The sequence below is a fragment of the Phalangium opilio genome, unplaced genomic scaffold (assembly GCF_054372755.1).
Source record: "Phalangium opilio isolate 3A_F unplaced genomic scaffold, DU_Popi_V2 ptg000040l_1, whole genome shotgun sequence".
NCBI lineage: Eukaryota > Metazoa > Arthropoda > Arachnida > Opiliones > Phalangiidae > Phalangium > Phalangium opilio.
Window position 1 is genome coordinate 1,945,743 of NW_028324164.1, and position 72,089 is coordinate 2,017,831.

The window sequence follows — 72,089 nt, forward strand, 5'->3', positions numbered from 1 at the left end:
GACGTGTTTTTGAATGGATACAAGTTGATTAAGAATTCAAGTACTAAAACCCCTATGCATCGAAAAAAAAAAAAAAAAAAAAAAAAATATTAACGTGATGGTAAGATGAATATGTTAAGTTCGGGGACGAACTTTTCCAAAGAGGTGGGGATATATAACCATCTTGACACGAAAATCAAATTAAATTTCCAATTAAACCTTTAAATTAATAACGAAGTGCCTTAAGTTACCCCTATAAAGATAATATTAGCCCTTTAAACTTAAACCTATCCCTTTAAAACAAACTGGAAAGAAATTCACGGTTTCTAAAAATAACTACAATGAAAGAGGAAATAGCCCATCAAAATTGACAGCGAACTTTCTAGAACTATCCTATACCACAGTATCCACAGTGCAAAATGAAACACCTAGCAACGAAAACTTTTTCCAAGAAACCAGAGAAATACTAGCTTATTTAGACCCCCAAGCAACAAGACCTTGAGTCACTATCCTGGTACCTGGCCCGAGAAACTTCTAGAACATTTTTTTTAACCCTTTAACTGACCAATCCGTATTTGGTCCCAAAACAAAAAGTTTTGCCCATTCGCTGTTAACATGAATACGCCCGGCTACGTCATAAATATGGTCCACTATTCGCCAGACCAAAGTCAATCAACAAACGTCATTATCCCAGAAATCCTTGCGAGAAACTAGAAGTTATATATACGAAGTCCCTCCTGTCCCATCGTCAGTCGATTCCTGAACTGCTTAACGAAACCCTGTCGGCTCACCCTTAAGAAACCCTGAGAAGTCCGGAGTATTATTTTATATCGGAGATATTTTTTATTCATTTTGATACCTTTATTTTTCATCAATTTGAATCCCTAATTTTTGGAAGAGAATCGGAGAGATTTTTTATTCATTTTGATACCTTTATTTTTCGTCAATTTGAATCGTTATTTTTCGGAAAAGAAACTCGGAGATATTGTTTTAAAACCCCTAAGAAGAGGAAGAGAAGGAGCGCGAGTGCGCGAAATATTAAAAGAGAAATAATAATTAACCCTTAAATCGTGAAACCTGAAAAAAGATCCTGAAGTAAAACCCTTAAATCGCGAGAAAAGAAAAAAGATCCTGAATTAAAACCCTTAAATCGAGAAGAAGAAAAAAGAACCCTTAACCCTTGAGAAGAATATGGAAGAGGAGCAACTTGTCGTAAGAAATTAAAAACTTGAAACTATTTTGATAAACTGACTTGAAACTATGGTTAAAGAACTGAGATTATGGTTGACGGATTGATTCATTTTTTAAAATCCTAACTTTCTATTTTTGAATATTATTATTTTAGTGCATAACTGCACGATTTTAACCCAAACACCCCTAAAATTTAAATTTGAAACTTAAAGGAGACATTCCATAGAGTATATTACTTTTGATTTTTGTTTAATTTTTTTATTTTGACCCCTATAAAAGTGTGTGGAAATTTATGAACAAGATTGAATATTATGTTGAATATTAAAATTTGGATTAGAATCTATTTTGACTCTCAATTGACACTTACCATCAAACGCGGTCACTTTTGATTCAGAAATTTTATAAGCCCCTCGTTTCCGCTAAAAAGGCCTTAACTCCCCACAACTGACTGCATTCTAACATCTAGTCTAGCGTTAGCGAGGTTGAATCATAAGTGAAAAGAGGTAGGTGTTTGTCTTGCATCTTCCTAACCCCTCTAGTAAGACGTAGAACACCCCACCTTACCCCCATAAAATCTTAAAGAGAGCAGAAAGAAAAGGCTTATAAATTGGCGCAGTCGGCAGGATGCGATACTTCGGAATCTTATCGATATGATGGATTCTGACATGTCTTAAAGAGAGTCAAAGTTGGTTCAATTATTATAAACCCCCTATATTTTGAAAAATAGTGAAAAATAATCGAGCAATCACCATGGGTCAAATTGACACCTCAGATCTCCTAATATACGTTTTGATTATCTTAGTAATAGTATTGTCGTATGACAAATTAATTCTACCTTTGAAAAAAATTTTGTGTGACGTGGTTAGTTTAATCCAAAGAAAAGATTTAGTGACCCCTAGTCCTAAGGATGAAATTATATTAAAACTAGTACAACAAAATGTTGAGTTACAACAAATTTTTAAAGAAACTCTAGAGACCCTTAATAAGAATTATAGAAATTCATTAGAAAACCTTAGAAGAGTCGAAAAGACTAGAAAAGAGGAAGAGAGATTAAACCACATATTTGCATCAACGCCTTATAATAAAAAAAGAACAATCAAGAAAGTATCCCTCCCCTCCACTATGCGCGAAGAAAAACGTTCGGAAGACCCTTATGCGACGCGAATAGAAGAAACCTATACAACCCCTACTACTACGAGCGTGAATAATGAAATAAATATGCCAGAAGATATAGAAGCAGAGAAAAAACAAGAATTGCAAAACTTCTTTATCGAAGAGATGATAATGGATGAAAGTTCCCTTACGGAGGATGAAACAGCCGAAGACAAAGAAGAATTGAAACATAGCACCCTTACTTTTTACCCCACTGACGTGTTTTTGAATGGATACAAGTTGATTAAGAATTCAAGTACTAAAACCCCTATGCATCGAAAAAAAAAAAAAAAAAAAAAAAAAATATTAACGTGATGGTAAGATGAATATGTTAAGTTCGGGGACGAACTTTTCCAAAGAGGTGGGGATATATAACCATCTTGACACGAAAATCAAATTAAATTTCCAATTAAACCTTTAAATTAATAACGAAGTGCCTTAAGTTACCCCTATAAAGATAATATTAGCCCTTTAAACTTAAACCTATCCCTTTAAAACAAACTGGAAAGAAATTCACGGTTTCTAAAAATAACTACAATGAAAGAGGAAATAGCCCATCAAAATTGACAGCGAACTTTCTAGAACTATCCTATACCACAGTATCCACAGTGCAAAATGAAACACCTAGCAACGAAAACTTTTTCCAAGAAACCAGAGAAATACTAGCTTATTTAGACCCCCAAGCAACAAGACCTTGAGTCACTATCCTGGTACCTGGCCCGAGAAACTTCTAGAACATTTTTTTTAACCCTTTAACTGACCAATCCGTATTTGGTCCCAAAACAAAAAGTTTTGCCCATTCGCTGTTAACATGAATACGCCCGGCTACGTCATAAATATGGTCCACTATTCGCCAGACCAAAGTCAATCAACAAACGTCATTATCCCAGAAATCCTTGCGAGAAACTAGAAGTTATATATACGAAGTCCCTCCTGTCCCATCGTCAGTCGATTCCTGAACTGCTTAACGAAACCCTGTCGGCTCACCCTTAAGAAACCCTGAGAAGTCCGGAGTATTATTTTATATCGGAGATATTTTTTATTCATTTTGATACCTTTATTTTTCATCAATTTGAATCCCTAATTTTTGGAAGAGAATCGGAGAGATTTTTTATTCATTTTGATACCTTTATTTTTCGTCAATTTGAATCGTTATTTTTCGGAAAAGAAACTCGGAGATATTGTTTTAAAACCCCTAAGAAGAGGAAGAGAAGGAGCGCGAGTGCGCGAAATATTAAAAGAGAAATAATAATTAACCCTTAAATCGTGAAACCTGAAAAAAGATCCTGAAGTAAAACCCTTAAATCGCGAGAAAAGAAAAAAGATCCTGAATTAAAACCCTTAAATCGAGAAGAAGAAAAAAGAACCCTTAACCCTTGAGAAGAATATGGAAGAGGAGCAACTTGTCGTAAGAAATTAAAAACTTGAAACTATTTTGATAAACTGACTTGAAACTATGGTTAAAGAACTGAGATTATGGTTGACGGATTGATTCATTTTTTAAAATCCTAACTTTCTATTTTTGAATATTATTATTTTAGTGCATAACTGCACGATTTTAACCCAAACACCCCTAAAATTTAAATTTGAAACTTAAAGGAGACATTCCATAGAGTATATTACTTTTGATTTTTGTTTAATTTTTTTATTTTGACCCCTATAAAAGTGTGTGGAAATTTATGAACAAGATTGAATATTATGTTGAATATTAAAATTTGGATTAGAATCTATTTTGACTCTCAATTGACACTTACCATCAAACGCGGTCACTTTTGATTCAGAAATTTTATAAGCCCCTCGTTTCCGCTAAAAAGGCCTTAACTCCCCACAACTGACTGCATTCTAACATCTAGTCTAGCGTTAGCGAGGTTGAATCATAAGTGAAAAGAGGTAGGTGTTTGTCTTGCATCTTCCTAACCCCTCTAGTAAGACGTAGAACACCCCACCTTACCCCCATAAAATCTTAAAGAGAGCAGAAAGAAAAGGCTTATAAATTGGCGCAGTCGGCAGGATGCGATACTTCGGAATCTTATCGATATGATGGATTCTGACATGTCTTAAAGAGAGTCAAAGTTGGTTCAATTATTATAAACCCCCTATATTTTGAAAAATAGTGAAAAATAATCGAGCAATCACCATGGGTCAAATTGACACCTCAGATCTCCTAATATACGTTTTGATTATCTTAGTAATAGTATTGTCGTATGACAAATTAATTCTACCTTTGAAAAAAATTTTGTGTGACGTGGTTAGTTTAATCCAAAGAAAAGATTTAGTGACCCCTAGTCCTAAGGATGAAATTATATTAAAACTAGTACAACAAAATGTTGAGTTACAACAAATTTTTAAAGAAACTCTAGAGACCCTTAATAAGAATTATAGAAATTCATTAGAAAACCTTAGAAGAGTCGAAAAGACTAGAAAAGAGGAAGAGAGATTAAACCACATATTTGCATCAACCCCTTATAATAAAAAAAGAACAATCAAGAAAGTATCCCTCCCCTCCACTATGCGCGAAGAAAAACGTTCGGAAGACCCTTATGCGACGCGAATAGAAGAAACCTATACAACCCCTACTACTACGAGCGTGAATAATGAAATAAATATGCCAGAAGATATAGAAGCAGAGAAAAAACAAGAATTGCAAAACTTCTTTATCGAAGAGATGATAATGGATGAAAGTTCCCTTACGGAGGATGAAACAGCCGAAGACAAAGAAGAATTGAAACATAGCACCCTTACTTTTTACCCCACTGACGTGTTTTTGAATGGATACAAGTTGATTAAGAATTCAAGTACTAAAACCCCTATGCATCGAAAAAAAAAAAAAAAAAAAAAAAAATATTAACGTGATGGTAAGATGAATATGTTAAGTTCGGGGACGAACTTTTCCAAAGAGGTGGGGATATATAACCATCTTGACACGAAAATCAAATTAAATTTCCAATTAAACCTTTAAATTAATAACGAAGTGCCTTAAGTTACCCCTATAAAGATAATATTAGCCCTTTAAACTTAAACCTATCCCTTTAAAACAAACTGGAAAGAAATTCACGGTTTCTAAAAATAACTACAATGAAAGAGGAAATAGCCCATCAAAATTGACAGCGAACTTTCTAGAACTATCCTATACCACAGTATCCACAGTGCAAAATGAAACACCTAGCAACGAAAACTTTTTCCAAGAAACCAGAGAAATACTAGCTTATTTAGACCCCCAAGCAACAAGACCTTGAGTCACTATCCTGGTACCTGGCCCGAGAAACTTCTAGAACATTTTTTTTAACCCTTTAACTGACCAATCCGTATTTGGTCCCAAAACAAAAAGTTTTGCCCATTCGCTGTTAACATGAATACGCCCGGCTACGTCATAAATATGGTCCACTATTCGCCAGACCAAAGTCAATCAACAAACGTCATTATCCCAGAAATCCTTGCGAGAAACTAGAAGTTATATATACGAAGTCCCTCCTGTCCCATCGTCAGTCGATTCCTGAACTGCTTAACGAAACCCTGTCGGCTCACCCTTAAGAAACCCTGAGAAGTCCGGAGTATTATTTTATATCGGAGATATTTTTTATTCATTTTGATACCTTTATTTTTCATCAATTTGAATCCCTAATTTTTGGAAGAGAATCGGAGAGATTTTTTATTCATTTTGATACCTTTATTTTTCGTCAATTTGAATCGTTATTTTTCGGAAAAGAAACTCGGAGATATTGTTTTAAAACCCCTAAGAAGAGGAAGAGAAGGAGCGCGAGTGCGCGAAATATTAAAAGAGAAATAATAATTAACCCTTAAATCGTGAAACCTGAAAAAAGATCCTGAAGTAAAACCCTTAAATCGCGAGAAAAGAAAAAAGATCCTGAATTAAAACCCTTAAATCGAGAAGAAGAAAAAAGAACCCTTAACCCTTGAGAAGAATATGGAAGAGGAGCAACTTGTCGTAAGAAATTAAAAACTTGAAACTATTTTGATAAACTGACTTGAAACTATGGTTAAAGAACTGAGATTATGGTTGACGGATTGATTCATTTTTTAAAATCCTAACTTTCTATTTTTGAATATTATTATTTTAGTGCATAACTGCACGATTTTAACCCAAACACCCCTAAAATTTAAATTTGAAACTTAAAGGAGACATTCCATAGAGTATATTACTTTTGATTTTTGTTTAATTTTTTTATTTTGACCCCTATAAAAGTGTGTGGAAATTTATGAACAAGATTGAATATTATGTTGAATATTAAAATTTGGATTAGAATCTATTTTGACTCTCAATTGACACTTACCATCAAACGCGGTCACTTTTGATTCAGAAATTTTATAAGCCCCTCGTTTCCGCTAAAAAGGCCTTAACTCCCCACAACTGACTGCATTCTAACATCTAGTCTAGCGTTAGCGAGGTTGAATCATAAGTGAAAAGAGGTAGGTGTTTGTCTTGCATCTTCCTAACCCCTCTAGTAAGACGTAGAACACCCCACCTTACCCCCATAAAATCTTAAAGAGAGCAGAAAGAAAAGGCTTATAAATTGGCGCAGTCGGCAGGATGCGATACTTCGGAATCTTATCGATATGATGGATTCTGACATGTCTTAAAGAGAGTCAAAGTTGGTTCAATTATTATAAACCCCCTATATTTTGAAAAATAGTGAAAAATAATCGAGCAATCACCATGGGTCAAATTGACACCTCAGATCTCCTAATATACGTTTTGATTATCTTAGTAATAGTATTGTCGTATGACAAATTAATTCTACCTTTGAAAAAAATTTTGTGTGACGTGGTTAGTTTAATCCAAAGAAAAGATTTAGTGACCCCTAGTCCTAAGGATGAAATTATATTAAAACTAGTACAACAAAATGTTGAGTTACAACAAATTTTTAAAGAAACTCTAGAGACCCTTAATAAGAATTATAGAAATTCATTAGAAAACCTTAGAAGAGTCGAAAAGACTAGAAAAGAGGAAGAGAGATTAAACCACATATTTGCATCAACCCCTTATAATCAAAAAAGAACAATCAAGAAAGTATCCCTCCCCTCCACTATGCGCGAAGAAAAACGTTCGGAAGACCCTTATGCGACGCGAATAGAAGAAACCTATACAACCCCTACTACTACGAGCGTGAATAATGAAATAAATATGCCAGAAGATATAGAAGCAGAGAAAAAACAAGAATTGCAAAACTTCTTTATCGAAGAGATGATAATGGATGAAAGTTCCCTTACGGAGGATGAAACAGCCGAAGACAAAGAAGAATTGAAACATAGCACCCTTACTTTTTACCCCACTGACGTGTTTTTGAATGGATACAAGTTGATTAAGAATTCAAGTACTAAAACCCCTATGCATCGAAAAAAAAAAAAAAAAAAAAAATATTAACGTGATGGTAAGATGAATATGTTAAGTTCGGGGACGAACTTTTCCAAAGAGGTGGGGATATATAACCATCTTGACACGAAAATCAAATTAAATTTCCAATTAAACCTTTAAATTAATAACGAAGTGCCTTAAGTTACCCCTATAAAGATAATATTAGCCCTTTAAACTTAAACCTATCCCTTTAAAACAAACTGGAAAGAAATTCACGGTTTCTAAAAATAACTACAATGAAAGAGGAAATAGCCCATCAAAATTGACAGCGAACTTTCTAGAACTATCCTATACCACAGTATCCACAGTGCAAAATGAAACACCTAGCAACGAAAACTTTTTCCAAGAAACCAGAGAAATACTAGCTTATTTAGACCCCCAAGCAACAAGACCTTGAGTCACTATCCTGGTACCTGGCCCGAGAAACTTCTAGAACATTTTTTTTAACCCTTTAACTGACCAATCCGTATTTGGTCCCAAAACAAAAAGTTTTGCCCATTCGCTGTTAACATGAATACGCCCGGCTACGTCATAAATATGGTCCACTATTCGCCAGACCAAAGTCAATCAACAAACGTCATTATCCCAGAAATCCTTGCGAGAAACTAGAAGTTATATATACGAAGTCCCTCCTGTCCCATCGTCAGTCGATTCCTGAACTGCTTAACGAAACCCTGTCGGCTCACCCTTAAGAAACCCTGAGAAGTCCGGAGTATTATTTTATATCGGAGATATTTTTTATTCATTTTGATACCTTTATTTTTCATCAATTTGAATCCCTAATTTTTGGAAGAGAATCGGAGAGATTTTTTATTCATTTTGATACCTTTATTTTTCGTCAATTTGAATCGTTATTTTTCGGAAAAGAAACTCGGAGATATTGTTTTAAAACCCCTAAGAAGAGGAAGAGAAGGAGCGCGAGTGCGCGAAATATTAAAAGAGAAATAATAATTAACCCTTAAATCGTGAAACCTGAAAAAAGATCCTGAAGTAAAACCCTTAAATCGCGAGAAAAGAAAAAAGATCCTGAATTAAAACCCTTAAATCGAGAAGAAGAAAAAAGAACCCTTAACCCTTGAGAAGAATATGGAAGAGGAGCAACTTGTCGTAAGAAATTAAAAACTTGAAACTATTTTGATAAACTGACTTGAAACTATGGTTAAAGAACTGAGATTATGGTTGACGGATTGATTCATTTTTTAAAATCCTAACTTTCTATTTTTGAATATTATTATTTTAGTGCATAACTGCACGATTTTAACCCAAACACCCCTAAAATTTAAATTTGAAACTTAAAGGAGACATTCCATAGAGTATATTACTTTTGATTTTTGTTTAATTTTTTTATTTTGACCCCTATAAAAGTGTGTGGAAATTTATGAACAAGATTGAATATTATGTTGAATATTAAAATTTGGATTAGAATCTATTTTGACTCTCAATTGACACTTACCATCAAACGCGGTCACTTTTGATTCAGAAATTTTATAAGCCCCTCGTTTCCGCTAAAAAGGCCTTAACTCCCCACAACTGACTGCATTCTAACATCTAGTCTAGCGTTAGCGAGGTTGAATCATAAGTGAAAAGAGGTAGGTGTTTGTCTTGCATCTTCCTAACCCCTCTAGTAAGACGTAGAACACCCCACCTTACCCCCATAAAATCTTAAAGAGAGCAGAAAGAAAAGGCTTATAAATTGGCGCAGTCGGCAGGATGCGATACTTCGGAATCTTATCGATATGATGGATTCTGACATGTCTTAAAGAGAGTCAAAGTTGGTTCAATTATTATAAACCCCCTATATTTTGAAAAATAGTGAAAAATAATCGAGCAATCACCATGGGTCAAATTGACACCTCAGATCTCCTAATATACGTTTTGATTATCTTAGTAATAGTATTGTCGTATGACAAATTAATTCTACCTTTGAAAAAAATTTTGTGTGACGTGGTTAGTTTAATCCAAAGAAAAGATTTAGTGACCCCTAGTCCTAAGGATGAAATTATATTAAAACTAGTACAACAAAATGTTGAGTTACAACAAATTTTTAAAGAAACTCTAGAGACCCTTAATAAGAATTATAGAAATTCATTAGAAAACCTTAGAAGAGTCGAAAAGACTAGAAAAGAGGAAGAGAGATTAAACCACATATTTGCATCAACCCCTTATAATCAAAAAAGAACAATCAAGAAAGTATCCCTCCCCTCCACTATGCGCGAAGAAAAACGTTCGGAAGACCCTTATGCGACGCGAATAGAAGAAACCTATACAACCCCTACTACTACGAGCGTGAATAATGAAATAAATATGCCAGAAGATATAGAAGCAGAGAAAAAACAAGAATTGCAAAACTTCTTTATCGAAGAGATGATAATGGATGAAAGTTCCCTTACGGAGGATGAAACAGCCGAAGACAAAGAAGAATTGAAACATAGCACCCTTACTTTTTACCCCACTGACGTGTTTTTGAATGGATACAAGTTGATTAAGAATTCAAGTACTAAAACCCCTATGCATCGAAAAAAAAAAAAAAAAAAAAAAAAAAAAAAAAAAAAATATTAACGTGATGGTAAGATGAATATGTTAAGTTCGGGGACGAACTTTTCCAAAGAGGTGGGGATATATAACCATCTTGACACGAAAATCAAATTAAATTTCCAATTAAACCTTTAAATTAATAACGAAGTGCCTTAAGTTACCCCTATAAAGATAATATTAGCCCTTTAAACTTAAACCTATCCCTTTAAAACAAACTGGAAAGAAATTCACGGTTTCTAAAAATAACTACAATGAAAGAGGAAATAGCCCATCAAAATTGACAGCGAACTTTCTAGAACTATCCTATACCACAGTATCCACAGTGCAAAATGAAACACCTAGCAACGAAAACTTTTTCCAAGAAACCAGAGAAATACTAGCTTATTTAGACCCCCAAGCAACAAGACCTTGAGTCACTATCCTGGTACCTGGCCCGAGAAACTTCTAGAACATTTTTTTTAACCCTTTAACTGACCAATCCGTATTTGGTCCCAAAACAAAAAGTTTTGCCCATTCGCTGTTAACATGAATACGCCCGGCTACGTCATAAATATGGTCCACTATTCGCCAGACCAAAGTCAATCAACAAACGTCATTATCCCAGAAATCCTTGCGAGAAACTAGAAGTTATATATACGAAGTCCCTCCTGTCCCATCGTCAGTCGATTCCTGAACTGCTTAACGAAACCCTGTCGGCTCACCCTTAAGAAACCCTGAGAAGTCCGGAGTATTATTTTATATCGGAGATATTTTTTATTCATTTTGATACCTTTATTTTTCATCAATTTGAATCCCTAATTTTTGGAAGAGAATCGGAGAGATTTTTTATTCATTTTGATACCTTTATTTTTCGTCAATTTGAATCGTTATTTTTCGGAAAAGAAACTCGGAGATATTGTTTTAAAACCCCTAAGAAGAGGAAGAGAAGGAGCGCGAGTGCGCGAAATATTAAAAGAGAAATAATAATTAACCCTTAAATCGTGAAACCTGAAAAAAGATCCTGAAGTAAAACCCTTAAATCGCGAGAAAAGAAAAAAGATCCTGAATTAAAACCCTTAAATCGAGAAGAAGAAAAAAGAACCCTTAACCCTTGAGAAGAATATGGAAGAGGAGCAACTTGTCGTAAGAAATTAAAAACTTGAAACTATTTTGATAAACTGACTTGAAACTATGGTTAAAGAACTGAGATTATGGTTGACGGATTGATTCATTTTTTAAAATCCTAACTTTCTATTTTTGAATATTATTATTTTAGTGCATAACTGCACGATTTTAACCCAAACACCCCTAAAATTTAAATTTGAAACTTAAAGGAGACATTCCATAGAGTATATTACTTTTGATTTTTGTTTAATTTTTTTATTTTGACCCCTATAAAAGTGTGTGGAAATTTATGAACAAGATTGAATATTATGTTGAATATTAAAATTTGGATTAGAATCTATTTTGACTCTCAATTGACACTTACCATCAAACGCGGTCACTTTTGATTCAGAAATTTTATAAGCCCCTCGTTTCCGCTAAAAAGGCCTTAACTCCCCACAACTGACTGCATTCTAACATCTAGTCTAGCGTTAGCGAGGTTGAATCATAAGTGAAAAGAGGTAGGTGTTTGTCTTGCATCTTCCTAACCCCTCTAGTAAGACGTAGAACACCCCACCTTACCCCCATAAAATCTTAAAGAGAGCAGAAAGAAAAGGCTTATAAATTGGCGCAGTCGGCAGGATGCGATACTTCGGAATCTTATCGATATGATGGATTCTGACATGTCTTAAAGAGAGTCAAAGTTGGTTCAATTATTATAAACCCCCTATATTTTGAAAAATAGTGAAAAATAATCGAGCAATCACCATGGGTCAAATTGACACCTCAGATCTCCTAATATACGTTTTGATTATCTTAGTAATAGTATTGTCGTATGACAAATTAATTCTACCTTTGAAAAAAATTTTGTGTGACGTGGTTAGTTTAATCCAAAGAAAAGATTTAGTGACCCCTAGTCCTAAGGATGAAATTATATTAAAACTAGTACAACAAAATGTTGAGTTACAACAAATTTTTAAAGAAACTCTAGAGACCCTTAATAAGAATTATAGAAATTCATTAGAAAACCTTAGAAGAGTCGAAAAGACTAGAAAAGAGGAAGAGAGATTAAACCACATATTTGCATCAACCCCTTATAATCAAAAAAGAACAATCAAGAAAGTATCCCTCCCCTCCACTATGCGCGAAGAAAAACGTTCGGAAGACCCTTATGCGACGCGAATAGAAGAAACCTATACAACCCCTACTACTACGAGCGTGAATAATGAAATAAATATGCCAGAAGATATAGAAGCAGAGAAAAAACAAGAATTGCAAAACTTCTTTATCGAAGAGATGATAATGGATGAAAGTTCCCTTACGGAGGATGAAACAGCCGAAGACAAAGAAGAATTGAAACATAGCACCCTTACTTTTTACCCCACTGACGTGTTTTTGAATGGATACAAGTTGATTAAGAATTCAAGTACTAAAACCCCTATGCATCGAAAAAAAAAAAAAAAAAAAAAAAAAAAAAAAAAAAAAAATATTAACGTGATGGTAAGATGAATATGTTAAGTTCGGGGACGAACTTTTCCAAAGAGGTGGGGATATATAACCATCTTGACACGAAAATCAAATTAAATTTCCAATTAAACCTTTAAATTAATAACGAAGTGCCTTAAGTTACCCCTATAAAGATAATATTAGCCCTTTAAACTTAAACCTATCCCTTTAAAACAAACTGGAAAGAAATTCACGGTTTCTAAAAATAACTACAATGAAAGAGGAAATAGCCCATCAAAATTGACAGCGAACTTTCTAGAACTATCCTATACCACAGTATCCACAGTGCAAAATGAAACACCTAGCAACGAAAACTTTTTCCAAGAAACCAGAGAAATACTAGCTTATTTAGACCCCCAAGCAACAAGACCTTGAGTCACTATCCTGGTACCTGGCCCGAGAAACTTCTAGAACATTTTTTTTAACCCTTTAACTGACCAATCCGTATTTGGTCCCAAAACAAAAAGTTTTGCCCATTCGCTGTTAACATGAATACGCCCGGCTACGTCATAAATATGGTCCACTATTCGCCAGACCAAAGTCAATCAACAAACGTCATTATCCCAGAAATCCTTGCGAGAAACTAGAAGTTATATATACGAAGTCCCTCCTGTCCCATCGTCAGTCGATTCCTGAACTGCTTAACGAAACCCTGTCGGCTCACCCTTAAGAAACCCTGAGAAGTCCGGAGTATTATTTTATATCGGAGATATTTTTTATTCATTTTGATACCTTTATTTTTCATCAATTTGAATCCCTAATTTTTGGAAGAGAATCGGAGAGATTTTTTATTCATTTTGATACCTTTATTTTTCGTCAATTTGAATCGTTATTTTTCGGAAAAGAAACTCGGAGATATTGTTTTAAAACCCCTAAGAAGAGGAAGAGAAGGAGCGCGAGTGCGCGAAATATTAAAAGAGAAATAATAATTAACCCTTAAATCGTGAAACCTGAAAAAAGATCCTGAAGTAAAACCCTTAAATCGCGAGAAAAGAAAAAAGATCCTGAATTAAAACCCTTAAATCGAGAAGAAGAAAAAAGAACCCTTAACCCTTGAGAAGAATATGGAAGAGGAGCAACTTGTCGTAAGAAATTAAAAACTTGAAACTATTTTGATAAACTGACTTGAAACTATGGTTAAAGAACTGAGATTATGGTTGACGGATTGATTCATTTTTTAAAATCCTAACTTTCTATTTTTGAATATTATTATTTTAGTGCATAACTGCACGATTTTAACCCAAACACCCCTAAAATTTAAATTTGAAACTTAAAGGAGACATTCCATAGAGTATATTACTTTTGATTTTTGTTTAATTTTTTTATTTTGACCCCTATAAAAGTGTGTGGAAATTTATGAACAAGATTGAATATTATGTTGAATATTAAAATTTGGATTAGAATCTATTTTGACTCTCAATTGACACTTACCATCAAACGCGGTCACTTTTGATTCAGAAATTTTATAAGCCCCTCGTTTCCGCTAAAAAGGCCTTAACTCCCCACAACTGACTGCATTCTAACATCTAGTCTAGCGTTAGCGAGGTTGAATCATAAGTGAAAAGAGGTAGGTGTTTGTCTTGCATCTTCCTAACCCCTCTAGTAAGACGTAGAACACCCCACCTTACCCCCATAAAATCTTAAAGAGAGCAGAAAGAAAAGGCTTATAAATTGGCGCAGTCGGCAGGATGCGATACTTCGGAATCTTATCGATATGATGGATTCTGACATGTCTTAAAGAGAGTCAAAGTTGGTTCAATTATTATAAACCCCCTATATTTTGAAAAATAGTGAAAAATAATCGAGCAATCACCATGGGTCAAATTGACACCTCAGATCTCCTAATATACGTTTTGATTATCTTAGTAATAGTATTGTCGTATGACAAATTAATTCTACCTTTGAAAAAAATTTTGTGTGACGTGGTTAGTTTAATCCAAAGAAAAGATTTAGTGACCCCTAGTCCTAAGGATGAAATTATATTAAAACTAGTACAACAAAATGTTGAGTTACAACAAATTTTTAAAGAAACTCTAGAGACCCTTAATAAGAATTATAGAAATTCATTAGAAAACCTTAGAAGAGTCGAAAAGACTAGAAAAGAGGAAGAGAGATTAAACCACATATTTGCATCAACCCCTTATAATAAAAAAAGAACAATCAAGAAAGTATCCCTCCCCTCCACTATGCGCGAAGAAAAACGTTCGGAAGACCCTTATGCGACGCGAATAGAAGAAACCTATACAACCCCTACTACTACGAGCGTGAATAATGAAATAAATATGCCAGAAGATATAGAAGCAGAGAAAAAACAAGAATTGCAAAACTTCTTTATCGAAGAGATGATAATGGATGAAAGTTCCCTTACGGAGGATGAAACAGCCGAAGACAAAGAAGAATTGAAACATAGCACCCTTACTTTTTACCCCACTGACGTGTTTTTGAATGGATACAAGTTGATTAAGAATTCAAGTACTAAAACCCCTATGCATCGAAAAAAAAAAAAAAAAAAAAAAAAATATTAACGTGATGGTAAGATGAATATGTTAAGTTCGGGGACGAACTTTTCCAAAGAGGTGGGGATATATAACCATCTTGACACGAAAATCAAATTAAATTTCCAATTAAACCTTTAAATTAATAACGAAGTGCCTTAAGTTACCCCTATAAAGATAATATTAGCCCTTTAAACTTAAACCTATCCCTTTAAAACAAACTGGAAAGAAATTCACGGTTTCTAAAAATAACTACAATGAAAGAGGAAATAGCCCATCAAAATTGACAGCGAACTTTCTAGAACTATCCTATACCACAGTATCCACAGTGCAAAATGAAACACCTAGCAACGAAAACTTTTTCCAAGAAACCAGAGAAATACTAGCTTATTTAGACCCCCAAGCAACAAGACCTTGAGTCACTATCCTGGTACCTGGCCCGAGAAACTTCTAGAACATTTTTTTTAACCCTTTAACTGACCAATCCGTATTTGGTCCCAAAACAAAAAGTTTTGCCCATTCGCTGTTAACATGAATACGCCCGGCTACGTCATAAATATGGTCCACTATTCGCCAGACCAAAGTCAATCAACAAACGTCATTATCCCAGAAATCCTTGCGAGAAACTAGAAGTTATATATACGAAGTCCCTCCTGTCCCATCGTCAGTCGATTCCTGAACTGCTTAACGAAACCCTGTCGGCTCACCCTTAAGAAACCCTGAGAAGTCCGGAGTATTATTTTATATCGGAGATATTTTTTATTCATTTTGATACCTTTATTTTTCATCAATTTGAATCCCTAATTTTTGGAAGAGAATCGGAGAGATTTTTTATTCATTTTGATACCTTTATTTTTCGTCAATTTGAATCGTTATTTTTCGGAAAAGAAACTCGGAGATATTGTTTTAAAACCCCTAAGAAGAGGAAGAGAAGGAGCGCGAGTGCGCGAAATATTAAAAGAGAAATAATAATTAACCCTTAAATCGTGAAACCTGAAAAAAGATCCTGAAGTAAAACCCTTAAATCGCGAGAAAAGAAAAAAGATCCTGAATTAAAACCCTTAAATCGAGAAGAAGAAAAAAGAACCCTTAACCCTTGAGAAGAATATGGAAGAGGAGCAACTTGTCGTAAGAAATTAAAAACTTGAAACTATTTTGATAAACTGACTTGAAACTATGGTTAAAGAACAGATTATGGTTGACGGATTGATTCATTTTTTAAAATCCTAACTTTCTATTTTTGAATATTATTATTTTAGTGCATAACTGCACGATTTTAACCCAAACACCCCTAAAATTTAAATTTGAAACTTAAAGGAGACATTCCATAGAGTATATTACTTTTGATTTTTGTTTAATTTTTTTATTTTGACCCCTATAAAAGTGTGTGGAAATTTATGAACAAGATTGAATATTATGTTGAATATTAAAATTTGGATTAGAATCTATTTTGACTCTCAATTGACACTTACCATCAAACGCGGTCACTTTTGATTCAGAAATTTTATAAGCCCCTCGTTTCCGCTAAAAAGGCCTTAACTCCCCACAACTGACTGCATTCTAACATCTAGTCTAGCGTTAGCGAGGTTGAATCATAAGTGAAAAGAGGTAGGTGTTTGTCTTGCATCTTCCTAACCCCTCTAGTAAGACGTAGAACACCCCACCTTACCCCCATAAAATCTTAAAGAGAGCAGAAAGAAAAGGCTTATATCATTAGGATTAGGATAAAAGATTGCAACGGTTTCACGCGTTGCAGACGACGGAGAGGTGAACTTTTGTGCTTTCCAATTTTTGGGAATATGTTCAGCAAGAAGGGCTCAGTCCAGTGTCCACTGCCGTCAACGTCATTTCCCCCATCCCTTTTTTCTCGATCCGAGATTTCTTTAGAGGCGCCGGTTCCAAAGAAAGCGAGATTATTTTCACTGCCAAGGAGCACAGTAGGGCTGTGCGCGGTATTTGAAAGTATTCGTTTCAACCAAATAGTGGACTGACTATTTACACCGACAAATTCAAATATCGGTTTTGAACCAAATCCTCATTTGGTTGTAATGACTCAGTTATCTTTAAAGCCAAACAGATATTTTAGACTTTTGCATAAACAAATGTTATAGACTTACATTGACTTGCGCAAAAAGAGATGTCATAGAAATGAGCACATCAGATTCCATAGACCTGTAAACAAACAGAAGTCATAGGCCTGTGCACAAGCAGAAGTCATAGACCAGTGCACAAACAGAAGCCGTAGACCTGTGCACAAACAGAAGTCGTAGACCTGTGCACAAGCAGAAGTCGTACACCTGTGCACAAACCGAAGTCGTAGACTTGTGCACATAAAGATTCTTCAGACTTGTGTGCACATAAAGATTCTTCAGACTTGTGTGCACATAAAGATTCTTCAGACTTCTGTGCACATAAAGATTCTTCAGATTTGTGTGCACATATTCTTCAGACTTGTGTGCACATAAAGATTCTTCAGACTTGTGCACATAAATATACCATAGAACCATAGCAAAAATTTCCATAGACCTGTGCACAGAAGATTCCATACTCCTATGATCAAAAAGATTCCATGCAGATTTGCACAAAAAACATTCCGTACACCTGTGTAAAACAATATTCCATAGGCCTGTGCACAAAAAGATTCTGTAGGTCTGCATCTACAGAATCATCCCATAGTAAATTTAGGGGGCTGGGATTTTATTTTTTTTAATAGTTTAAATTTGGATCTTTTATCTGTTTGGTTATTTAGTTGTATTTTTTAGCAGCCATAACTAAAAGAGCACAAATTCCTTTTTCTTGACTCCCAGCAGCTATAGCTGCCCCCACCCCTCTCTCTTCTTTAGTTCATTCTTCTACTTTAGTAACAGCTGGAGTTTTTTTATTAATTCGTTTTCATGATCTTTTTTTATTCAGAGTGTATGGGAGGGCTATAATATATATTTCATTATTAACTTTATTAATATCAGGGGTGGGGGCATGTATAGAAATAGATTTTAAAAGGGTCATTGCTTTATCAACTTTAAGTCAGTTAGCTTTTATAATGTTTAGTTTATCTTTAGGTCTTTGGGAGTGAGCTTATTTTCATATATTGACTCATGCAATTTTTAAGGCTTTATTATTTTTATGTGCTGGTTCAATGATTCATGGGGGTAATGGGTTACAAGATATTCGGATATTAGGGGGTTTGTTAAATTTTTCTCCTATGCTAGGTTATGGTATATTGTTAAGTTTTTTAAGATTAGGGGGTATCCCATTTAGTTGTGGTTTTTATTCAAAGGATTTAATTATAGAGTTATTTTTAATAGAGGGGTGTGGGTTATTATATATTTTTATTTTTTTAGGGGTTTTTTCTACAATTGTTTACAGATCACGTTTAATTTATAATTTGTTATTAAATGGGTATATAGGGGTAAATTTTTTTAATTACTCTGAAAGAAAAGAGATAAACTTTTCTATTTTTTTCCTTTCAGTACTAGGGGTAATTTTTGGTGGTGTAATGAGTTGATTATTATTTGATTATAGTGCTTTAGCTGTTTTGTCTCTTGGTGATAAAATATTTACGTTAATTGGTGTTTTTTTAATTTTTTGGTTTTGATTACCAATTAGAGAAATGTTCATAAATCTTTATAGTAGCATTATTTTTTATTATTTTATTTCTATGTGGTTTTTATTAAGTTTGGCTTAGTTTTTTATAAGTAATTTTTTTAAGCTTAATAGAGTTTCTTTTGTAAAAGGAGATTTAGGTTGGGGAGAAATTTTTGGGGGATTAGGAGTTGAAAAATTTTTATGTTTATGAGGGGGTGTTTTTCAGCGGATATATTATAATACCTTGTTTGTTCAAATTCTTTTACTTTTATTAGGTTTAATTTTTTTATTAAGTTTTTATTTAAGTAGTTAAATTTATAATATGATTTTGAAGCAGTCAAGATAGAAGGGATTCTCTTAAATAAGTTAAATTTTTTGTATTTCTAACTTTATAGAGTATTTTGATTATGAAAAAATCAGGTGTTTTAATTACACTATAGAAAAATTAGAAGTTATGTTTTTGATTAATAAACAGAGTTAAAGTTAGCGGCTTTAAAAATTTTAACTTCTTTAGAAGGACTTTATTAGTCTTTATTCTTATTAACATTAAGATACCTCCTTATTGGTTTCTTCTAAAATAAGAATGTTAGTTCAAATTTTCAGGTCGAAACTGAATGTGATATAATTTCACTTTTATTAAAAGGCTAGGTGGGACACAATTTCTAAGTGCAAATTAGATTTTATAAATTTTAAATACTAACCTAATCTCAATTTAATCTCCCTTCTTTTCATTCATGAAGTAATCCTAGAGTGACAATAAAGATTAATCTAAACACTGAGATTCTTATAATATAAGATTTAAATAGAAATAAAGGTGAAGGTACAATTAAGATGATTTCTACATCAAAAATAATAAAGATTAAAGCAATTAAGAAAAACTGTAAAGAGAAAGGTACTCGAGTTTTATAAGAAGGGTTAAATCCACATTCGAATGGGGAATTTTTTTCTAGGGAAGAGTTTTGTAATTTGGCTAGATTTGAGGATAGTAGTATGACTATTATTCTTAGAATAAGAGCTGTTGTAAGCATTAATATAAATATTATTTATTTTTAAATAAAACTTTTTAGTTGGAAGCTAAATGTACTTTTTATACTAAATAAATACCCTCCTCATCAATAGATTAAAGAATATAATAATAGTCATACTACATCAACAAAATGTCAGTATCATGCTGCTGCTTCAAACCCAAAATGGTGAGTTTTAGATAAGTGGAGGTTAGCTAATCGGATTATTGTAATTAGAAGAAAGGTGGTCCCAATTAATACATGTAATCCATGAAATCCTGTCGCCACAAAAAATGTAGTGCCATAAATTGAATCAGCAATAGTAAAATGGGCTTCAATATATTCCCAGGCTTGTAGAATAGTGAATAATAGCCCCCTAGTAAAATAGTCACTAAAAGTGATTTTTTAGCTTGGCTTAAGTTATTATTTAGAATACTGTGATGTGTTCATGTAATTGAAATCCCAGAAGATAATAGGATAGTTGTATTTAAGAGTGGAATTTGTAGGGGATTAAAAGGTTCAATTCCTTTTGGGGGTCATATTATTCCAATTTCTACATTTGGTGATAGACTTCTATGTAAAAATGCCCAAAAAAATGAAACAAAAAAAAATACTTCAGAGATAATAAATAGGATTATTCCTCATTGTAACCCAATAATAACTTTAGATGTATGGTTCCCTTGAAGTGTAGCTTCTCGGTGAATGTCTCGTCATCATTGGAATCTTGTAATGATAATTAGGAAAAATCCTAGGGTTATAAGTAGAGGAGATTTAATGTGAATTCAACTAATTGTTCCAGATGTCATAAATAGTGCTCCTAGGGCAGCGGTGAGAGGTCAAGGGCTTTGGTCAACAATATGGAATGGGTGCAAATTTTTCATAAGTAGTTAATGTACTTCTGTTGTGTACAATGAGATTAGGATAATAAATACATAACCTTGGATAATAGCTACGGCTAGTTCTAAAGTTAGTAATACTAATTGTGTATTAATAATTAAAAAGTTATTTTTTATATTTATAATTGTACCTTGGTTCCCCAATAAAGTTAATAAAAGATGTCCAGCAATTATGTTAGCTGATAGCCGAATTGAAAGGGTAATGGGTCGGATGATGTTTCTTACAGTTTCAATTTAAATTATAAATATTATTAAAGCTGGGGGTGTACCATTAGGTAGAAGATGGGCAAATATTTTATTTGTATTATTAATCCAGCCAAATAGTATTAGAGTTAGTCATAAGGGTAAGGCTAAGGTCAATGAAATTACCATATGGCTTGTAGCTGTAAAAATGTAGGGTATTAAACCTATTAGATTATTAATTGCTAGGAGTCAAATTAATCTTAAAGTTAGACTTGTGATCCCATTAGTAAATGTCCAATTTAAAAGATTTTTAAATTCTAGGTGTAAAGTGTAAAATTTTTTTTCGTAATAATTGAGAAACGATTATTTTTGGTCCAAAAAATGTGAGGTAGTATTAGAGAAGGGATAATCAGTTTATTGATAAATTAGATGAAGTTGTGGGGTCAAATGTAGAAAAAAGATTTGTTATCATTTTCAGTTTAATGTTTTTTTAATATTCGTTCTATAATTATTCCTTGTGTTCGTATATTAATAATTGTAGTAATAAAATTGATAGCACCTAAAATTGAGGATACACCTGCTAAGTGTAAGGAAAAAATGGTTAAATCGACAGATGCTCCTGTATGAGCAATATTTCTTGATAAAGGGGGGTATACTGTTCATCCTGTTCCTGCTCCGTTTTCTACTATTGTTGATGATAGTAATAGTAAAAAAGAAGGGGGAAGCAATCAAAATCTTATATTATTAAGTCGGGGGAAGGCTATATCAGGGGCTCCTAATATTAATGGGACTAATCAGTTTCGAAATCCCCCAATTATAATAGGTATTACTATAAAGAAAATTATAACAAAGGCATGGACAGTTACAATAACATTATAAATTTGATCATCATTTATTATTGACCCAGGTTGTCCCAACTCAGCTCGGATTAGTATACTAAGGGCTGTCCCAATTATTGCAGCCCATATCCCAAAAATTATGTATATTGTACCAATATCTTTTTGGTTAGTAGAAAATATTCATCGCGGTAAAATGTCTGAAAAATAAGAGATAAATTGTAAATTTATTTATGGCTTTAAAAGCCTTTTACTAAAAGTTTTGGCTTTATATTTTATTTAGAATTTAAAATTGCAAATTTTAAGGAGAGTTTTCTAAAGCTTAAAAAAATTTATTTTAAACTTTGAAGGTTTATAGTTTAGTTTAACTTAAAGCTTTAGTAAAATATGTTGATTACTGGCCCTCTTAATAAAATAATAATAAAATAAGGGGAGTATCTTGAGGAAATTTGAAAAATATTTTTTTTTGAGAAAGAATTTAGTATTAGGGCTACATAGCTCAAGCGAATGTAGAAGAATAAATTTATTATAGCTCTTATGATAAGAATTATACTTAGGATTATTTAATTTGATTAATATTGATAGGACTATTAGCTTGGGGTAAAACCCTAGTAAGGGCGGTATCTCCCCTATATTCAATATTAGAGTATAAATTAAGATTTTATTTTTTTTTGTTGTAAATAAAGTAGTATGGATTGAGTTTATTTTTAAGGACCTTATGGTTATAGAAGCAAAGATTAAGGATAAAGAATAAATTAAGAAATATATTATAACTATATTAGTTCTACATATTGTAGCACTAATTAGTCATCCTATATGTGCAATTGAAGAGAAAGCTAATATCTTCTTTGTTCTTGTTTGAAACAGCCCACCCAATGACCCTCAAATAGTAGAGCTAATTAAAGTTAAGATAATTAGGCTGGATATTTTATTATGGATATTAAGAATTATTAGGGGTGCAAACTTTTGCCATGTTAAAAGTAATGTTATTATGTTCCAAGAAATATTTTCAGTGATAGAGGGCACTCAAAAATGAAAAGGTGCTGCCCCTAGTTTAGTTAAAAGAGCAATTGTGATAATATCTGTTCTTAGTATAAAAAATTGTTTTGAATTGAAAATAAGAGTAGAGCAGAAGAACTAATTGATTGAATAGTAAAATACTTTAGTGCTCTTTCTGATGTTAAAATATTTTTTTTGTTAATAATTAAAGGAATGAACCCAATGATATTTATTTCTATTCCTAACCAAATTGGAAACCATGAGGTAGCTCTAATTGAAATTAAAGTACCTAATAATATTATTATAATAAAAGATAAAGATGAAGGTTTTATTAACATTTAAAAAAGGAGGTGTTCTCATCTTTAGGGTATGGGCCTAAAAGCTTTAATTAGCTAACTTTTTAGTTTAGACTATTTATAAGTTTTAAGTTAATAGTAAACTTATTAGGTTGGGACTCAAGACTAATAAAGCTATTGAAAGAATGAATAGTAAAACTAAAGAAAAAAAAACGTACCTCTCTGCCATCACCTATCATATAAGAGTGGCTATAAACAAACACAAAAAAAAGAAATTAAAAGAACAACAGATAAAAACACAACCCCCACTCAATCAAATAATAAAATAAAACCCCCACTCCCAGAAGTACTAAACAGTTCATACTCATACAAAAATACTTGCCCAGTTATTAATAAATACAAGGCCATAAAAAAAAATAAATAATAAAAAACCAGCTCAAATAAAAAAATTTGACATTTACTTAAAAGGAGCCCCTATCTTTAATCCCACAAATTAAAATTTTTTATTAAACTACTTAAGTAAATAATAAGACCCAAATTTAAAACTAATAATAGCAAAGGATAAATATGCCCCCATAAAACCAAATTTTCCCTTAAACTTCTTGGGTAGAATCTTCTAAAAGTTCAAAATCGACCATGTTGGCTCAAAGAAAATAAATATAAAGAATAACATCCAGCCAAAAAAAAATATACACCCTAAAGGAAATATTAGTCAGCATCTAACTTGAACTATCCCAAATGAAAGAAACATTTCCCCCACTAAATTTAGGAAAGGAGGAGCAGCCATATTTCTCACACTTAAAATAAATCACAAAAATGAAAAACTAGGTAGAACTAAGATTAAACCACGAAGAAGGAGAAGTCTTCGTGTATGTAAACGCTCATAAATCATATTTACAATAGCAAACAACCCAGAAGAAGTAAATCCATGGGAAAGTATTATAATAACTGAGCCAAGATAACCATAAACTGATAGTCTAAAAACACCCCCAAGAAATATACTTATATGCCCTACTGAAGAATAAGCAACTAACCCCTTTATATCTCTTTGGGACAAACATACAAATCTTATAATTACCCCTCCCCCTAAAAAAAAGATAAAATAATATCCCCATACTCAACTAAAAACCCTAAATATAAAGGGATTAACCGTAGTATACCGTACCTCCTATTTTTAGCATTACCCCAGCCAAAATCATTGAACAAAAAACAGGTGCTTCTACATGAGCCTTTGGTAATCATAAATGCACTATATACCCAGGTAACTTAATTAAGAAAGCTAAATAAATAAAAAAAAATAAATAAGAAGAACTCCCTAGACTACTCAAGCTATAAAAAAAAAATTTATAGTACCTTAATCCCTCCCTATCCATAACAATCCTAATAACAGAGGTAAAGAACCAAATATAGTATAAAATAGCATATAAACCCCAGCCTTTAGCTTTTCTGGTTGGAAACCATACCCAACAATTAATAACAAAAGAGGAACTAAAGAAGCTTCAAAAGAAAAATAAAAATATAATAAATCTTTAGCTAGAAAAGTGAGCACTAAAGATAATAATATAAATACACATAAAACTTTGTATAATAAAAAATTAAAATTTTCCCATTTAATTCCGCCTCTGGCTAATAAACCTAAATATAAAATTCAAAGGGTTAGAAAAACTAAAGAATAGCTTAATAAATCACACGCAAAAACTATAGAAATTTGAGAAACCCCTTCTATAGGATAAACTATTACTCAACCTAAACAAGATAGGCCTAATAAGGTTAACAAAATATAATAGGGTAATTTTATTCTAAGAACTATTAAAGAAAATCAAAAAAAAAATAAAAGCTAACATTAAAGTAAATTTAAAGAGCTACAAAGTTCTCCTCCATATCCCTTTACTAATCTCACTAAAATTCCCAGACCTAAACTTCCTTCACATACTACCACAAAAAGATATAACATTATTATAATACAATTATTTACCCCACCGGGAAACGAAAATACCAACAACAAAAAAACAGATAATATTAAAAATTCTAATCTTAAAATTACTACTAACAAATGATAACGTCTTAACACTACACATATTAATCCCCCAAAAAAATAAACAAAAAACATAAAAATTTAATATAACCATTAAAGCTTTAATAGTTTATAATAAAACCTTGGTTTTGTAAACCAAAATAGAACTAATTCTTAAAGCTTTAAGAGAACCACACAGTAACTTTAATCCCCAAAATTAATATTATAACTTATAACTATCTCTTAAAAATTTTACTTTTCATATTAACCTTATTAATATTACTTAGTATATACACAATTCACCCCTTAGTTATTATCTTAAGATTGATTAGATCCGTTATTATTATTTCAGTAATAACCTTTATAGCCACAAAAATTTCACTATTTGGGCCCCTAATCGATCTCCCAGCACCTTCTAATATTTCTTATTGATGAAATTTTGGGTCCCTTCTAATTTTATGCTTAATCCTCCAAATCATAACAGGAATTTTCTTAGCTATACACTATACCGCGGATGTAAACTTAGCTTTTAATTCATTATCCCATATTATGCGAGATGTAAATATAGGTTGGATATTCCGGTTTGCACATGCAAATGGAGCTAGCTTATTCTTTATCTGCATCTATTTACACATTGGGCGAGGATTATATTATGGGTCTTATAAGTCTTCTACTGTTTGAATGACAGGAGTTACCATCTTATTCATTTTAATGGCTACAGCATTCCTAGGTTATGTGTTACCTTGGGGACACATATCTTTTTGGGGGGCCACAGTCATTACTAACCTATTCTCTGCCATTCCTTATATTGGAAGAAGCTTAGTTACATGATTATGAGGGGGTTTCTCAGTTGATAACCCCACTCTAACACGATTCTTCACTCTACATTTTATACTTCCTTTTATCTTAGCAGCAATAATCTTTATTCATATCGTTTTTCTTCACCAGAAAGGTTCTAATAATCTCTTAGGTTTAAAAAGAAATATTGACAAAATCCCTTTCCACCCTTACTTTACTATTAAAGATGTTTTAGGATACTCAATCGTACTAACTTTATTCATCTCCCTAGTTTTACTTTCTCCTAACCTTCTAGGAGATCCTGAAAATTTCAACCCTGCAAATAGCTTAGTAACCCCCTTACATATCCAACCTGAATGATACTTCTTATTCGCCTACGCAATCTTGCGATCTATTCCTAATAAACTTGGGGGTGTCTTAGGCTTAGTATTATCTATTGCTATCCTAATAGTTATACCTTTAATAAAAAGAAATTTTCAAACACTACAGTTTTACCCTATAAACCAAATTCTATTTTGGTCATGAGCTAACATCCTAATTTTATTAACCTGAATTGGAGCTTCCCCTGTTGAAGATCCATACCTAATAATAGGGCAAGTTCTTACTGTATTATATTTTTCTTATTTTATTATTAACCCTTTGCTTACTTTAATGCAAGACAACCTAATCACAAAAATTTAATCGTTTAGCTAATTTTAAGCATTTGTTTTGAAAGCATTTCATAGGTTCACACCTAACGATTTTCAAAATTTGAAACTAGACTAATACTACCCCAAACACAAATAAGAAAAAACCTAAAACTAAGGGTAAAAATCTCTTTCATGCTAGCATCATCAACTTATCATAACGGAAACGAGGGAAAGAACCACGCACTCATAAAAAACAAATATTAAAAATAAGACTAATAAAGAAAAACTTAAATTTAAAACAAAAAATAAATAAAGAGTAAAAATACACATAAAAATAATATTAGAATATTCTGCAATAAAAATTAAAGCAAAGCCTCCTGCTCCATATTCAATATTAATCAAAAATGTCTTGATTAGAATCAAGGCCTAAAAAGTTTCGATAAGACTGTGGTTATCACGTGACTGAAGGAGCAGATATTAATTTTTCTTTTTAATTGAAACTTAAAGGCATGCTTAAGAAAAACAACGTTCCATTACCGTTTTCCGTTGAAATAAATTATTTTACAGGTAATCAATTTCAAAAATTTACTTATCTCGGCTTTTCGACCACAATTCCATTCCCCGAAAACATTTTATCATTCATTAAAACTTTTGGGAGAGTACGTGTATGGTTTTGCGTTTTAAAAGCTTCCTAAAGACGTTACATTCCCATTCGTGACCGCCACGCTTCGCAGTGGAACATTTTAATTATTCTTAAACCAATGGCGCCAAATTCAATAGGGACAGTAAGATTTTTAATCGCGGTTTTGCAAAATGATGTAATATCAAGTTTACTTTAGTCAACCGTCGTATTGTTCTTTCTCATAGTTCAGGGCATGCCCAATTTCTCTCTCTAGTTTCTATCAATGGTTAGAGAGTATTTGATATGGCACGGCACAACGTTATATAGATTTGTAAATTCTAAGTAGCACAAAAGGAAAAAGAATCCATTTTTTTTATATTTTGGTTTGAAATAAATAAACTCATGATAGTAGTTATAATGAACAGAAAGTCAAGGAAATGGCACCGGTAATGAGCAGCAAAAAGGGAGGAAAGTTTGCTTCAAGTTAGCAGAGGGACATGGTAGTGAAAATAGTAATCTAGAATTTTGTTCGTTAAAACCTCAATATATCATGAAAAATTCAAGTGAGGAGGCAGCACTACCAGATTGATTTTGGCAGATAACAGCGAAAAAATTATGTTCTCACACTACTACACACTATGGGAGAGTTTCAGGGCCGCAGGTCGCACATGATGAAATTTCAACTCCAGTTTATATCAATTCTCCCTGGTCGTACTAGTAGCAGGTTAAGCTATAGTTTTCTCAGGTCCTGTTAGTCTCGAAAGGGTGATATAGTGCTTGTAACGTTTAATAGGTTGTTGTCATGGCTAAACAGACCGCTATTACAGTTTTTTTATTGTTTTATAGCTTATTTTGACACGTTATGTCCCAAAAGTTTTAATGTAATGATAAAATGTTTTCGGGGAATGGAATTGTGGTCGAAAAGCCGAGATAAGTAAATTTTTGAAATTGATTACTAGTAAAATAATTTATTTCAACGGAAAACGGTAATGGAACGTTGTTTTTCTTAAGCATGCCTTTAAGTTTCAATTAAAAAGAAAAATTAATATCTGCTCCTTCAGTCACGTGATAACCACAGTCTTATCGAAACTTTTTAGGTCTTGATTCTAATCAAGACATTTTTGATTAATATCTGTTCCTTCAGTCTTCATTTTAATTAAGGATGTTAAGAAACTGTTTTACATTTTCAAAATCTGCACTAAGCAGAAACATATATAACTATAAAGGGGACCATAACTTTAGCTCAATCAGACATTTATTTATAATGATACTTCAAAAAAAAAACGTAAATCATTAAGAGTTTGGGTAAGTACCCACAAGCACCCGGGGCAAGAACCCACAAGCACCTACAAACACCCACAAGTACCTACAAACACCCACAAGTACCTACAAACACCCACAAGTACCTACAAACACCCACAAGTACCTACAAACACCCACAAGTACCTACAAACACCCTCAAGTACCTACAAACACCCTCAAGTACCTACAAACACCCACAAGTACCTAAAAACGCCCACAAGTACCTACAAACACACACAAGTACCTACAAACGCCCACAAGTACCTACAAACGCCCACAAGTACCTTCAAGCGCCCACAAGTACCTACAAGCACCCACAAGTACCTACAAACACCCACAAGTACCTACAAACACCCACAAGTACCTACAAACACGCACAAGTACCTACAAGCACCCACAAGTACCTACAAGCACCCACAAGTACCTACAAGCACCCACAAGTACCTACAAGCAGCCACAAGTACCTACAAACACCCACAAGTACCTACAAACACCCACAAGTACCTACAAACACCCACAAGTACCTACAAGCACCCACAAGTACCTACAAACACCCACAAGTACCTACAAGTACCCACAAGTACCTACAAGTACCTACAAGTACCCACAAGTACCTACAAGTACCCACAAGCACCTACAACCACCCACAAGCACCCACAAGCACCCACAAGCACCTACAAACACCCACAAGTACCTACAAACGCCCACAAGTACCTACAAACGCCCACAAGTACCTTCAAGCGCCCACAAGTACCTACAAGCACCCACAAGTACCTACAAACACCCACAAGTACCTACAAACACCCACAAGTACCTACAAGCACCCATAAGTACCTACAAACACCCACAAGTACCTACAAACACCCACAAGTACCTACAAACACCCACAAGTACCTACAAACACCCACAAGTACCTACAAGCAGCCACAAGTACCTACAAACACCCACAAGTACCTACAAACACCCACAAGTACCTACAAACACCCACAAGTACCTACAAACACCCACAAGTACCTACAAGCACCCACAAGTACCTACAAACACCCACAAGTACCTACAAGTACCCACAAGTACCTACAAGTACCCACAAGTACCTACAACCACCCACAAGCACCCACAAGCACCTACAAACACCCACAAGTACCTACAAACACCCACAAGTACCTACAAACATCCACAAGTACCTACAAACATCCACAAGTACCTACAAACATCCACAAGTACCTACAAACACCCACAAGTACCTACAAGCACCCACAAGTACCTACAAACACCCACAAGTACCTACAAACACCCACAAGTACCTACAAACACCCACAAGTACCTACAAACACCCACAAGTACCTACAAACACCCACAAGTACCTACAAACACCCACAAGTACCTACAAACACCCACAAGTACCTACAAACACCCACAAGTACCTACAAACACCCACAAGTACCTACAAACACCCTCAAGTACCTACAAACACCCTCAAGTACCTACAAACACCCACAAGTACCTACAAACACCCACAAGTACCTACATGCACCCACAAGTACCTACATGCACCCACAAGTACCTACAAGCACCCTCAAGTACCTACAAACACCCACAAGTATCTACAAACATGTAATCTGGCTAATGACCAGTCGTCGGTAATCTGGCTTAATTACCAGCCGTCTGTAATCCAGCTTAATTGACAGCCGTCGGTAATCTACCTTAATTACCAGTCGTCGGTAATCTACCTTAATTACCAGTCGTCGGTAATCTACCTTAATTACCAGTCGTCGGTAATCTACCTTAATTACCAGTCGTCGGTAATCTACCTTAATTACTAGTCGTCGGTAATCTACCTTAATTACCAGTAGTCGCAGCGGCCGCATCAACGTCACGGCGGCAATATTAAAACCGTCTTATCACACTATCGATAGGCCATTCCAACCAAAAGGCAATAAGAAGAAACAATCGGATTATTATGAGGCAACTATACGTTAAAAAAGGCCAATACTGGTCACGCTGATATTTCCCAATAAAACAGTGTATAAATGCTAAAATATCGCAGATTGGGGCAATTTTTAAAATTTAAATTAAACATATTTAAAACTAATTTTTCTTAATAACAAGAAAAATGGTCCTAGATTATAGTGTAAAGTTTCATTTAAGATCGTTCCCAAAACTTACCAACGTATAGTTTTTCTAAATGACGAGGAACCGATTTGTTTTTTTCCCAAAATTTCCCATGTTATTTCTATGGGAAAAATTCCCGTTTTTCATCAAAAGGTGTGATTAATTTTATGGAAATGAAAACCACCCTTAGCAACTTTATTTTTTATAAAATAGACTAATTAATGGATCTCTTTGAAATTTTAACCACATATTGAGGGCCCGAATTGTAGTTCTGTGGAATTTATTCAGAACAATTAATGCAATACAAAAAAACTACATCCAAACAAAAAACCTTCCTTATACATTAAGAGCAGTATGAAGTCATATCTAAGAGAGCTACCGCTCTCTCAGAATAATATCTGTACCTTCAGCCTTAATTTGTATTAATCTATTATAAAAATAATAATATGCTTGTCAAACTTCACTAATTCGATGTTCCAGTAAGATGTTCGTGAGCATATTGGCTCACTCCAAGTGCCTCTCATTATTTTATGGGAAAGATCAAATTAAAATCATTTGGCAGGGGAGTGGTAAATTAATTCACAATTGGTAGGCGGGCTGTAAATTAATTCACCATAGATAGGCGGTTGGTGACTCAATTAAGTTTAGTTGACCTTTTTGTATAGATTTAAAAAAAAAGTTATTTCTAAACCACGCGCCAGCACGCGCACATTTCATTGAAAGTTTGTTATTTAAGAATTTTGCCTTCTATATACTAAGATTCTTTATCAAAAATAGACAACGAGCTTTCCAAGACTCGAACGTGCAATGTTTTGCCTCGAATGCAAACGCGTTATCCATTACGCCACATGCCCGTACTTCGTAACAAAAAAAAATTATCCAAACATAGTGTTTATAGGATTATTTCATTTATGTTGAATAAAAGATCTGTAAAAATAAACACCGAGCTTGCCAGGACTCGAACCTGCAATCTTCTGCTCCGTAGGCAGACGCGTTATCCTTTGCGCCACAAACCCGATGGAGGCTAAACAAAATGCTATGCAAACAGTGTAATATATGTAACGGTTTTACCATGATTTATAAATTAATTAAAATAAAATACTTAGACTTAATTGTTCTTAATCAAACTTCAGAAGTTCCACATTCAATAGTTGCTTGATAATTCAAAAGTGTTCCGAACCTTAACTTCGCAGTAGTTTCTGAGTTATTCGATGGAGTGGACCACCAAAAATCCCATGCTTTTTCTATGGGACGCTAAGCCTAAAATCTGTGAATTATTTCTTTAACATTACGGGAGAGTGTGGGTTCTTATCTAGAAGGGCCTATCGGCCCTCTAGAATTAAAACCAGATACAAGCTCTGATTCCCCTTCAGCAAAATCAAAGGGGCTACGGTTAGTCTCAGCTAAACAAGAAATTACTCAGATGAATAATAATAAAAAATATAATACAAACTTAGTGGTACCAAAAGAATCAAAAGTAAAAAGATTATAATCCCCAGGTAAAATTACTAATGACAATAAAATTAAAGCTAGTCTAACTTCATAAGAAACTGTCTGGGCGACAGCACGATAACAACCTAACATAGCATAGGCTGAATTACTTCTCCAACCACAACCTAATAAAGGATAAACCCCTAGACTAGAAATAACTAAAAATAAGACCACTCCCCAAACTAGGTTAAAACCTTCCCAAATAAATAAAAATAAACTATAATAAATAAAAGCCAAAAATAAACCTAAAATAGGTCTTAAGTAGAATAAACCTTTATTTCTTAAATAAGGTCATACCTGCTCCTTAACTATTAACTTTAAACCATCAGCAAAAGGCTGTAGTAACCCTATAAACCCTACTTTATTTGGACCTTTTCGAATTTGAATATACCCTAAAATTTTACGCTCTAATAAAGTATAAAAAGCTACTCTAATTAATATACAAACTAATAAAAACACATAACTCAATAATACTATTATTAAAGAGAAAAATCTTCTATTAATGAAGCTTAAATTCATCGCACTTAATCTGCCACATTAATTAAAGTATTCATTATTCAATTTCTACTAAGTCTAATAAAATATATTTATTTCTTTTACTTTCAAAAAATAACGTGCTAAAACACCAAAACTTAGGGCCTAGCCCCAACAGCCCTTATATCTCTTAAATTTTATTTTAATAACTTTGATATTTATTATATATACCCCTTATTTTTACAATAATAATTTTTACAAATTAATAAACACACGTTATTAATACACTTTAATATAAAAGATAAATAGATAGTTTAAAAATAAAAGAAGTTTTTACACCCTTAATTTTTTTTAAAACCCTTAAAAATTAAGGGTGTAAAAGACATAAATAATATTTTAATGTCATAACGTAAACTTTTAAATTAGTATTAAATATGACAATGTGTTTATTCATAATAAGGAGAGCCTCAGGACAATTTTTAGAAATGTCAGAATATCTGCTTTTAATTTTTGGGTTAATTTGTATCTTATCTAAGGAATTTATTTAACTTTCATGTGAACATGGTATAATTAAAAAACATTAAAGTTTATTTTAAATAAGTTTTATTTACAATAAAATGTATACTATCAAAGATAACATTTTTCAAGGATTCCATTTGGGCTTTATAAATTTCACCCCTAATTAAATTCTAAATTTAACTCAATCAATCTGACAAAATGGAGACTAAAAAGAGTAAAACTTTGTTAGCTTTATCATAGCCACCCTTTATTTTTATAAGGTACTTTTTTACTATAAAATTTTTTTAAAATAATTTTGATTAATAAATCCTTTCGTACTAATTTAATCCATGAATAATTAACTAAAGATAGAAACCAACCTGGCTTACACCGGTTTGAACTCAAATCATGTAAAATATTACTAGTCGAACAGACTATCTTTTAAAGCTCCTGCACCCTAAAGAAATTTTAATTCAACATCGAGGTCATAATCCCATTCTTCGATTTGAACTCCCTAAACGGATTATGCTGTTATCCCTAAAGTAACTTAATCTTCTTCTCAATAAAATTGGGTCAAAAATTTTAAAATATATTAGTTTTTAACTTTAACATACCACCCCAGTAAAATTTTTAGTAAAAAATAATATGCCTAAAACTAGATTTTACTTAAAATAAAGCTTTATAGGGTCTTATCGTCCCTTAAATAAATGTTTGCATTATTACAAAAAATTAAAATTCAAAGTATTTTTTTAAGACAGCTAATTTTCGTTAACCCCTTCATACAAGATCCCAATTAAGGACCAAATGATTATGCTACCTTTGCACAGTCAGTATACTGCGGCTATTTAATAAATAATAATATCATACCGTCCATAAACTACGTCACACTCTTATGGGGGGGAGGGGGTTTCTAAATTTGTGACGGTCCGTGACAAGGGGGAGGGAGGGGTTCTTCGATGCGTGACGTCACAATTATAATTGATTTTGTTACGAAGTCAGTAAGAGGCCGATTGGCTCTCTTATGTTATAGAAGAAGAAACAGAACATTCCAAAGTCCACCGTTACAATAATTTACCAAAATTGTTATTCCATCATCGCTTAAATAGTAGAAAGTTTATGCTATTATCTACTATTTACACTTTTATATAGCCAATTTAAATAGCGCATTTAAAATAAACAGCGTAAACTCTCTTATGTCTTTGTTTATTCGCTCCTATTATTTGTGAGGATGAATCAAATTCCCCTGCCGATTGAAATGGTTTCGTTTCTTTGGCAAATTTTCTAAATCTCAAGCTCGATTAGTCTGTTTTCGGTGACAGTGTCGAAACCTCAAAAGTGTGCCCCTTTAACTAAGCTTTATGGAACTTTTTTGAAGCATATAAAAAGCACATCCAGACATTAAAATTCTAAAGGTCAATCAGAGGGAAAAAGCTTGAAACGGAGAAGAACTTCGAATTTTCAGCCGAGCAAAATATTTCTGAGGGGGCGGCATATCACTCAAAAAATTAATCAAATTAAATTTGAAAATAAAGACGAATCATAGTGCGAAGGGGGGGGGGGGTTAAAGAAATGTGACGTGGTTTTTAAGGGAGGGGTCTGAGAAAAGCGTGACGAAGCGTGATCTGGGGGGACGGGGGGGTCAGAAAATGCTTTTTTTCGCGTGACGTAGTTTATGGACGGTCCCTATCCGACCCCACAGATTAAGAGGTACCCCACCCCACATCACCCCGACATTTTAGAGATAAAAATAAATGATAAAAAACTCGGGGTTTCTTTCAAGTCTCTATAGTTCAGTGGTAGAATGTTTGTCTACTACGCCAGCGACCCGGGTTCGATTCCCGGGTCTGACATGAAAAAATTTTAATTAAAATTAAATCTCTAAACGAGCCCAGTAACTCCTATGGGTGAGTTGTGGTAATATAAAGTTCCTTTTAAGCTAAAATCTGACGATAACGAAGCGACAACCCCGGCCACTACTGCTACTACGGACGGCTCGGGTCAAACTAAGAGCCTACCGTATACTACGATATGGCTAAAAAGTACGCGGCGTTCGTCTAGGGTTACGAGAAACGTCTAGCCACCCAGTGCCAGGGTTTCCTTATCATTTATCGTGAAGCAATTGCCTTATATACCCTAAATTTGCAAACTTTGTTCGAGGCATTGGCTTGAATTTTAACGTCAGCAATAGCTATGGTTAAAATGATTTTAGAAATAGTGCCTCTCAAAACGGTTTAAGTAAAATTTATGTAAATTAATGACGATTAAAACAATTAAAATAAATTATATTTCTTTAAATATTTAAGAAAAGCTTTTTTATTGCATCTCGAATCGAAGAGGTTTATTTTGGTTTTCCAACTTTTAAATAAACTAAACGACGTGTTGATACTTACTAATAAAAGAGTAAATAAAAAGAAAATGCTCGTTTTACGCATGGCATAAATTATGGTGAATTTAGGGCGTACATAACGTCCTTATACTAACCTAAATGACTAAAAATTTAAGGAAATAAGGTATTTGAACACACCTTCATAGAACCCGAAAAACGACGCTTTTAAACATAACGTCAATATAAAATTTAAAATAATAGGTTTTGTCACATATATTCTGTGACGTCACTTTCCTGTCTTGGTTACTTGGTTCCAAATGAAACAAATGAATAATCTTTGATGGAATCTTTTTCGCAGAACAAAAGCAATACCGTTCCAAGTTCAGCAATTCTAGTTTACGGCGAAATTTGTTTTATTGAAATTGAACGGCGTACTTTGAACGATTCTAGTCAATGACGTCATTTCTTGTTTTGGTTCTAAATTGAACGACATACTTTGAGCAATTCTAGTTTATGACGTACTTTATTGTTTTGGTTCTAAATTGAACGAGCAATTAGCACGATTATAGTCTTTGACGCCATTTTCTGGTTTTGGTTCTAAATTCAACAAGCTCATAGTCATTGAACAAACCACTGAGCGCACTGAACAAATTTTGAGTTTTGTTCAATCTAGAACGCGACTATCTAGTTTGAACGGGTTGTGAACGCCTTTTTTAACAGTGTAGCAGGCGCGTAATGCAACGCTACGCCACTGACGAAGCTTCGGCCCATTCTCTCGCTCGACCAATATTTGTTATTGCTATGACCGACCTCGCCATTCAAATGATTGCTTCAGACGATGCTAGTAAAAACTGTCTCAAAGCGTATCAAGAAAATGTACCCCGAAGCACTAAATCCTAATGATCTCCCACTATCGTCCTCCACCTCCGTCTCACACTTCCAATGAATAATTACATACTCAGTTTAAACGCACGGGGCATCGGCTCTGACATTACTTCCATCCGACGCCGTGACTTTACCCGTCATTTTACCCAGTCCATATTTTGCATACAGGAAACCAATATCTCTTATACTTTTGACCGCTCGTTTATCTGGAACTTTTGGACGTACATTTTTCATCCACGCTACCGATCCCCTTTACCGCGGGTCTGGTGTGTCCCTTGGTCTTACGCCAAACCTTCACTCCGCCATTGCCGCCATTTAAACTTTTCAAGGACATTGCATTTATGTTCACTTCCGCGCCGGTGCTGTAGACTCTGTGTCTCCAGTCCACTTGTTTAACGTATATTTATCCTCTAATAGCGACGCTTTAGCCTTAGATACTCTATCCTACGTCACCTCCGAACTCGATAACATAGACCCGCATCACCCTGTCATTCTGGTTGGCGATATTAACTGCTGTTTGCATCCTGCCACTGGTCGACGTAACTGTCGAAAAACTCGTTTTGCGCTAAGTGGTGCCCTACGCACCCTTTTAAATCGTTTTAATTTATTTGACGTTTTTTCCACGTTATATCCGTTGAAGGCAAGTTTCAAATGGCACAATCGTCACTTGGGTACGCTTCTCTACGCGCGACTCGACCGTGTTTATGTGCGCGAACCGCTCCGCCCTAAGACCATACGACACATCCCCAGTTTTTTCTCTGACCATGACGCCGTTATCTGCAACTTTCTCACCTCTTTTCCTATCCCTTATTCCCCCCGTTCTGGCGACTCAAACCCGACGTGCTCTTAGACAATGTTTTTATTTCAACCCTACGTGACCATCTCCAAAATGTTATAGCCGCAAAACCACTGCTCATACCTGTGGTACCCTGGTGGTTTGACACTTTCAAACCGGAAATAAAACGTTTTTGTACCTTATTTTGGCATAAGCAAAGAGTTTCCTCTTCCCGGACCTTACTCACTTTGGAATCCACGGTGGCTGCCTCCGATCCCTTCACGCAGAGAAACTTAACGACTTCCTACTACAGGAAGTAGTGCGGACATTTATACTTCTCGGGTTAAACCTTCGGTGGCGGGGGGTGGAGGGTTAACGCGATTACGAAACATAATTAGCCTTACTTAAGTCCGTATTATAAATTGAAATATAACGTTTTAAAACTTTAGCGGTTACCAATGAACCCGAGCCTAATTCCGTTTTCCGTTGGCCGTTCGCGATCCGCCACCATGGAGAAATATAAAATTAGACATAGCCGAGTTTAATTCAATTTTAAAGGTACTTTCGTTCTCGTTCCGAGAAATTACTCTATAGATTAAATTCTGACGGAAAACGGCGTAACTTTTTCGAACTTGGAATTTCATAAAGCGCGCGCGCACGGAATGTTACCACGGAGCCATAAAAAGTAGAGACGTAATAGAGGCGAAGAGAGCGAAAGCGACGCCGACTGGGCCGTGTTAGCGCAGTCTGCTTCGAAAATGGGATATGAGACGCTGCTGGCCCATTCGACCGAATCCCATTGGACCGAAAGTCCCATTTGACCGCTTCCCATTCGACAGAATATAGCCAAAATGTGCGATTTTATAATCATGAAGTATTCATGTAATTTAACGATAAATATACTGCAGTTTTTTACAAACGGATTTAAAAAATGCATCTTTTATTATATTTTTTTAACAATCAAACCCTTTTTTTAATGCTTACATCTATCAATTCACTCTCCTATATAAAGACAGACATTGAATTATTGCAATGATCAAATTTCAATGCAAGTCAGATATGGAGCGAATCGCAAATAAGAGCGGTTTTTTGTACATTCACAATGGTTATTTATTTAACTTAAATAAGCGTTAAGATCAGTCTTGCTACTATATCTGCAGAAAAAAGGGGTTTTTTGTCGTGTGAAGATAACTACTTTAGACGGTGTTATTCTAGACCCGGTACCTGACCACGATACTCACGAGCAGGATTGGAAAATCATTACACAATTAAAAGCTAAGGCTAGAATGATAACGGAAGTAGACGGCGCTGCTGACAATAGAAAACGAATTCGAGATGTTTATGCGGATGCTTGCTCAGAAGAAAAGAAAAGAGCCATGTCATCAGGGGTTTCAGAATTTGAAGCACACGCCTTATTACCAGAATTCAAGGCAGTTCGATCATTGTTATACCGTTGCCGTAGCAAACATTTGCCACCAAATCCAAGAAATAAGAAAGATATCAAAAGTGAAGGGAAGTGGGAAAATGTCGGTGATTCCGAAAAAAAGTTTTTACACTCTTAAAAAAGGGGTTCTAAAAATACACCCTAAAAGCTCTAACGAATTGTCCCAGATTTCACACCTTTTATGTACTAAAATAACTCCATTTGAAATATTTTATGAAGCATTGATTATTCCCTAAAGGAATACATTTTACTCCCTTAACGGTGTCTGTTTCACTCCCTTGACGGTGTCTGTTTTACTCCCTTGACGGTGTACGTTTCATTCCCTTGACGGTGTACGTTTCATTCCCTTGACGGTGTACGTTTTATTCCCTTGACGGTGTACGTTTTATTCCCTTGACGGTGTACGTTTTATTCCCTTGACGGTGTACGTTTTATTCCCTTGACGGTGTACGTTTTATTCCCTTGACGGAGTAAGTTTTATTCCCTTGACGGTGTATGCTTTTATTCCCTTTACGGTGTATGTTTTTATTCCCTTTACGGTGTATGTTTTTATTCCCTTTACGGTGTATGTTTTTATTCCCTTTACGGTGTATGTTTTTATTCCCTATACGGTGTATGTTTTTATTCCCTATACGGTGTATGTTTTTATTCCCTTTACGGTGTATGTTTTTATTCCCTTTACGGTGTATGTTTTTATTCCCTTTACGGAGTATGTTTTTATTCCCTTTACGGTGTATGTTTTTATTCCCTTTACGGTGTATGTTTTTATTCCCTTTACGGAGTATGTTTTTATTCCCTTTACGGAGTACGTTACTATGTTTTTATTCCAATTACGGTGTTACGGAAGATAAATGTATATTATCAAAAAAGGTTTTAAGTCTACATGGCTTTTAGATTACATGCCCAGTGTGTTAAACTGGATTATATGATTGAATTTATGCTTTTCCACACATTTCCAAACGAATATAGAATTTATTTTTTTAAAAAGGGATTCAAAATGGTTTTAATAGCCTTATTCGGCTTACTTAGATCGAGCAATAAATACTCGAAGACTGTTAAAGTCTTGTTCAATGTATTTTAAATTAAAAATCCAAAATGAGCAAAACCAAGCGAGCATCGCTGAAGATAGTTCATTCACTTCAAGGACTTTTACTTGATCTACGTAAAGTCCATACACATTGCTTTGGAATATGGATTTTCCTTCGAAGACTAGAATTGGTTCATTTTGTAGTATTTCACTGTCAGCTTGTTTCTTATGGAAGATCCTTGACCATTTCTCTTTCACTATACTGGAAATAAGAAGCAGAGTTCCATTTCTTTTTTATCTATGCAAAATATAAAATTGAAATTCCTGTTTAAAGCAAGTGTACTAAATCAAAGCAAAATGAAGTTTCAGAGTAGATTAAATTTGAATTTTCAGGGAGGAACTAACATATAGCAATTAGATTTAATAGAAAAATACCCTTCAATTTAATCGAAAATACTCCTTCAAAATATTAAATATATTTGAGAATAAATCTCGTTCATCCAAAAGACAAGTAAAATTACTTACGTTTATCGGTGCCTTCACTGGCATGATTTAAAATTTGATTTTTAAGCTCCTTTACGGTAGACGGGGCTATGGTCCATATTCTGTTCTCATGTGTTGCTAGTGATTCATTGAATTTCTTCTCCACGTTTATTCTTTTTATCCGTTGAAACTCGTGAAAAATCTGAAAAAGAAATTTTTTATGTTGCTTGTGAACGTTTAATAATTGCATATTCGCCAATACTTGATTAATATTGCACAATGCAGGGTATTCTTCTAGAATGTCCGAGACGGGAATTGATGATTTTATTTTCTGAGCTCTGTCAGCAAAAGTTCTAGTCATTTTGGAGTTAATTAACGGATAATCCACTACTGTTTTCTTCATTTCTTCTTGCATTTGTTTAATGTGTTGTTTTATACTTCTTGGATCCTCGAGAGATGTTGGAACCTATTTACGAATGTATAAAACTATGATTGACACCTCACCTTATCAATTATTATAAATATAGTAGGGCATAATTAAACTCTTTCTCACCACAAATCTAGAAACCATCGGTTGTGTTCTTTTTCTGGAACAGTTGATCTTTTCCTCGGCAGATTTTGTACTGCTATTTGCCTTTTCGTTATCACTCTCAATCTGACTATGAAGTTCCTCATTACCAACCGTTTCCTCAACACTTGTTTTATTTCCGAAGTTATTATTTGATGAATTTAAATTCTGAATTTTTAAGTTCTCTCTACGTTCCTGATTGGGGCATTTATTTTTTCTGACATCCTCTTCACGTTTTTTGGTCATAATTTTACTTTGCTCATTTAGTTCATCATCTCTCTCAATTGGCTCTTCATAACTTTCCATTTCTTTATCACGATTTTTTTCGTACTGATTTGAAACTTTAGAGTTTATTTCAATATCTCTGTCTAATTCGATACTGGGGGTATTAACTTCTGTTATATTCTCAATAACTGTGTCTAATTCGATACTGGGGGTATTAGCGTCTGTTATATTCTCAATATTGGAACCACTGTTATCTTCATTTAACTCAATGTCCACCACACTATTTTCTACAGTTAAATTTCGGCTTCCTAACCTATCATCTGTACATAACTTATTCAAATCATTTTCATTTTCTTCTATTTCATGTTTCTTTAATGCCAATTGCTCCTTTGTTCTGCCATATAATTTCCTATTTTCCTCGACAATGTCATTATTCTTCATGTGCTTTCTGCTATTTTTGAACTTGTTTCGTAGCAATTTAATCCATTTTGCCTATAACCCCCTCCCCAAAAGATTAGTCTGAATAATAGAAGACCAGAAGCTCTGTCCTTATTTTCATATATATTACCGAATTTCCTAAATGTGGGAACTCAAGGGTTAACTTTGTGGCGACAATTGCATGTGATGGAGGATACCTGTAAATAAAGCTCATTAGAATTATACTTAAAATTCCAATAAATTCTTACTTACACCGAATATTTGTAAATCAGATCATTATATAAGACGTTGGTCAGTTGTCTATCAACTCTTGATTTCTCCTGTTTGTTTAAATCGTTGTACTGATCTTTGTTCATCGAAAGGGTATTGAATTCTGGGAGTTTATATTCTAGTGAGAACTGAGCTCTCGTAACTTTTGGTTTTTCTTTAATGGTATATTTTTCAGCTTCCATGACACTAAAAATTCGCTAATTAATGCCTGTCCATTTTAGAAACCTAACATTGCTCAGAAAAACCTTTGTAATTTTCCATTGATAAAGATAAATGTGGTCATCTTTGTTTCTTTAAAGTTACATAGGTTTTTAAAGTCAGAGCTTAACGTAAATTATTATAAAAAAATATTATACCAGGTGTCCGAATATTCTATGCTAGAAATCTCTTCATTGTCATTTTTTTCTCTCTATCAAAATTTAAATTATTTTCAGCTTTTCATCTAATAGACCAATTCGAATATTACATAGAGTGAAAGATAAGAAACAAACTTCCAGGGGCACGCCACCATACTGGATAATTTCCTTCTCGTCACGAGACGCCACTAGAGGCAGCTCACGCTGACTTCATGTGAGAGGTTAGCTAACTCGGTCCTACCTCTAGCGGTATCTCTAGCGGTATCTCTAGCTGGAGCGAGTGAAATTATCCAGTATGGCGGCTTGCCCCTAGAAATTAGTATTCCTGCATGTAATATTCGAATTGTTCTATTATGACTCTGTTTCGGTACTAATGCCAAATGAATTACGACAGCCGAAAAGATTTGCTTAAAGTTAAAAATTTCCTTACTTGAGTGTCACTACTACTTTCTAGAGATTTACCCGCTTCTCTTAAGTCATCTTTACATGGGGTTATCTATCAATTCATTAAAAAATTTAAACTTTATAAACGCCAACTACCCTTTGACATAAGAACAAAAGTATTAAAATTATACTAACATCGCTTTTCGCTCTCACCAATTTTATAATCATTTTGTCTTTAATAGATGAATTGTTACTTAGATCAACATCTTGTTCAAAGTCTTCATCATATGCCTAAAAAACGAATATTTGATTATATCGCACGCAACATTCTTGTATTATTACAAATAGGAAGGGTTAAGAGTGAGAAAATTACGCCCCCTGGCTTCAAGACTACGCTACATCTCGCTTAGCACTATCAAAGGCTATAGCTTCCACTCCCTACTCAATTCTCTCTGCCTCCAAGGCTCTCAGCACGCTTCCAACTGTTGGTACAAAACGTACCCTTTTTCATCCTTTCCCATTTATTTTTCTCGGTATTTTTCCCCTCGACCAAGGTCGTCTCTTTGACCCGGTCCTCGCGGTAGATTTCCATTTATTCGTGAACACCTGATTTTAGGGATTCTAGGAAAATCGGCGACTTTTTTTTTGTTTGTTTGCTCCGTTTTGTATGACGAGCTAGGGCGTTATACAAAGCCTTACAGCTCCAAATTCTAACAACGGTCCCTTTAGCTGAATACTTAAGGGGCCCTCCATAAAGAAATGTATTTTTAAAGTGGCGTTAAGGCTTTTGATATAAAATTTAGCATGTTTTGGCATAAAAAATGCAAAATGGTTTTATTAAATAGAGACCGAATTAAGGTTCATCTTAGTCTTTATTTTTCCTGGTTACGATATTTTTTACTTTTACCTTCGTCTGTGGGAATGTGAGGGGATTTTATAAAACGTTCTAACATAATTCTTGAGATTGATTATTAAAAGAATCGATAAAAGTAACTTCATTTTCTCTTCACAATACCTTTTAAGGAAGCTGATAATATTTGCGCTAACATAAGGACGCTTTGGCTAGAGAGTTTGAGACATCAACCAAGAGACCAAACTAGACGCTCAGAACTTCACTTTAGTTAAGATAAAATTTCAGAACAACATGTACACATTATAAATAAAATTGATAAGCGAACGTGTTATAATTATCACGCCAAACTTGAAAGTTATAGCACACTCTTCTTGGTTAGGTTCTTAAACTCTCTATTAGGAAGGTAAATCGCGAACAAAATTAAAAATTACTTACTTGGTAAATTAAGTCGTCATGATTTACGTCAGAGAACGATGGATCCAATAAAATAGATTCTTTTACATTAGAAAGTGTCGGCTGGTCAGCGCTTATTTTCAATTTTCTTTTGCTATTTCCATAGCAAATTAAGCAAAGAATATTTGAACTCATTTTCTACATGAAACGGAAGCACCCGGTAGTCCGAAAACTATGCGAAAACCGATTTAACCGAATTGTATTGAAAGTTCCCTGTTGAAATTTCGGGAGTAATAGAGTACTTGTCTCTCCCCAAGCCCCAACTACTTTTCAAGTAGAAAGGGGTAAGAAACGTATCCCCCCCTTGGATGACAGTAAAGGTGTCGGTGCATAGAACCTACACTCCCCAGGAATGGAAAGTGGGGTTTTTTGTCCCTCACGTCGCTACGTTCTATGTTCGGTTCCATGTATTGATTTTTTTTTCTTGAGGAGCGGAGTGTGTGCTGGTGGACAGTCTAGTTTTAACATTCAAATTTATAGGCACTTAAATATAGAGACTTCCTGTTTTACCCTTATAAAATTTATATATAATAATCGCTTAGTGATGAGTTCGCTTAGCCAATATAAATGCTCAAAATGCGTCTTCTTTACAAGTAAATTTACCCTTTTAATTGCCCACGTAAAAAATATACATGGACATGGACCGAATTTCTCCTTAACTTGCGGAATAAATAATTGCGGAAAATGTTTCAAGAATGTTGAAAGTTATAGAAAGCACGTCTATAGACACCACAGAAATCTAATTACGGAAGAAAGTGCCCGATCAAATATCGAAACCAGCTCTTCAGAAAGCCTAGCTAATGAAATCTTGGGCAACGATGCAGATGGAGGTTTTATTGACGTAGACGAGCAGTTAGAATTTAATCTGAAACCTCTGGAATTAAGAGAAACTATAGTAAAACTTATTTTGAAATATAGAGAAAAACATTTCTTGCCTAAAAGTGTGACTGAAAATTTGACAAATGATCTGTTTGATTTGTGCATTAATATTCTTGAAGCCCAGTGCTCAAAGATTAAGGCTATACTTCAAGCAAATAACATTAAACTTGACGAAGATCAATTGTTTAAGTCAACAAAAGAAGTCAGTGAAGTATTTTCCAGCGTTAATACTAGTTATAAATTGTCTTCGTATTGCATCACGGCATTGAATATGGTTCAGCCTCAGCAATTTTCATTTTGTGAGAGCGTCAACAGAAAAAAACCTAGTGTTTTCCACTACGTGCCAATTTTGAAAGTTTTGGAAGGAATCTACAGTAAAGAAGAAGAGCCACAACGACACATCAATGTTAATCACATTCCAATAAATTTAATTGCTCATTTTAATCAAGGGGAAATAGCAAAGGATATCATAAAAAAGAACAACTCTGATGTGGAAACTATCCAACTTCAATTATACGTAGACGAGTTTGAAGTTGTCAATCCAATTGGCTCCAAAAGAGGAAAACAAAAGGTTATCGGGTGCTATTTTTCGGTTTTAAACCGCAAAAATCAATATAGAACCAAACTAAGCGATATTCACTTGGTCTTCCTTGCAAAATCGAAAGACGTCGATGAATTTGGATGGCATGAAACGTTTCGTCCGCTTTTGTTTGATTTGGAAAATCTGGCAACAAACGGGATTTATAATAAGTGTAAAAATAAAAATATGCGTGGATTTGTGAGTATATTTTCAGGAGATAATTTAGGATTGCATAAGCTTGCCGGTTTCAATGCGAGTTTCAACTCGGGCAGAATTTGCCGATTCTGCATGACGGACAGAAATGATATAGGAGATTTTTTATCAGAATCTGAGGTAGAACTTCGTAGTTTACAAAGACACCTTTATCATTTGGAATGCTTGGCTTTAGATGAAAAAGAGGGTTCCATTTACGGGGTACGATCGGAAAGCCCTCTGCTTAAACTTAGTTATTTTGATTTAACAAGACAGCTCCCAGTAGACATAATGCACGATTTACAAGAAGGGGTCATTAGTAAAATACTTAAACTCCTTCTATCGGAAATGATGAATTCGGGCGGCCTTTCTCTTGAAATTTTAAATCGAAAGCTGTGTGATTTTCCTTACGGAAAATCCGAAAAAAACAGGCCTCAAACTCAGATTAGAAATGCTATCTTGGGTAATGGACAACTAAAGGGCACAGCCACGGAATTGTTCTGTCTTTTCAGACTATTGCCCCTGATTTTTATAGACTACATATCTAACGATAATCCATACTGGGGGATATATATAGAACTTAGGCAAATTTGCGATTATTTATTCTCCCCTTCTATACCGAAAGAGCATTTGACTCTGCTTGAGCAGTATATCAGAAGATTCCTTACTCACGTTAAGGAGTTATGTGGTGACCACTTTTTAACACCGAAATTTCATTATCTTATTCATTACGTAAATTGCATAAAAAAATTTGGTCCGCTTCGCCACATATCATGCATTCGCTTCGAAAGTAAGCACTCCTACTTTAAAGCCATTACCCAAAGTTGCAAAAATTTCAAGAATATTACCAAAACTTTAGCACAGAAACATCAGTTTTACCAGTGTTATAACTGGCTGTCAGAAAATATACCGTGCATAGAACAAACATCTTTAGGGTCATTCATTGAAAAATCAGCTCTACCTTTGGAAGTTCAAACCCAACTTAGCCAGGATTTACCTGATGAAATATACTCTGTTAGAAGCGCAATTTACGATAGTATTCAATTCGCGATCGGAAATCTTTTTGTTTACGAACTAACAGCTTCGTCAAAGCCAAGATTCTTCCTCATTAAATTTATTTTCTCTGTAAATAACCGCTTAATAATAGCCGGAACGCTTTTAAACTGTAAAGAATTTTGTAAAATTTTGCATTGTTATGAAGTTGCGGAAGACCACTTTTCTGAATGGAGAATAATCCAAGCGGGTAAATTCACAAATTATCATATGATAGACCAATATAAAGTGAAAAACAAATCTTACATACCCATGCGGTACGGCACTCTTTCTAACCTTAACTATTTTTGAGCTACAATATATATTTTGTTTTCAAAATTATGATGTATACAAACCGATTCGTTTATTGTTAGTAAACTATGAAATAAATGAAAACAATTGTAGAAGTTGTAAAATAGGAATCAAAATTATTTTACTCCCTTAAAACACCTTTTTTCAGGTATCGCGGATAATCCCCAAATGGAGTGTGGAATTCAGCACTCTTCTTTAAATACATTTGGGGAGTAAAACGGGAATAAAACATAACATACTCCTTTTTAATACCGTATCCAAATGGATATGAGAAAGGAGTACTTTCTAATTATTCCTTTCATACACCGTTTAAGGTGTATCCAACGGAGTATGAAAGGAATAAATAGGAAGTACTCCTTTCTTATATCCATTTGGGGTGTAATAAAGGAATAAAACAATTTATACTCCTTTTAAGATCCCTTCAATTTAGTACCGAAATGGAGTATGAAAGGAATAAAATTAAAATCATTCCATTCTTTAACACCCTTAAAGGTTTAAAAAGGGTGTAAATTTTAGTTAACTCCTTTTTCGCGATCCTTAAACACCTATAATGGAATATATGTATAAAGTTACTCCATTTAAACACCCTTTAAACTCCATATTTTTTTAGAGTGTACTTTTTAATGATGGTACTGATGAAAAAATTATTGCTTTCGCCACAAATGAGTTCTTCACTCTCCTATGTCAAGCGCAATCCGTGTCGAAAGAAATTTATCGTGAGGTTCGATAAAATTTGTGACAATCGTGGCTCAGGAAAAGTTTAATTCGATGGGCCAAGCGCTACATTCCTTGGGAAAGCAACGGTGAAATTTAAATTGGGACCAGCAGAAATTCAACACAGTTTCTACTTGGCAAAAGACGGATCCCTAAACCTGCTGGGAGTGGAAACCCTGTATTTTTCGGTCTTCTGAATAGCTTACGACAATGTTCCCGACCCGGTGATCAAGCCATTAACCTCTGTACTGCCTTACCTGGAGAAGCAGAATGCCTTGCGACGCCGTCGATCACACTGATTGGGCAGCACCGCTCGTAAGCGTAAGAAAACCTAACGGCACCACCCGTCTTTGCGAAGATTTTTCCACCGGCGTGAATGAGACCATAAAACTCAACCAACACCCATTGCCGTTGCCGGAAGACATTTGCGACGCTCAACGGGGGAAATTTTCTACCAGTTGGATCTATCTGAACAATACTTACAAGTAGAACTAGGCGACGATTCTAAACCACTTTGTACCATATGCACTCATATTGGAAACTATCAATATCAGAGACTTCCGTTTGGCGTGAAATCAGCCCCGGAAATTTTCCAAACAATAATGGACCAGTTACTTGCTGGACTTGAATTCGCAACAGCTTACCTCGATGATATAATCATTGTCTGCCGTAACTTCGAAGATCACCAGCAACACCTGAAGGAAGTACTCTCTCGCATTAAAGAAAACGGCCTCTGCCTTCTTCCCGAGAAATGTAAGCTGTTCCTGACACAAATAAAATATATATGATTTCTTATTGATAGCGCTGGTCGACGACCTGACCCGTAGAAAATCAAAGCTATTGCCCACATGCCAGCACCAGTTGACCTGCCAACGTTACGTTCATTTTTGGGAATAGTAAACTATAACCAGGTCTTCGTTAATAATATGCATTTCATGAGACAACCACTGGACGAATTATTGGAGGCCAAACGGTTTTGGTCTTGGACATTAAAATGTCAGGACGCCTTCGCGAAACTAAAGATGATGCTTCAATCAGACCTCTTTTATCGCATTATGATCCCACACTGGACATCATTGTTCCTGCTGATGCCTCCGATTATGGACTTGGGCGGTCTTCCAACATCGCATGCAAGATGGGTCAATTAATCTGGTAGCTCATGTATCACGGGCAATGACCCCCGCCGAAACAACTAAAGTCAAATCGAGAAGGAAGGTCTCGCGCGATGACCTTGTACTCGCCAGTCTCCAAGTCACAGACGCTGTGAAGGCCATAGTCCGACAGCTTCCAGTCACTTTCCCTGAAATTCAATCCTCTGCTCGTGCGGATCCAGTCTTACAGAAGGTCGTCGGGCATATTCAAAATGGTTGGCCGACATTAAACGATCTCCGAGCGACAACAGAGGCAACCGTGCTCGAGCAATTTCAAAGAAGGAAGGACCTGCTTTCTGTCGAGCAGGGTTGCGTGCTTCTAAAAAATAGTCGTAATACCTTACCTATTACCAGCAACAGTTCTGAATCTACTTCACCGAGGACATCCGGGAATCAGAAGGATGAAATCTTTGGCTCGTGCCCATGCCTACCGGCCACTTCAAGACACTCTAATTGACGACTTCGTCAAGAAATGATCCAAATGTCGCTTTGCAGCAAAGTTACCCGTCAAGACTCTGTTGCATTCCGGGTCGAAAGAAGTGAAGGCTTGACAGAGTATACACATCGACTACGCAGGTCCCCATAACGGACACCAGTAACTTATAGTCGTGGATGCCTATAGCCAGTATCCCGATATTTTCGACATGAAAACACCACGTCATCCACCACCATATTTGTCCTGAATAGCCTATTTCAACGTTATGGTTATCCGGAAGTATTGGTGAGCGATATCGGAACTCAGTTTACTTCACAAGGCCTCGTTCTGTTCCCGCAAAAGAATGCAGCATATCTCCTGCTCGCTCTACCATCCGCAATCCAATGGGCTGGCAGAACGTTTCGTGGACCGGTCCGCGACAATTTGGTCTCGCCGTTATGGTCTTGCCGATTTGGTCTCGCCGTTTTGGTCTCGGGACAAATGGGTCTAGGAACAAATGGGTCTCGGTACAATTGGGTCTCGGTACAATTGGGTCTCGGTACAATTGGGTCTCGGGACAATTGGGTCTCGGGACAATTGGGTCTCGGGACAATTGGGTCTCGGGACAAATGGGTCTCGGGACATATGAGTCTGGGGACAATTGGGTCTCGGGACAAATTGGTCCCGGAACAATTGGGTCTCGGGACAAATGGGTCTCGGGACCTAACCCAACCCAACCTTGTTTGGAGGTAAGAAGATTATTTGAGTATTAAAAGCCCGCCTCTTACCACGAACAATTTATCAGCAATAATAGAAATATTTTGGAAAAGGTGTCAGATAATTAATAGGGAGAATATATTGGAAAAGGTGGTGTCGATGTGGGATGAACAAAAGACCGAATGATGGTGGTGTTTAGAAGCCAGTGAATACAGCCTAGTGTCTATGTGGAATGAACAACAGACCGGAAAATGGTTGTGTTAGACAGACAATGGAGTAACCGCCAGTGTAAATGGAACAAAACTTTCCAAATTTCCGTGAACTGTCCGGAAATTGAGAACACGTTAGCTCCGATTTGCAAACTGCGAATGCGGTCCCCTGAGGTGTAACAACAGACAGACACACACTGACACGTCGAAATTAGAGCCTCTATGTGACTTACGCCACTCGCAGAGGTAAAACGTTGTTGTTATCAACGTGGCTTCATTGTACAGTATCGACGCAAATTTCAGGGTTAGCTAAGAACCATTTTTAAATGTGTTAAAAACTTTATTGTCCTGATCAAAAAGGGTTATTTAACATTTTGCATAAAAGAGTTTTCATTATTGGCAAAACGTAAGTGCTAAGGCAAAATAGAAAAAATCAATCTAAAATAATTCACACACTTGATTTAAACTAAATCTATGGATCTTAAATTAACGTTGTTGTTATAATTTTGTATAGAAGTGTTATCAACATTGAGAAACAAAAACATTGAAGTAATTTTAATACCGAAAATGAACGTTGTTCCTACGTGCGAAGATCTTGCGAAACATTTTCAAAACATTGGTAACAAAAATTTACTTTTAATCAACGTTAGTATGATACACGGTGATGTCCAAAACAAAACCTATTTATTTAGTTGTGTAAAACATCGGTAAAATTAAACGCAATTGAAACAATCATAATGTGGCAAAAAGTTGTATCGACGCTAGCAGGTCCTATTCTGAGACGTTCGTTACGCTACCGAAAAATTTCCCAACGATCGGGCTAACGAAAACCCCGTAACGAATATTTTCTGCCACCCGAAAAAGGAGCAATTCTAAACACATTTTTTATCGCTTTCGTTACCTAGTCCTTCGGTGATAGAAGCAACGCGGTTTTCGGTATAGGATGATAGAAGGTTTTTTTCCTCCTTCACAAGTACCAATCATATAAAAGAAACTTTGTAGTAGACGACGTGTCCTCTTTATCTACGCAGTGATCTACGCTGCAGCGCCGCGGCTGCATTCGTGAGAGAACTTAAGAAGAGAGCTGCTTTTAATACAAACAACATTTTTAGATTTTGAAATTGAGCTATTTTGCTAAATCTTTCGATACGAAACATTTAATTAACAAAATAAAAAATTAGGAAATCTGGAATTATAGGATATACCCTATTTTATTAGTCTTAATTTTATCATCAGAGACTGGAAATCTTATATGCTCCGGGGCTAAAACATCAAAAATAGCCTTGCTGACAGCGGCCACACACCGACTTACAGTTGACTGGCTCACAGCGAGAAAAAGATCTTGACCTATTGCTAATTGGTAAGAGCCAACTGCGAAAAACCAAATGGCCGTTAAAAAGGAGCAATTCTAAACACATTTTTTATCGCTTTCGTTACCTAGTCCTTCGGTGATAGAAGCAACGCGGTTTTCGGTATAGGATGATAGAAGGTTTTTTTCCTCCTTCACAAGTACCAATCATATAAAAGAAACTTTGTAGTAGACGACGTGTCCTCTTTATCTACGCAGTGATCTACGCTGCAGCGCCGCGGCTGCATTCGTGAGAGAACTTAAGAAGAGAGCTGCTTTTAATACAAACAACATTTTTAGATTTTGAAATTGAGCTATTTTGCTAAATCTTTCGATACGAAACATTTAATTAACAAAATAGAAAATTAGGAAATCTGGAATTATAGGATATACCCTATTTTATTAGTCTTAATTTTATCATCAGAGACTGGAAATCTTATATGCTCCGGGGCTAAAACATCAAAAATAGCCTTGCTGACAGCGGCCACACACCGACTTACAGTTGACTGGCTCACAGCGAGAAAAAGATCTTGACCTATTGCTAATTGGTAAGAGCCAACTGCGAAAAACCAAATGGCCGTTAAATCTAAATGACATTAAAATAGTTAAACAGAATTTGTTAGACTAAGTAAGAGAAATCTTTACCTTAATATTTGGAGGAATGGCCAAAACTTTTTGCCCCGTAAGTATCTCGCCAAGCCTATCACAAATATAAAAACTATCTCTTTCCTAATTCTAAATAACCTTCGAAACCTATAATCATCTAGTTCAAAAGCTTCAAGCCTATCTCTAAATATTCTTTGACGTCTTAAATCACGTCGAGGCAATTATTGCTAACCTTAAAACTTCACGTCGCAAAATATCCGCCATTTTAAAATTGTCTTTTTGAAGAAAACATCTTCGGTACAAGCCGTAACGAAAGCAAATCCCTATCATTATCGTACCGATCATTTCACGTCATTCCTACCGAACAAAATCTCTACCGAACGCCTCAGAATCGCTATTTTGCCCTCTTACGAAATTTTCGGCCGCTAACGACAAATTTCGTTCGGTAGACGTCCTACCGAACGTCTCAGAATAGGACCCTGCCAGGTGCCGCCAGTCGTGGATAGCATGTGTGTAGTATCGACCATAACTGAGGTAAATTAAAGCCGCAGTGGGCGGGGATGGCCCTGGCGGTAAGTTGCCCACACGATCTATACGGAATTTCTAGCAATGCAAATGGAAGAAGTCTATATCTTGGGAGTCATCACTAAAATAGTTAAAAACCGGAACATGAAATAGTCGAGCATTATATTTCCTGGTATGAATATCAGTGGGGTACACATTAGAGAACCTCGCAGGACCTCACCCCGTTTGGGGATGGGCGAGAGACACTAGTAGGCAAGGAGGAATGAGCCACAGGGGTAACAAATGAAGGCCAGGCGGTATTGTGGCTGAAAGGCGGAAAATTATTCGTGTAGTCATCGGTGAGATTAAGTAGAGATACTGAAGGCGGCGGGAGCACAGGAAAGGCATATAATTGTCTTTGTAGGGAGGCAATACTCGCCATTTTCCCAAGTTTGCGTTCTGAGAGAGGTGGTGGTAGTGTGTAAGGCAGCCGTTTCTGAGAGTCACAGTTGCAGCTGAGCAACACACTGCTTAAGGTCACAAATGTCTGTCAAGAACAAGCTGGAAGGCGGCGAGATTGAATTTAAAGCTCTATTTGAAGAAATGTGATTTCGCATCTCCGCCACTTGATCAGTGAGGGATTTGAGACAGTGCGAGGAGACAGATAACTGTTTCACCTCGGCTTCAAGAGAGGAGGAATTTTCCTGGAGAAGCGTTAGCATGCCGACTAGATCGGAGAGGCCAGGAAGATATGATGAGAGAGAAAGCGTATTCATTTCAGCTTTGAGGGACGAGAAATTTGTTTCAAGATTTGCCACAGCGGTAGGCAAGGGCGTTAACAAGTCTTTAATGTATTAATAAAACTGTCATTGTAGACAAAGACGGGAAAGTGTAAATGATAAGTGTAGAAAATGAACTACCAGAAGTAACAGATATTAAAATTTTTACTTTTGAATTCATGTTTTATGATCATGTCTTCAAAAGTAAAAATTTTAATATCTATTACTTCTGGCAATTCATTTTCTACACTTATCTTTTACACTTTCCCGTCTTTGTCTACAATGACAGTTTTTATTAATATCTGTTACTTCAGTCTTAATATTAATTCAAATTCAGAAACCTTAGGAGAGTAAAAGTATTAGGGCATTATGCATACATTAGTTAACGCGTTTGAACTAACTAACCAACCATCTATTATAAAACTGTCATTCCTGACTGCTTGACTTGACAATGAACGTCCGATCAAACTCAAATTGCTTTCCCGTCATTTTCACATGCAAATACAGAGGAAGCTGTACATATTTATGCCACAAAAAGATTCCGTACACCTGAGCACCAACACATGTCTTATACTATCAAGTTCAATTACCATTCATCTGTAATCTGGCTTAATTACCAGTCGTCGGTAATCTGGCTTAATTACCAGTCGTCGGTAATCTAGCTTAATTACCAGTCGTCGGTAATCTGGCTTAATTAACAGTCGTCGGTTATCTAGCTTAATTACCAGTCGTCGGTAATATAGCTTAATTACCAGTCGTCGGTAATCTAGCTTATTTACCAGTCTCTCTGATCTAGCTTAATTACCAGTCGTTGGTAATCTAGCTTATTTACCAGTCGTCTCTGATCTAGCTTAATTACCAGTCGTCGGTAATCTAGCTTATTTACCAGTCGTCTCTGATCTAGCTTAATTACCAGTCGTCGGTAATCTAGCTCAATTACCAGCCGTCGGTCATCTAGCTCAATTACCAGCCGTCGGTAATCTAGCTTAATTACCAGCCGTCGGTAATCTAGCTTAATTACCAGTCGTCGGTAATCTAGCTTAATTAACAGTCGTCGGTAATCTAGCTTAATTACCAGTCGTCGGTAATCTAGCTTAATTACCAGTCGTCGGTAATCTAGCTTATTTACCAGTCGTCTCTGATCTAGCTTAATTACCAGTCGTTGGTAATCTAGCTTATTTACCAGTCGTCTCTGATCTAGCTTAATTACCAGTCGTCGGTAATCTAGCTTATTTACCAGTCGTCTCTGATCTAGCTTAATTACCAGTCATCGGTAATCTAGCTCAATTACCAGCCGTCGGTCATCTAGCTCAATTACCAGCCGTCGGTAATCTAGCTTAATTACCAGCCGTCGGTAATCTAGCTTAATTACCAGTCGTCGGTAATCTAGCTTAATTAACAGTCGTCGGTAATCTAGCTTAATTACCAGTCGTCGGTAATCTAGCTTAATTACCAGGCGTCGGTTATCTAGCTTAATTACCAGTCGTCGTTAATCTTGCTTAATTACCAGTCGTCTGTAATCTTGCTTAATTACCAGTCGTCGGTAATCTTGCTTATTTACCAGTCGTCGCTAATCTAGCTTATTTACCAGTCGTCGCTAATCTAGCTTAATTACCAGTCGTCGCTAATCTAGCTTAATTACCAGTCGTCGCTAATCTAGTTTAATTAACAGTCGTCGGTAATCTAGCTTAATTACCAGTCGTCGGTAATCTAACTTAATTACCATTCGTCGGTTATCTAGCTTAATTACCAGTCGTCGCTAATCTAGCTTAATTACCAGTATAGTATAGATATAAACTAGAATTGACTTTGTTTCTCGTCCTCGTTTAAGAGGTCTTAACGGTTCAGAATGAGCCAAAAGTTAAATCCACATTTAAGTGAAAAACATTAGGTCCTCATTCGAATTATTGAGGATACATAGAAAATATTAAACGCTTTGACCTTTACAAATGCCCTTGGCAATATCTCGCCAAATTTGAACTAATTGTTTCCGGTTTTTCCAATGGACCTCTGTTTAGAAAGTAAATTTTTGTTTGAAAATATAGGCCCTCGTCTCGACTCGGAGAGGTTTGATTGGCGTTTCGTAAGACATTGAAAACTTTCGCAAATGCAAGAGACCCTCATCTTCATCTACGATACGTGAGTGCGATGGTGTACCTCAAGGTACCCAGCACAGAATAGACCCAATCGTTTCAACACTTAAAGAGAGATGAAGTAGTAACATCCATATTTTCTAATGAAGTTAAAATTTACGTTTACACTATATAAAAGTTGTAAAGTTGAATTAAAAAGTAAACAGTAAATTTGAAATGTTAATATCAAAAGATGTTCTTGGAATATTGAGATGAAACAGAGCTACTAAAATAAGTTGTAGCTCGAAGTTGGGGACGCAAGCTAGATGGGGTGTTTTCTCTTCCCCCTCTTGCTTTGGCTTCCCTCTCGTGTTCTTAACTTCACACACGCAAGCTTGGGTCCTCATCAATGCGTTTTATTACACCTCCCTGGTGGTGAGAGCTGGTAACCACTACGTTGTGTGGGCTAAGTGAATACGCGTCCTTCTCAAGCCAAGGTGTTGAGGCATCGTGCCGAGGGCTGCATGGTACTGGGGTAGTAAAACTAGGGTATCGCTAACGATCCCCTCGGGGCACCAGGCGACACCCCGTTGTATTTAGACTTCCACCCGGGTGGGGGACTACTGGGTGGCGACCTTTTACTTACCCCCTTACTCGTGGGATTCTTATGGATTCTGAACTAATTACCAATTTAAATAGTACTAAAATTAAAGTGCAGGGGCCTGCTCCTGGTAGAACCCTCACTGATACCACACAGCTAGGGCCTGATTTATCGGTGCATGTGACTGGCTCCACCCAGCCCCCAAGGTTTCGAAACGTAACCAGCGACGTTGGCTTAAACGGCAGATTGCTCGGGAAAAGGCTAAACCGGGTTCTGAAGCGGTCTCCACCCCTGTCGGGGGTGCGGCGACACGCGACAACCCAACGAAGAGACCGAGAGTGGAGGACTCTACTCATTCGCCCGGCAATTCGCAGCGGGAAAGCGAAAAGGACTAAGACCTATAGGGATACCGCCAGCTCAGAAAAGATGGCCTTTGTCAAAAATGGATATCCGACTGCGGTCATCACGAAGGAAGATGTGGGCCCAATCCAGAAGGTGATTCTAGGGGCGCTGGATGGGATACATTTGGGGAGCCGTCTATCGCGCCCTGGGAATTTCAGCCTGATGGCCGGGGCCCTAACGTACTCCTGTGAAGATGCGTTTACTGGGCAGTGGTTAAAGGAAAACATATCCTTCTCGGTGGTGGGGAATGCGGTGCTCTCAGTGATGAGAGATAGCGAACTTTCTATGCCGTTTAAGGTGATTAAAAAGAAGTCGGCGGTGCTGTTCCGGCGCCTGAAGATCCTAAACAGTGGCTTTGCTACTGAACGCTGGAAATGTATCCGGACGTACGTGGATCGTGCACAGAAAAAAATGTGTTAGGAAATTGAACATAATCTCTGAACACCTTCATGCAACACTCTCCTATACATGTTCAAAAATGAGCACATGTTCAAGTGAAAATATGCTCACTTTCTAATGTGTTCAAGACGATTTTTGTTTCGGTTTTAAACGTCTTTTACGTGTTAAGCATATGAACATGTTAAGTACCTCCCTCATTCTACAGTCCAAGAGAGATATATACGAGAATTTCTTACTTGTAATTAATAATTAATAGGTATTACTATACTGAGGTTTAAGTTATTTTGCTAGTAAAAGGACTATTAAGTATTGAAATATATTTTCGTCACGTAATAGTCCTGTTTAATCTACTTTTACTATCTCTTCAGGTTCACTGCCCAGCCAGTGGCCATTGTTAAAAACCAATCTCGAAACCACGTCAGACCCCAAACAACCGTCAAAGCATCGCCAGGCGACCTGTTTCATCATCTAACTCTGTTAAACCAAAGATTTCTGTTGCTGAACCGTCTACTGCAAAACGTCAGGTTGTTAAACCAAATACATACAATGTCAAAGCCGAAATCGACACGGGACTGAAGAAAAAGGAAAAAGAGGAAGATATATTTTGTCCAGGATTTGATGCCCGCCTGATCAAAAGATATATTTTGTCCAGGATTTAAATAATCCAACACCAGGTACCTCTAAGGGTGACACCCTCAATCCGTTGGTTCAATACTACATATTCAAGTCACGCGGTTTTGAACATCCTTCGTACTGTTACTCCCTGGATGATCTGAAACAAGAAGCTTACGAGAGAGATCAAGAGAGAAAAAAAGCCGCCCGGCGACGTAATAATAAAACATTTGGATCACGCAGAAAGAAGCCAAATACAGGTGACAAAAAGTCACCAACTACTACTTCAGCTGATTTTGAAACACCAACAGAACCACCACTCAAAAAAGCCAAAGTCGAAAGTGAAAAAAAGTTGAAAGATGATGTAAAGAAAATTATATTGTTCTGTGAGAAGTTTGAAGGTTTGGCTGCAAGCTCAGAAGATCCAAGTCACTAATCTAATGATGAAAAACTTGAAGATAATGTTGTAATCGCGCGTTTTCAACTGATAAACCGAAAATACACGATTACGTAGATAATGCAATCAAACTTATTTATTTCTCATAATACTTGAATAAACTATTTACATTGTAACCGGTTACTGAACATAACTGTGATCCATTCAAACATAACATATAACTGGTAATTTATGATGAAATGAACTCCCATCCGGTACTCCTCCAACTGCCTTGATTCCCGGGCTACGTTTCATTATATCCCCTCGGGCCTCCGGAGATCAGCCAATCCCGGCTCTCGAGCAGACGACAGGTCTAACGTTAAGCTTCCTGGGCCGTCTAGCGGGGATCCCTGGTATCTAGTAGGTCGCTCCACCTAGTGGTGAACTCTTGTAACGGGCTCTCCGTTACATCCTCCCCCTCTGCAAGGAACAAGCAGAGGCCCCGGGTAAGGAGAAAACAGCAGTGTAGCGCCGTTGGGAGTATCTGCAAAAATAGAACGGGGAAACCCAACCCAGAGCCTGGGAACCGAATACAAAACTCGGATGGATCGCAAAGAAGGAGTTAAAGAGGATACATGTTTCATTAAGTCCCGACGGGTACGAGGGGAAATGCCCATTTTGGGGAAGGGTTCAAAAATATCCATATTTCTATCGAAAAACAAAGAGAAGAAAAAACAAAAAAAAAGAACCTGAAAAAAAAAACGCCCCCGTATTATGGAAATCCAACAAAACAGATTGTTATTAACAGGGAAGTCTATATATAAAAGAAACGAAATAATTATCGTAGGTTTGTTGTTCATCAGAAGAAACTTGTCGGGAAGGACCCAGGGAAATGGTGGTGTCCGGAAAGTAAGTGTCACATAAAGGGGAACTGGAGAACGACTGGACGTGCATCACCATAGTGCATGGCGGACGATTTCAAATGGGGGATACGCAATCGGTTGGGGCTTCATACTAAAATTCTGCATTCCCAAGCGGCGGGCTTGGTCGCGATGCGTTCCGAGAAAGGCTGAAATGTGTTTGTAGGATCGCAGCTTTTCCTTAACTGGTTCTGGGGTGTAATAGTACTCGTCCCCAATTCGACCTCCGGTATCCTTTCTCAAAACTAGTTCCCTTTTCCACCCATACCGAAAAGGAGCCAGTAACAATTCGTCCTGAGTATTCTGACTTATCCCCGTGGAAGTCACCGCCTTAGCTGTGCCCAACACCGGGTCCCTCTGAACACCACGATTCCGCCTTCCCTCCCCGGAAGGACCTGCAACCGCTAGGTCTACCCCTTGCTCTTCCTGTTTCTTAACTCGAACTCGGCGTCGGAGATTATATTCCCGCCGTTGTATCGGGGTGGGAACTGAGTCGTTTTCTACCGGATCGCTATGATTCGGATCGGGTATATCCGGTTCTACATCTATCGAGGTCGACGGCCTATCAACGACCCCTTCTGCCTGGCTTTGACGAGGCCGGAAGTCATACACTCTAACGGGAACCGCATACCAGACATTCTCCTGACCGTTTCGGGAATCTGCCTCAGTAAACGACCTTTCGTCCTGCGTTACAACCCGCTCATGTCCCTGCCCATCATCTGGGTCCGCAACGTTCTCCAGCTCCTGTATTACCGGGGGGATTTCAAGTTCCGTGGTTTCCTGAGTTTCGAGGACCACAGAGTTCATCAGTAGTTTAAACTGATTTATATGCCAAGTACCGGCCAAAGCCCCTGACTCCAAATCCATGATAACATAGGAAACTGGTGATATATTTTCTACTACCCGGTAGGAACCCTCCCAAGCTGGAGCTAACATAGCCGAGAACTTAGCTGCAGGTTTTTTATGTATCTTTTCGGTACATTGTTAGATTGAATTGTTCTATAGAATATTTCATAACATGTAGGATTAGTAATAGGTTTCGTTCTTCGAACTGCATCGTACATCCAATCTACAACGTTAGATCCCGAGATGACATTTCCATCAATTTGCATTTCACGTAAATCAGACCAAGTAATTCTCGGCCTCCTCGAGATCCAATTGTATAGACCAATAGCGTCGTTTACGAGGGAAGAGGGTACTCCATCTGCCATTTCACTCATGCACGATGTTTTTTCCTAACTCTTGAATCTGTGATTAATTTCTCTGCCTCGGATTTTCCCATCACTTTTCGAGTGGAATTGATGTGTCGTTGTAAGATTTGGTTGTATAGTGTTAATTTATCCGACTGTGATAAATTGGGATCATCCAAAATATTTTTCATTTCTTTATCGAGTGTAGGTATGGAATCCTCTGTAGGCTTAATATCAGGGGTGTGCGTTTTTAGCCTTTTAAGCACATCTTCTGAAACTAGTACCATATTTCGCGCCATTTTTTTAAAAGGCTCGACTAATCGCTGCTCCAGTAACAGAAGCTAACACTGAGAGTAACGGAGCAAGAAGAAGCGGTAAAAACCCCCAACGTTGAACTAAGAGCTTCTTTTTTAGTGTGAGTGGGATTTTTCCTGAGACGCCTCGAATAGTTTTAGAGTGCTTCTTCAAGCGCTTCCGTTCGTAGAGTGTCAGTTCAATGTTTCCTCCCAGCAAATTTATACAAACTTCTGTAAGGCTTAAAATCTCGTCTTTCGTTGACAATTTCAAAATGGCCTTCCTCTGTTTAACGTTACAACTACTGAGAAATTTCAAGAAATATATGTTCCGGTTTATTTTTTGGAGGTATGCATATTAGATACGGGATTTTATTTGGGTAAATATACGACTGCTTCCTCTCCAGGTATTATACCCGTTCACAGTCTTCGATCGTCTGATGTGTTGGGTTTTAAGTCTAAATAAATAGCCAAATTTCTGGGAGATGGCCTGCCGATTAGCGTCAACAACGTATTTAGTGTTTGAAGGAGATATCTGTTTCACGAGGTTCAGGATTGAAGTTCGGTCACGTGGTTTGTCAAACAAAAATAAATAACACGAGTTTAAGTTTATAGTTCTTATCTCCTTTCCAGGATAATAAAGATTCTGCATCAAAACTATAACCGACGTATTTCTATGGTGGGAACCTCGAATGAACAAGTTGGTTATTGTTTTTATTATTTAATATCTCTGTTAAAAGGTCGTCCAAAATAAGAAGATTTCGGACTCGAGAGTCGAGGATGCTATCATCTAATAAACCCTCGATGAATTCCACGAAACGTACAGCTTCCAACACCGAAGAAAACAACTTTTCTTGATATTCGGTATAACACCAAATAATTCGTTCAGGGGGTGGGGATATACATTCCACATTATGTTTAATAAGATTGGCTACGAAGTAGGATTTACCAACTTGAGTGACACCTACCACGATCGACGTGAAAACGTGCTTTAACTTCAAATCCATCATACGGAATGAGTAAAACCGAGGGTGTCTCGTTTCTTTTATTCTAACTGAGAAATGTACCCTTACAATATAGGAATGATAAAAACTCATTCAATGATTTTTTTATTGAATATACAATCTATACGATCTACGAGGTCTCCTCTGCCCTAAATAACATCGCAATGTGTGAAAGTAAATGTACACAGATGTGTACGCCTAGAAATGAATTGGGAAATATTTCAGCGTGTATTTCAGAGTAGTTCAGCAGTCCATGACCGAGAGAAAAGAGACCGTACTTATAGAATCCGAAGCGCTAATAAATAGTCGACCTATCACCTATAATAACAATGACCAAAATGAACCAATTCCCCTCACGCCCGCTGAATTCCTTGTTGGGCTTCGATTAAATTCACTGTCACCGTTAACTTTTAAATTTAATGAAAGTGTACCAACCTCGCGACAAAAACTGACAAAAGATTCAAATATCGTGAAATAACGATTGAGAAAATATGGAAGCACTGGCGCCTTGAGTATATCATGGAGCTTAGATCAGCCCACCAATCTAAAACCGTTAAGAATTAAACACATGAAGTTTTCATAATGATGTCAACTAAACACGAACATTTCTTTTTCGTAAATCCTTTCAATACTGTGGCAAAAACTAAATATAACTCGCCTCAAACATTAGTCATGATTGAACTAAAGTTTATGCAAGGTTTAAGAATATAATAAATTTGATCTTAGGAATTACATGAATATTAAACTATTCGTAACCCAGCTCTCTTGAAATTAAAATTCTTTGGCTACAAAAGTTTGATTTCTAGTCATCTTTGATTTCCTTAAAAAATGTTACAAAGGCGATGTGTTAATTCAAGTGTACTTTTCTCTGTTTTTTCAGCATTATGATGACATAACTAATGACTTGATGAAAAAGTTTCAAGATAGGGATACTTTTATCCAAAATAAAATTGAGACCATTGTCTTCCTGCTTTGTAATGATAATCATCAAAGGCTCGAGGTAAGTTTCGAATCGTAATCTTGATTGAAATTTTTCGATAATAGTAATTGGCGATCGATTTTTTCCGATAATCGTAATTGGCGATCGATTTTTTGCGATGATTGTAATTGCGACCAAAATTTGGCGATAATGGTAAATCGCCATCGAAATTGGCCATAATAGTAACAAATAGCAGTTTACAAAAACGGACAATTAAATTATAATGCTCCTTCATACTTGCCTATCTTATAATAATTAAATTTAAATGTAAATGATCCTGATTAGGAACTGAAAGCTCATTCGCATACTGAGAAAACCATTCGGAAACTGTTAGAAACCTTTTCCCGCAAATCCTCATTCAAATTGAAAGCCTGTAAAGGGATAATGGACGACCACACAGGCTGCTCATGCGCGGAAAAGAAAACCAAAATGAGACGAAGAAGATCCAAAATGAGACGAAGAAGATCCATAATGAGTCAAATTCACCGACCAGAACCCTATTGTAGCTCTACAACATTTGGTCAACTTGTTATAGTTTCTTTAAATTGCCTTTAGTTTGTTTTTAATTTCAATTTTTTCAAAAAAATAAAATTTGATTGTTCGTGATATTTTTATATAAAACGCTACCATATTAAATTGAAGATTTTGCTACAACAGTTGTCTTATTTATTTTGTCATATGAACTTTCAGTTTTAAACCCCAAAAGGGTTGGGAAGTTTGGCAGTCTGGAGATGCACCCAAAATACTCCTCAGGGGCAAGCTCAAATTCTTCACAACCGGGCACTGGACAAATTTGTTCTGGATTGTATTTCTCAAACGCTGGCATTTGCGTAAATTCGTGACCCTTTATCATCCCTAAAGAAGTACAGGACCATTAAACAGAGTTGGACTGGATTGGAGATACGACGCGTGGTTTTTTTATGGCAGAACCTCTAGCGCCACGGCGCGACAAATATTTAAACTTTTTTGACTCGCGTTTCCACGTATCTTACCTGCTGCGAGAACCTTCAAGTCAATGGGTTCTTTTAAATAATTGGATTGATTTACTGGAGGGTGCCGAGGATTATTTGATTGCAGCGTAATGGTGCCTCTTGATTTAACGTGCAAATTGGCCGGTATAATTGAAAACCAAGGAACGTCACGAAATTATTCGAAATAGTCGCTGGCCTATGGGGGTGGAAATATGGATAAAGTGAAATCCTATTGGTTAAAACAGGAATACATCATGTCCCCATGCATCGTATGTTAATTTTGTGGGTATACCGGGCTTGAGAACTTAGTACACGTCATGTGACGCCTCCTAATTCTGATTGCATCTTTCTAACTGTGATTTCATTGGTTGGTATCAAGGTCAGGGGGCAAGGTATAACACGCACCGAGATATATTATTCAAGAGGTAAAATTTGTCGTACATAATGATTAGTCTAGAGATAGCTCCTCCCACAAAGTCCGCCTAGATGCGTTGAGTGAAAATGGAGTCAGCTAAAACATTTGGAATGCACAAAGCTACTAAACCGAAACACATACGTGATAAAAAGTTCCTAGCTCATCATAGGTCTATTAGCGCTGCTTAACTATTTGACAAGGCGTATGCGCTGGTGGATTTTGTCCCACGTCAAGACAATCAAGGTTTCTGGCTTGATTGCTTATACTTAACAGTTATAGAATTGACCCTACCACGGTGCGATTCCCATCTGAAGTTTGATGAGCGGGAGAGCAATCAGAAATGGTTTCATGATGCCGGGAAGAATCATGTTTCATGACTAAAGTATAAAGAGTATACAAAGTGTCATTTTTCTTCTATTATCCCTTTCTGATGACACCAATTCTTTGGGAATAGTATCTAGACTGACAAAGGTTTCCACCCTGTATATTAGATTTTAAAGAAATTATCCTACATCTTTATCCAACGTCATTAAGTCCATCAAATTATTCACGGGAGAGAAGAAATATTGCATATCTTTGTCATCTCCGGGTAGAGTTTCGTGCCGGGTTTTATTGTAGCCATTTACTTCGATCAGTCCAGGCGTTGACGTTGGGCCCTTCAAGACTGCGGTGTCCTGGTTACTCTGCATACTTTGCCCATGATGCGGACTCACTCCCGACAATTGAGGTGATCAATTTGGTCAATCAATGCGAGAAAAGAGGGGACAAACTAATCTTTGGCTGGGACGCCAATGCTCATCACATCACGTGGGGCAGTTCTGACTGCAACAGGAGAGGTGATGATCTACTTGAATATTTAGTTGGTTGTAAACTCTATATTCTCAATCAAAACAATGAACCTTCTTTTGTTACTTCTAATAGATGGGAGGTAATTGACCTCACACTAGTCACAGAAAACCTCGCGTCTTCCGTGTCTAACTGGCATGTGTCTAATGAGCCGTCTCTTTCGGATCATAGGCACATCTGCTTCAATGTCGCGACTACTTCTGTCCCGTTGGGGACGGAGATACGCAATCCAAAACGGACCATTTGGGCCGGCTATAGGAAAGACCTAATCCTACGCTACGGAGATGGTCACACCCCTAAACTTACTTCACCTAAGGGTCTTGATAGGGCTGCTGGTGACTTACAGTGCTCCATCATTGAGTCGTTTCACCGTAACTGCCCACTTAAGACCGTTAACCGCTCGAGGCTTGTCCCTTGGTGGAACGCGGATCTCAGCCGGCTTCGGAAATACACGCGCAGGCTCTTTAACAAAGCCAAGGGCACGGGTGACTGGACTGGATATAGGCAGTCCCTTAATACCTACAACAGGGCTTTTAGAGCTGCTAAGAAGGACTCCTGGCGGACCTTCTGTGAGCAAGTCTCCAATGTCCCTGCCTGCTTTTGCAGGCGGGCTTAGACTACATCATCTCTCCGTTATGCAAGATCTATAGACTTTGTATGCCTTGTGAATGGAAAAGCTCTAAGGTCATCTTTATTCATAACCCTGGGAAATGTTGCTATCTCGAGTCGAAGGCATTCAGACCCATATGCCTGATCTCCTCTATCAAAATTCTAGAGAGGGTGCTGGCTATCCAGTGGCAGGCGGGGTGGATGTTGGCGGTCCGGTGGCAGGCGAAACGGGTGGTGGCTATCCGGTGGCAGGCAGAGAGGGTGTTGGCGATCCGGTGGCAGGCGGAGTGGGTGTTGGCGATCCGGTGGCAGGCGCATAGGGTGCTGGCAATCCGGTGGCAGACGAAGAGGGTGCTGGTTATCCGGTGGCAGGCGCATAGGGTGCTGGTTATCCGGTGGCAGGCGCATAGGGTGCTGGCTATCCGGTGGCAGGCGCATAGGGTGCTGGCTATCCGGTGGCAGGCGCATAGGGTGCTGGCTATCCGGTGGCAGGCGCATAGGGTGCTGGCTATCCGGTGGCAGGCGTGGTGGGTGTTGGCGACCGGTGGCAGTCGGAGTGGGTGTTGGCAATCCGGTGGCAGGCGGAGTGGGTGTTGGCGATCCGGTGGCAGGCGCATAGGATGCTGGCGATCCGGTGGCAGACGAAGAGGGTGGTGGCTATCCGGTGGCAGACGAAGAGGGTGCTGGCTATCCGGTGGCAGACGAAGAGGGTGCTGGCTATCCGGTGGCAGGCGCATAGGGTGCTGGTTATCCGGTGGCAGGCGCATAGGGTGCTGGCTATCCGGTGGCAGGCGCATAGGGTGCTGGCTATCCGGTGGCAGGCGCATAGGGTGCTGGCTATCCGGTGGCAGGCGCATAGGGTGCTGGCTATCCGGTGGCAGGCGTGGTGGGTGTTGGCGACCGGTGGCAGTCGGAGTGGGTGTTGGCAATCCGGTGGCAGGCGGAGTGGGTGTTGGCGATCCGGTGGCAGGCGCATAGGATGCTGGCTATCCGGTGGCAGACGAAGAGGGTGGTGGCTATCCGGTGGCAGACGAAGAGGGTGCTGGCTATCCGGTGGCAGACGAAGAGGGTGCTGGCTATCCGGTGGCAGACGAAGAGGGTGCTGGCTATCCGGTGGCAGGCGCATAGGGTGCTGGCTATCCGGTGGCAGGCGTGGTGGGTGTTGGCGACCGGTGGCAGTCGGAGTGGGTGTTGGCAATCCGGTGGCAGGCGGAGTGGGTGTTGGCGATCCGGTGGCAGGCGCATAGGATGCTGGCTATCCGGTGGCAGGCGCATAGGATGCTGGCTATCCGGTGGCAGGCGCATAGGGTGCTGGCTATCCGGTGGCAGACGAAGAGGGTGGTGGCTATCCGGTGGCAGACGAAGAGGGTGCTGGCTATCCGGTGGCAGACAGAAGAGGGTGCTGGCTATCCGGTGGCAGACAGAAGATTGTGCTGGCTATCCGGTGGCAGACAGAAGAGAGTGCTGGCGATCCGGTGGCAGGCAAAGAGAGGGTGCTGGCGATTATCAGAAATATATTACTTTATACGAAGTTCACTTCTCCCTACCTCGCGCCGGCCATCATCTATGAAGTATTTTTACAGGCTAGAAACGGTACCGTTCCTCCCGAACAGCGAGGCAGAGAGGTGAAAATAAAAACACTAGCGTCGCGTAGTGAGAAAAATGTGCTTTTCTTACAATCGTATCATGGTTGTATCTTATGCAGCGGTTTCTCACTTGCGCGAAATACAGTAGAATCCCGCCGTTTCTAGGAAACGTCAGATTATCTTGGCAGTGGCCATTTATCACAGTTCTCTCTCGAGAGGAAAAATGTTTCTCTTCGCGACTAGCGCGCGTCGGGAGGGGGAAAAATTCACACCTCCTCACTCTTGCATAGTTTTTTTTCCGATTTCTCTTCATAGATGATGCCCACGGTACTAACCATTATTGAAGTGAACTTCGTGTAATGTAATATATTTCTGCTTTAAGTTTACTGAGTAAACCTTGCTTTTAAGTCGCCAAGGTGATTTCCCCTTTTTTGGGTAGGTCGGAAAGTTTTTGGGGGTAAGCCCCATCCTACTAATATTTTTCCCAAGCGACTCTAGTTTTTCATTTGGAAGCTTGTATTTTCATCTTGGGTGGTTTTTACCAATAGTACCTTTCCATTCACTTCCATACACTTTTACTTTCCCCTTACGGCATTGGTATTTTTGGAGGATGGAAAGGCACTAAAGGGGTTTTTGAAATGCTCCAAATGAAAAACTTTAAGCCTGGGTTTTTACATTTTTAACAGAAAATAATTCCACCAATACTTATACACTTTTGATATTAAAATATTTAACACCATCTCACCTCCCTTATCTCTGATCAAACTATCATATTTGGCGAAACTATCAATTCTTCTAGCTATATTTTAGACTGGCATTAAGTTATTAGATAGATTTTTTCCCTCTCAACAAAACATAGATGGTCAAACTATCAAATCTTCCATCAATATGTTAGATTGGCTCTCATTGTTAGATAGATTTTTTGCCAATCAAATCAAACTGAAATCTTTAGAAACGACTAAATTAATCGATTATTTAATTTCCGGACTTTAAATTTGATTGTTTTCCATCAAATTCATTTGGTCTCTACCTAATTTTACTCTGTTTAATCGATTCCTGATATTTCATGATTTTGTAGAATTTCTATATATTCATATAATTTGCAGTCTCATTTCTCAAGTTTGACTTTTAACGGTCTATAGTTCACAAGCTGCTATCCAAACTTTTTCAAATTATTCGCCCTTGATTTAATTTAAACCATCTACTATAAACGGTTAACTAATAATAATTAAAGGCAAAAATTGCAATTAAAAACTCTGGGTAATAAAAATCAGAAAATCTACACTTTAATTTATCTACTTCGTGGAATCGTTCTTCCTCCTCGAGTAGTCGTTCACATCAGTGACAGCACGGAGCTTCTATATACAAGAAGCTCCGTCTTCACAGTTTCAACTGTTGAACCATCGTTTATTTTATTTTTAGCCACATCGTATGATGAACATCTACGATGTGTGGTAGCCTGTTGTTGGCGGTGAAGGTGGTGGTGGTGGCGGCGTCGTCGTCGTCGTGAAAGAGAACTGCCTTAGACAGTATAAAAATTTTCGATCGTCATTGAAGGGAGAATGAATGGGAGAGAATTGTGGTGAGGTGACATTTTTCGTTCGTGTATTTTATAAGGAAGGAAATTATGATAGTTAGGTTATGCCACATACTCTCCCTTAAAAATTCCTCTCACCCGTCGACAATAAGAGTTTCACGCTCCCCTATTTTAACATTCAAAGAAATCGAGGGAAATTTTGAAAGCAAAAGCAATTATTCACTGACGTTCTTTTTAGAATGGTCTTAAGGCACCGGGATAGTACAATTATTGCGTGTTTTCTCAAATTTTTTCTCTTTCAAACTCTTCTGACCATAAGTTCATGTTAGAAATTTATAAGAAGCAATAAGTGTGCATCGGTATAAGTCTATGTTGTAAACTCATCGAGGGGATAGTCACTAAAACTATCTGTTCTTCGATTCGCCGGAATATCACAATTACGGCATAAGTAAGTTTATACGGGTAATAATTCTATCACCGTTTAGGGTAACTAGGGCATCGAGGGGCTATTCACTCTGATTTTATGCACGGTCAATTATTTAAGCATTGTAAAAGATAGCGCTATTCACTCATTAGGGTAGGGTATAGAGGGGCTATTCACTCGTACGTTGTGGCTACTATTACGAGCCCTTGGGTCGCCTTGTAATTTATTTATTTGAGAGGGTTATAACGACCACCAATTACAGAATCTTCTTATAGAATAAACCTACGCTTGCTAACGTTCAAATATATTAAAAACTTCGATATCATTCAAAAAACGACTTATCCTTCTAGAAATTTTCATAACTATCAAAATTGCCTATCAAAGATTAGTTCATAATCTTTTTAAAATGAAATCAGAAAACAGATGTCGCCAAATAAAATCACTCAAAAAATCAATATATTTCTCAAGGAATAATGCCGGTAGGATTTTACTTTACCTACCTAACCCAACCAACACTTGATTCTGACTAATTAGGCCACGGGGAGTTCGGAAAAAATAGTGAAAAAATTCTTAACCCCCCGCAAGATAAATTGTTGAAGATAAACAACAATATTTTGGAAAAGGCGTAACATTATTTGGGAAGTAAATGAAGATAAACCACAATATTTTGGAAAAGGCGTAACATTATTTGGGATGATAAACAACATATTTTGGAAAGGCGGTCACTTATTTGGAAAATTATATAAAATTTGCTTAAAATGTGGCACTTAGCGTTACCCGAGAAACACCACATGGAGGTGGCCACAAGTCGTTTCTCATGGGGAGTTTTGTTTAGGCACGTCCCCTTGCCTACTGCCGTATATATTTACTGAAATTCCAGCAAATCTCGTAAAAATCGGTAACTAATAAATTAATTAAGATGACTCAATTCGAGAACCAAAATATCTAGTAGCCCCATCCAAATATTTTATAAGTCCTGAATGAATATCATATGAATAAAATCTACCCTGATTTTACGGTTTTTTCATGTAAATGAAAAGATCTGCAACCTTACGTTCGTCCTGCCTTGAACAATCTTTCCAACGAATGATTCGCCAAAAATTGTATTCCGATATTCCATTCAATATGCAGAATGCTACAACTTGCATTCTTTTTACATATGTGCATTCGTCAAAAAATGCACACACAATATGTTCAGGGACGCTGCTAAAATCAGATACATCCTTTCCATTTAGCAACCTTCGCATCGCTGCAACGCGATTACTTTTGAAAGCCATAATTATCAACTTTATCTCAATAATTTTTATTTTTACAAACCGTTAATCCTTTTCAATAAATGGTTTTAAAAAAAAAAGATCTAGATCTACCTTTTATTGTGGGCACAAGCAGGTTCGGTTAGGTTTTTGGTTTGGATAGCTTAGGATTTCACTTCACGTGGAGAAAATGAATTTTTGTTCTAGATTTAAAACATCCAAACCCACCGCCGGCACAATGGTTGTCATGGTAACGTGGCAACCTTCTTCTTTGCCATGGCAACGGTTCGCGCATGCGCGAACCGTTTTTAAGTAACAGGTGACCTTTTAAGACAATTCTTTATTACTCATCAGACGCGTTTGAGCGAGCTAAGCGAGAGGTTTAATAAAACTCAATTTTGTGGCATTATTTTGTTGGGAAGAGATATTTTTGGTGGGAAGAGACATTTCTGGTGGGAAGAAACACATTTTTGGTGGGAAGCATTTGGTTTTGTGGCTGGCCTATTTTCAAAAATGGAAAATCCAACTTTTGAAAACCCTAATTTTGAAACTGCGGAACAGTTTTTCCACAGTATTTCGTTAAAAAATTGGGGTGGATTTTTTCCATGTACGAACGAAGAGTTAAGGGCCAAATCTGAAAGGGACCCTAAAACTCTGGTGATTTCATTGGACTTGGTTCCAAGCGTTACTTCTTTCAATGAAAGAAAGATCGCTTGTACTTGCGGAAATAAATCCGACGATGGAATTATCGATGGATTTCTTGTGGGGGTGTTTAACAACCAAAGTCGGTTTGGATACGTAATCCGATGTTCCACTGGGCAATCTCGAGCCAACAAGCGAAAGGCTTTAAGGGCATCGAGGAAAAAGGTTCCCGATCATTTGGTTTCCGAGTGTGTGAAGGCTTTCGTCCCCTCTAAAAACACATGGTTCTATAATCAAAATTTGTCGGTTACCGACAATCTTTTCCTCGTTTTCCTTTGGGTTTGTAAAATGAGCGTCACTGACGCTACAACCCATAGTGAATGTTCCTCACGAACAGTTGTGGATTATTTTTCCATGTGTCGTGAGGTAACGGAAATTGTCATTTCTAATAGGGCCGACAAAGTCCAGATTGGAGGACCAGGACTGTTTGTGGAGGTGGACGAAACCTACCTTCATACTCGCAAATACAACCGAGAGGCGGAGTTAGCCGGAGAAACCATTTGTATCTTTGGAATTTATTGCCGGGATACAAAAGATGGTCTATTTTTGAAAGTCAAAAATAAGTCCCGTGCTGTTCTGTGGACGCAAATGGCAAAATATATAGCCCCTGGGTCCATCATCGTGTCTGACGGAGCCCCTATGTACATGAATTGTACGTTAATGGGCTTTCGGGAGCACCTTACCGTGCTTCATAAGTACGAGTTTATCAACTCGGAAGATTCTCGCGCCCATACGAACAACATCGAGAACCGAAATAGACACGTGAAGGATGCCATTAAGTCCCACAGAACAGACAGGTCATTAAGTAGCTATATGGCTTCTTATTGGTACCGATGCCTATTTTTCAAGGACCAGGATGGAAACTGGCTTCCTCCTGGAACCAATTTTGCTCGGTTCTTGGAAGACGTAAAGTCTTGCTACCCTGGACCAGGCAAAAAAGGCCTTGAATTAATTGAAATCGGGGTCTCGGAGGAAGAGCTGGCTACTCTCGATCCCGAGGCAGAACCAGCATTTTTAATTGCTGGCCAAAACGAAGAAAACACTGCCGAATTCACTGACGAATAAGGCAACGTTTTCTTAGTTTTTGGCAGTAGGCAAGGGGGCCTGCCTTATCAAAACTCCCCGGTTGGGTTATAGCGGCAGTAGGCAAGGGGGCCTGCCTTATCAAAACTCCCCGGTTGGATTATAGCGGCAGTAGGCAAGGGGCCTGCCTTATCAAAACTCCCGGTTGGATTGTAGCGGCAGTAGGCAAGGGGGCCTGCCTTATCAAAACTCCTCATGAGAAACGACGTGTGGCCACCTCCAAGTGGTGTTTCTCGGGTAACGCTAAGTGCCACACTTTACTGCATAGCCATCGGTATAAACAGTTTTGCAGTTAATAGTGTATAATTTTTTAATATACACTTCCTTCCAACATATTGAAGCCTTTTTAAAATATTGTTGTTCGCCATCATTTGCTTCTCAATAATTGGCCGCCTTTTCAAAAATATTGCTAATTATCTTCATTTACTTAACAAACAATATTATGCCTTTTCCAAAATATTGTGCTTTATCTTCATTTACTTCCCAAATAATGTTACGCCTTTTCCAAAATATTATTTATTTTCATTTACTTCCCAAATAATGTTACGCCTTTTCCAAAATATTATTGTTTATCTTCATTTACTTCCCAAATAATGTTACGCCTTTTCCAAAATATCATTGTTTATCTTCATTTACTTCCCAAATAATGTTACGCCTTTTCCAAAATATTGTGGTTTATCTTCATTTACTTCCCAAATAATGTTACGCCTTTTCCAAAATATCATTGTTTATCTTCATTTACTTCCCAAATAATGTTACGCCTTTTCCAAAATATCATTGTTTATCTTCATTTACTTCCCAAATAATGTTACGCCTTTTCCAAAATATTATTGTTT

At 36.8% G+C, this 72,089-nt stretch overlaps 2 protein-coding genes across 2 annotated transcripts; one reads left to right on the forward strand and one right to left on the reverse strand.

Annotated features, from left to right (window-relative positions):
* Positions 1-40,013: 40,013 nt before the first annotated feature.
* LOC149680062 (uncharacterized) lies at positions 40,014-43,996 on the reverse strand. The gene is made up of 9 exons (XM_089834742.1): positions 43,524-43,996; positions 42,431-42,526; positions 42,282-42,347; positions 41,852-41,904; positions 41,478-41,681; positions 41,356-41,422; positions 40,548-41,279; positions 40,257-40,460; positions 40,014-40,196 (listed from the first exon to the last, which is right to left on the reverse strand). Exons 1-9 carry the CDS (start codon positions 43,674-43,676, stop codon positions 40,029-40,031), a joined length of 1,743 nt encoding a protein of 580 aa, XP_089690868.1. The 5' UTR covers positions 43,677-43,996; the 3' UTR covers positions 40,014-40,028.
* An 89-nt stretch (positions 43,997-44,085) lies between these two features.
* Positions 44,086-48,398, forward strand: LOC149680063 (uncharacterized). Its single transcript, XM_089834743.1, has 3 exons — positions 44,086-45,655; positions 47,890-48,003; positions 48,148-48,398. The coding sequence occupies exons 1-3, from the start codon at positions 44,086-44,088 to the stop codon at positions 48,396-48,398; spliced, it is 1,935 nt and encodes a 644-aa protein (XP_089690869.1).
* Positions 48,399-72,089: the final 23,691 nt, after the last annotated feature.

Bases quoted from the DNA above. Each gene is read 5' to 3' on its own strand.
- LOC149680062 (XM_089834742.1), bottom strand. From the start codon at position 43,676: ATGAGTTCAAATATTCTTTGCTTAATTTGCTATGGAAATAGCAAAAGA. The intron at 41,423-41,477 runs GTAAGTAAGAAT...CTTTATTTACAG, and splicing joins CTGATTTACAAATATTCGGT to GTATCCTCCATCACATGCAA. The intron at 40,461-40,547 runs GTGAGAAAGAGT...ATTCGTAAATAG, and splicing joins CGATGGTTTCTAGATTTGTG to GTTCCAACATCTCTCGAGGA.
- LOC149680063 (XM_089834743.1), top strand. From the start codon at position 44,086: ATGAGTTCGCTTAGCCAATATAAATGCTCAAAATGCGTCTTCTTTACA. The intron at 45,656-47,889 runs GTAATGGACAAC...AATTCGCAACAG, and splicing joins GATTAGAAATGCTATCTTGG to CTTACCTCGATGATATAATC. The intron at 48,004-48,147 runs GTAAGCTGTTCC...TTTTGGGAATAG, and splicing joins CTGCCTTCTTCCCGAGAAAT to TAAACTATAACCAGGTCTTC.